The sequence below is a fragment of the Schistocerca serialis genome, chromosome 5 (genome assembly GCF_023864345.2).
Source record: "Schistocerca serialis cubense isolate TAMUIC-IGC-003099 chromosome 5, iqSchSeri2.2, whole genome shotgun sequence".
In the NCBI taxonomy this organism is placed as follows: Eukaryota; Metazoa; Arthropoda; class Insecta; order Orthoptera; family Acrididae; genus Schistocerca; species Schistocerca serialis.
Genome location: NC_064642.1, coordinates 767,888,112 through 767,960,200, shown reverse-complemented (window position 1 = coordinate 767,960,200; position 72,089 = coordinate 767,888,112). Strand labels below are relative to the sequence as shown.

At 40.4% G+C, this 72,089-nt stretch overlaps 1 protein-coding gene across 1 annotated transcript; it reads right to left on the bottom strand.

The window, feature by feature from the left end:
* Nucleotides 1–39,692: 39,692 nt before the first annotated feature.
* Nucleotides 39,693–64,843, bottom strand: LOC126481001 (solute carrier family 66 member 3). Its single transcript, XM_050104450.1, has 4 exons — nt 64,500–64,843; nt 64,199–64,421; nt 63,821–63,941; nt 39,693–43,998 (listed from the first exon to the last, which is right to left on the bottom strand). Exons 1-4 carry the CDS (start codon nt 64,646–64,648, stop codon nt 43,871–43,873), a joined length of 621 nt encoding a protein of 206 aa, XP_049960407.1. The 5' UTR covers nt 64,649–64,843; the 3' UTR covers nt 39,693–43,870.
* Nucleotides 64,844–72,089: the final 7,246 nt, after the last annotated feature.

Sequence of the window (72,089 nt, the reverse complement as noted above, 5' to 3'; positions counted from 1 at the left end):
GGAAGCAGACTGTAATGGTAAATGGCTCTTCTGGTGAACCTGCCTCATCTGAATGGGGCACGATAATGTGTGTTGTGCCTCAAGGGTCCGTTTTGGGCCCACTGCTTTTCCTCATCTTCATTAATGATCTTCCTCTTTGTTCTGAGACAAACAGTAAATTTACCCTGTTTGCTGATGATACCACAATTCTAATTGACAATTTGATAGATCACAATCTTGAACAAACTACAAATACTGTTTTTAATGACATCTTAAATTGGTTCTCCTCAAATGGTCTCTCACTCAATGCAAATAAGACTCATTATATGAGGTTCCATACATCACAAAGTAATCTCGATGAAATTAACATAAAATGTAGAGATCAACCAATACAGAAAGTTGAAGATACAAAATTCCTGGGTGCTTATATAGACAGCAAATGTAATCGGTCATTTGATATTCTTCATCTATGTAAAAAAACTTAGCTCGCCAACATTTGCATTATGGGTAATTTCTTCAGTGGCTGAAGTTGACACCATTAAGGTTGCCTACTTTGGCTACTTCCACTCACTGATATCATATGCTATCATATTCTGAGGGAACCAACCACTTGCAAAAAAAGTTTTCAGCGTCCAAAAAAAAGCAATCAGGATAATGTGTGGGGACCATCAAAGACATTCTTGCAGGCACTTGTTTCGAAAGATAGGTATCCTAACAACTGTCTCACAGTTTATATTTTCCTTGCTGACCTTTGTGTGCAAAAATTATTCTGTCTACCAAGACAACAGTAAACTCCATTGCTACAACAACTGAAACAAAAACAATCTACATTTCAAAATGAAACGTCTCACTCTGGTACAAAAAGGAGTTTACTACTCCAGCATTAAGCTGCTCAATGCTCTCCCACTACATATCAAATGTGTTCATATAGAACTGCCAAACTGCCAAAATTTTAACAAGTTCTCAAAGATTACCTGACAGAGAAATCTTTTTGTACTGTGGATGAATATTTGAAAGAAAATGTATACCATCACTAAACTTATTGTGTCTAGAACTAGTTCAGTTGATTTTATTCAGCATTTGAGCATTATCACACTTTTTGGAACAACAGGTTGGCTGTACCTGTATGTACTCTTGTAGGCCTAATATCTGATTTAACTTTGTGCTCTTATTTTTAACCTTTATTTGAAACTCCTTCTTCTGTGAAATGGTTGTTATGTTATCTAGCTGACATTGTATCTATTACTGTATTTATAGTATGTCTTACTTAAACTATGTACAATTTGGCATTGAATTGCCCTTGTATTTATTGTAAGTTTAAATTGAAACCTGTACAATTCGACACGTTCCATAACCTTGTGATTGACTCACTAACTGGATCTACAGAACATGAAATAAATAAATAAATACATTGATGTTATTGTGAATTTGCTGACTGGTACAATCTTCTTCTACCATTATCTATGCCTAGTTAATGTGAGTCATCAAGGCTTTTTTTCTTTGCGATCATTTAAATTGAATTATTTTACAGCTGTCTACCTCACTCAATTCCACTAACATATCTGAAAAAGTAGTATTATGTGAATAATTATGGAGGAAACCCATGTCTAGTATTATCTTCATGGATAACCCAAAAATTATAAAAAAATAATCATATTATTTTCAAATTCTAAAATAAACATTTTTCTCACAGATTTACTGTGGACTGCCATCATTCTCTTAACATTCACGACACTGAGTGGAAACTCTTCCCAGCTTTTGGTCACATGTTACAGCTATAAACCAGTGTAAAGATGGTGCCGGTAGGATCGGGTGGTGATAGGATGCCCCAAAATCATTTGAAATTAAATGGTTCTTCGTGCAGAAAGTGTACAAAATGTGTAGTCAAAGGAATTCAGCGCATTAAGTGCAACTTTTGATTACATGAGAAGTGTGCAAACGTGTGTCTGAAATTTATAAATGATGATATTCAGTGGACATGCCTCAACTGTACAAGTGACAAAAATGCACGATTAACATTTGCACCAAGTTCTAAGGATGAAATTATTCGTCTTCAAAGTGACATTGATGCTCTGAAAGCAGAACTGACGTTGCTAAAGCAAGAAAATATTGCATTTCAACATCAAAAGTGTAGTGTATGTGAAAAAACTCCAATATTAGATGGACCTACTTTGGCAAATACACGGAGTGATACAACTGACAAACAATGAAAAAATTCAGCCCCCATTACAAAAGAAACAGAAACTGAAGAACCAAATAAATGTAAATGGGCCAGCATAACGTACAAAAATACAGAAAGAAGCATTATAATAAGACAGGAAGTGAACTCTTTATTATAGGTGACTCATTGTTGAAAAACTCGGAAATCGACGTTCGAACTGGAATCAGGATGCATGAGTTGCATATACACCTAAACAATGTCTTAAACTCAAGACAGAACACAGCAGATAAGCATAGCAGAAATCCAAAAGGTGTTTTTATCCATGTGGGAACAAATTCGCTTCAAAACAAGAGTTAAGAAGAAATTGTAAACCACACAAGGAACATCATCCGAATGGCCAGAAGACTCTACTCGAATTCCACAATAATAATAAGTGGCATTGTGTACAGGAGATCGGTGAGTTACAGCTATGTGCTGAGAATAAATGGCAATATTAAAGAACAGTGCAATAAACTAGCAGTCATTTTCATTGATCCCAACAAGTTTCTAAGTTGTGACTAATAATCCACAAGCTGCAAGTATTTTTAACAATCACTTTCTAAATCCAGCAGCAAAGATAGTATAAATTGTTCAGTTGAAGAAGTAAGAAAATATATTAAAAATGTCATTCCACAAAAATGTAGGCAACTACAAGTAGCACCAACATTCTGATATTAACAAAACTATAAAACTTCTGAAACGCAAAAGCAATTATCATAAAAGCTCATATCACTTTACTGCTTAACTGTGTTCCATAAAAAACTTTAAGGATCTAGAATCACAAAACTGAACCAATAATTCTGGGAAAAAACAAATGGAATTAAGGTAAACTGCCTTGTGTGTTGACTGTAGCACAGGACACATGGCAGCCCTTCTCTTGCATTTTATTTTAATTCTGACTATCTGACGCTGTCAGGTATGACCGCAGCTTTCGTATTTTTTGGTACGTTATGCAGTAACATTTAGTTTTAATTTTGTCTGAAGAAGGTGTCCCTTGTGACACCGAAACATAGGTCACAAATTAATTGTGTTCGCGACTGAGGGCTGTGTTTTTCAAAATTTTGTATTATACAACAGTCACTGATTGACAGCCATGTTAAAAACCTTAAACTGCCTGGCTTTTGCAGTTGATTTTTCAACACATTCAGAAAATCTTACAGAAGTAGATAAATCTTCTGGAAAATGTAGCAAATACAAGTGGTCTCAAAATTTCACCTGAAAAAAAATAAAGTGACAAATTTTTAAAAATGCATCAAAATTCATAGAAACACAAATAGGTAAAATAGAGTGAGTAAGTAAAAGTTAGAGAAACTATACAACAGAATGGAATAGAAAAATTTGCAAAAACTGTAAGAGATGAGAAAATGTAAAGAGCATGTGATTTAACAAAAAATATTTACAACAAGAAATGTATAGAAACAAAATTAAAACTCTATATACCACAGTGGTATGACCAGAATATTTACATGGATGTGAATACCTAACAATGAACCTAAGCTGCATGAAACAGAGATAGGCCCTACTTGAAAGACAGATTATTAGAAAAATAAAGGGTGCAATAAAAACCACTTATGGCTGGAAAACGAGAAGTAATGAGATCTACAAAAATGTAGAGAAAATATCACAAGTAATGGCTAAGTGAAGATTAATCATCTTTGGACACCTCTATTGAAAGAATGATAACTGGCTAGTGAAACTAATATACATTCTCTCACAAAATATTACAAGCCTTAAATAATGAAATAGTGCTAGGTGATATTTTTGGTGACCTGTCAGAGGTGTTTCACTGTGTAGATCATTTTATTCTCTTAGAAAAACTTAAGTTTTGTTGTACCGATGGCTTTACAAACAAGCAGTTGAATCATACTTAACAAACAGAATGCAAGAAGTTGTGCTTCATAATCCAATTAATGCTGAAAAGATAATATTTTAATGACTAGGGAGAAATCATGAAGGGAGTCCCACAAGCATCAGTTTTGGATCCATTCCAATTCCTTACCCCTAAGTTGCACAGATTATACTAGAAAAAGGCGAGCGACATAGGACCTACAATGGCCATTTCTCAGCATACATAAATTCACTTACAAAATTCATAAAAAATAATCTATCACAATTTGGAAAGAACAGCGATGTCCATTACTACAGTACTAGAGGAAAAAATGACCTTTATTATCCATTGCTAAAACTATCATTGGCCCGAAAAGGAGTTCAGTACACAGCACCAAAAATTTTGCAGCAAAGCAATTTTAAAATATAATCTAGGCAATTCCTCCTATTCAGAGGTCAAATTTTTATTTAAAAACTGGTATCCTATTAAAAACAATAGTTTTTAAGTGTAGCTGTATGAGGAGGGCTAGAAAAATATGGTCATTAATGCTAACAGAATCAGATTTATGAAGGGGCACCCCAAAAAACTGGAATTATTTTTTAAAAGCTATATATTTTCTAACCGTTTACAAAACAACCTTATCCTCTTCTAAATACTCTCCATTACAATTAATACATTTATTCCAACTGGTGCTTTCACTGTTCAAAACATTTTTTGTAGTCATCTTTTGAAATGGCTGACAGCTGCCCCCTTTTTTTTTCATTGACTTCTTCAATGTTGTCAAATCGGTGTCCTTGCATGCCCCATTTCATGTGTGAAAATAAGAAAAAGTCACATGGAGCCAGGTCATGTGAGTAAGGTGCATGGTGCAGCAGAACCATGCCATTTTTAACCAAAAACTAACAGAGATGGCTGTGTGCCAAGGTGCATTGTCATGATGGGAGAACCCCAGTCTCCCGTCTGTCACAAACTGGGTCTTTCTTGATCAACACTGTTGCACACTCTTCTTAAAACTCCCAAATAAAAGGTTTGATTGATTGTATGACCCACTCCCAAATTTTTCAATATGTTCACAATTCGGGCAGTTGATGGACGTTCAGAACGAGGTTTGTCATCAATCGACATATCGTCATTTTTAAATCAGAAAATCACTCGTACACTTGAGTTTTTACCATAGCACCATCTTGGTAAGCTGTTTCCAACATTAAAACAGTTTCAACGGCATTTTCATTGAGTAGAAAACAAAATTTTACAGTTGCATTTATTCACTTAAACCTACCATCAAAAAAAGAAACACGAGCAAAATAGTGCTAGCACAATCACTGCAGATGAATAGAACAAGCCAGGGCAACAACACAGATGGCACTGAACTGACAACGAGTTGTACTATACACGCCTAGTGGCAGAAATGCATACTACACAAGCTCCGCCCACAGCAATGTTATTCCCGATTTTTTTTGGGAACCCCCTCATACATATCCTGTAAACTGATCATTCTATTCCATTTCAATGAAAGAGACTGTCCACTTTACACCCGCTCATCCTGTGCTAGAGTATTGCTGTGTGGTATGACAGAGTACATAGAAAAAGTTCAAGGATGGTCACCTCATTTTGTATTGCCATGAAATTGGGGAGAGTGTGCCATGGATATGACATGCCAGTTGAGATTTCAGTCATTGAAGCAAAGGCATTTTTCACTGCAATAACATATTTTCATGAAATTTCAATCTCCAACTTTTTCCTCCAGATGCAAAATATTTTGTTGGCACCCACATACATGTGGAGAAATGATCATTGTAAGAAAATATAAAAAGTCAGAGCTCACACAGAAAGATTTAAGTGTTCATTTTTTCTGTGCACTGTTAGAGTGTGGAATGGTAGAGAAACAGAGTGAAAATGGTTCGATGAACCCTTTGCCAGGCATGTAAATATGAAATGCTGAGTGGTCATGTAGATGCAGAAAAAATCATTCAAATTATCTATGGAACACGTAACTAACTAACTAACTTTGTTTTATGACTGGTTACTAGTATCACCCAAATTCTGTAGCCTTTGAAATAGCTACCTTATCTGTCTAGCACTGCAGACAGAAATAACATGTATTATCACTCAGAAAGGCAGCTAAGCTGCAATGATGAGAACACCTGAACAGTTCCTAGATGTTAGTAGCAAGAGAGTTCACAGAGCGAACAGTGACCCAAAAATAAACACTTGAAAACAGCAAATGACATCAGTAGGAGATATGTCCTTTGTAAGAGCAATCCAAAACAAGTTCAGATACAGCAAAGTCAGTAATAAAGAGGTCAATATCATGCTTGTATTTACTAATGAAATTCCCCACAAATAATCTATCACAATTTGGGAAGAACAGTGCCTTGCTCCACACATGCTATCATATTTACAAGAAGCTGTACGCCAGCAGACATGCTCATATCACAAGGCATGTGTGCTCCTAGCAATGCAGTTGGCTTTAGCTGATTCACAGTCTGCATTGATATTCAAGCTAGAAATGGATGTTGACTCCTTGTTTTTGCATAGAACATATACAAAAACGCCTTCCCTTTAACTAGCACATGGATATAACAATGACCAGATTGGGCCTGGCCCAAAGAAAAATGGGGAAGACTTGTGCTGGGATCCCCACAGGTCTTCATCAGACACAGGAAGGTCAAATGCTGTCATTGTGATTGGTGGGAACTAATGCTTCTGTGACTAAGGAACTCAATTAGGGCTTTCCAGTGGGATTGTGAGCTCTGTAAGTGGCTAGAGAGGCAGGAAGTATTCTGCTACCATGAGTTCCCCACTCATCTGACTTCTGACTCCCACCAGTCACTCCACTATACAGTTTGACATCAGGTTGAAGGCTGTGGGGATGCTCACTATAGTGGTGGCAGACATAATGAAATGCTGACAAAGATGGTGTGGAGGGTACGGATCATAGTGCTTGCAGTTGTAGAAAACATCAGTGCTATGTAATGAAGGTTCTGGAGGCATCAACAACTGGGAACCACAGCATTCCCTGGAATGGTGTGGCAAAACCTACATGGAACTGTTGCCTTGAAAGCTCCAATTATGCTCACGTACTGAGACACTGCACTGCATCCACTTGAGAGTACGTTCAGGTGTGACAACCCTGAATTTCACTTTCTATAATGGCATCAGTATCTGCCCAGAACACACGAAGTTGTGCCAGCACCTCATCCTGGACATCCCCTAGTGTGACATGTGCAGTAAATCGAACATGTGAGTGCAGATCGTCGATCGAATGCCAATGTGGCATTCTAATTCCTCAGCTGTTAACATAAGGACATCAGTGACCTAAAACAATGTTGCAATGAGAAAAATCCCCAGAATGCTGAATCTATGCCCTTAGGTAAGTGCTGTGCCGCTCACTGCTGTACTGTCGACAGCACAATGCATAGAGGTGGATTGTGCCCTGATTTTCTGGCTACTTCACAAGCTGTAACTGGGAAGTCATCAAGGGTACGGCACAGATTATTATAAAATGGGAAGCACTGCACCTCACGCTGACTGAAATCAGCATCTCGGCAGTAAGAAAAATTGCGAGTATCTGTATTAACATGTCGAACATGTCGTGGTGGCTGACGATGAATTTCATGGTGATAATTACTCAAGAAGAAGAGACTACCTTTGCAGTCATTGAACAGTTCTTTAGGACAGTTGGATTTGGGGGCGGGGGGGATGTTATAATGAGATCAGAGGCTTATGTTTGGAATTTAGTTCTACAAAAATACAGTAGGAATTTCTTAATAAGATAAATGATTGCTAGAGCCTCTTTCTCCATCTATGAATAATTTAACTGGACTGCTGTTAGCGTATTTACATGAAGACAATGGGCTGTTTAGTGCTGCTGGGGTGTTTCTGAGACAGCACTGTGTCAAAGTTACAGTAGAATGTGTTTATTGTGAGCATAAGGTGCTTGTTTGTACATTACCATGCAAGGCATGTTCTCAAGCACTTTTTACATTGGAGGAAGTCTTAATATCATGAGTATAATTAAATAAATTTCAACTCATTTTCTCTTAGGTGATAGTGAATAAGCAGTTAGAGCCACCTGGGTTAGTATGTTTTTATAATAATGAAGCTTCTCATGGGGTGACTGAAACTCTCGCAGTAAACTATCAATGGCAACAACATATGAGGGACACTCCAAAAGAAATGCATACTATTTTTTTTAAAAATCCATCATTTATTCTACATGTTTGAAAGTTTTAGTGTGTAGATACATCCTTTAGGAACAATATTTTCATTTCTTCACATAATTTCCATCCCTCTCAACTGCCTTACGCCATCTTGGAACTAGCACCTCTATACCTGCACGGTAAAGTTCTGGACCAACCTGTTGGAGTCACTGTTTTGCAGCATGCACAAGGGAGTCATCATCTTCAAACCTTGCTCCACGAAGAGAGTCTTTCAGTTTCCCAAAGAGATGATAGTCACATGGAGCCAGGTCAGGACTGTAAGGCGGGTGTTTCAGTGTTGTCCATCCGAGTTTTGTGATCACTTCCATGGTTGTTTGACTGACATGTGGCCGTGCCTTGTTGTGCAACAGCAAAACACCCTGCTTTTGCTGATGTGGTCGAACATGACTCAGTCAAGCTTGAAGTTTCTTCAGTGTCATCACATATGCACCAGAATTTATGGTGGTTCCACTTGGCATGATGTCCACAAGCAAGAGTCCTTCGGAATCAAAAAACACCGTAGCCATAACTTTTCCAGCAGAAGCTGTGGTTTTGAATTTTTTTTCTTGGGTGAATTTGCATGATGCCACTCCACTGATTGCCTCTTCTTCTCTGGTGAAAAATGAGGAGCCATGTTTCATCACCTGTCACAAACCTTCCAAGAAATTCACCTACACCATTCTCGTACTGTTCCAAAAGTTCACTGCATACTGTTTTTCTTGTTTCTTTGTGAGCCACTGTTAACATCCTGGGAACCCACCTGGCACAAACCTTTTTTAACGCCAACACTTTCAGTATTCTGCAAACACTTCCTTCCCCTATCCCAATGTAGCGTGACAATTCGTTCACTGTGATGCGTCTATTAGCAGTCACAAATTCGTTAACTTTCTGCACATTGTCTGGAGTGTGTGCAGTATGAGGTCTGCCACTGCGAGGACAATCCTCAATATTGCCATGTCTGCTTTCATCACGTAACCTGCTTGCCCACCGACTAACTGTACTGTGATCGACAGCAGCATCTCCATACACCTTTTTCAACTTCTTGTGGATGGTTCCCACTGGCTCGTTTTCACAGCACAGGAATTCTATGATAGCACGTTGCTTCTGATGAACGTCAAATGTAGCAGCCATAATAAAGACATGCTGTGATGGCACCACTCATGGGAACAAGTTGAACTAAGTTTGAAAACAAGCGGGAAGGATGTATCTAAAAACAGTAAAACTTTCACACATGCAGAATGAAAACTGTATTTTTACAAAAATAGTGTGCATTTCTTTTGGAGTGACCCTCGTTGAGCCAGTTTTACTTACAAAACATACTTCATAATCACTTCAAAGAAATAGTATCTATCCAAATGGAAAAACATGTTATTGGCATGAAATCAGTCAAATAGTGCCTGCAGGTTTGGCAAATGCATCTTCATGGTCCCTCAACCTTATTACATCATCCAGACACTTCCTGGTATATCAGCGCACATTCTGATACAGAGTGAAAAATTCATTCGGGTATCACCCAGATGTTTTGCACAATTTGGAATATCTTATATGAGCTGTTAATCTATCTTTGGAAAATTTTACGAGCATTTGTAAACACAAATAATAGGTTAGGTTAGGTTAGTGTTTTTTAACGTCCCATCGACAACGAGGTCATTAGAGACAGAGCACAAGCTCGGGTAGGGAAGGATGGGGAAGGAAATCGGCCGTGCCCTTTCAAAGGAACCATCCCGGCATTTGCCTGAAATGATTTAGGGAAATCAGGATGGCTGGAGATGGGATTGAACCGTCGTCCACCCGAATATGAGTCCAGTGTGCTAACAAACACAAATAATAACCTACTTAAGTTTTTTGTACTATAAGGTATATTTAAAATCAAAATTTGTAGTATCTTAATATCAACCAGCAACTGGCATCACCCCGATCTATTTGAAAAATGTAATGGTCACTGTCAGAATTGCCAGTCAATTCTTCTGATATCAGAACAGGATAAAGATCAACAATTGACCAAATATTCACTGTGGCTTAAAGTCCTCGGAATTTTCTAGCTCCACAAGAATTGATCACTAACGAGAGGACACCGAAGTGATTATCCCCACATTTTCCAGTCTACACAATTCCATTTCTTTTCTAATTTCCTCATTGCAAATGATGTTGGGTAAGTGTGCGCAAAAGAACTTAGAAACAGATGGCAGTTTTAACCATATATGTGCTTGAAAGTTCTTCAATCAGACTAATAATGATTCCAATATTTGCTTGTAAGACATTCATAATATTTCAACTCATGAAACAGAAGTGCTTCAAGCCTAAAATTTTAAAGCCAGTGTTGAGCCAAAAAAGGTTTGCAGCTATATCAGAACTGTTTACTAGAATAGTTGTCATTTTACCTTTCTGTATTTGTCATGAATTCTGATCTGAGTCCTTATCAGAAATGACCATCTACAATGTCACCACACAGTGTATAGTTTCTGCAGCAGTGGTGAGCCACTCTGGCAGTACATCTCCAGAGCTTTTTAACACAGCCCCTCTGTGAGCTGAAATCATGGCGGTACAAGTGGCGATGAAAAAGTTTGCGTCTGAGGGCGTTGCTGCAGCATATATGCAATAAGGTGTAACTCTGATATGGGTATATAAGCACTGACCTGAAACAAGGGATTGGTGTGGGATTCATGTCTTTCCAACGTGTATGCAGTAAATGTGAACTATGGTGACATTATTACCAAATGCGTCCAAACTGGACAAATGTGTTGTTATTCTTTTCTTGGCTGCCGAAGGACAAACATTGGCAGACATGTATCAGAGAATGAAAAATGCGTGTGGCGCAGTACATCTGTCGAAAAGCACCGTCTTGGAAAACTGTAACAAGGAGTAGTGCTGCTTCATGATAATGTATGTCCCCATATCACAAATGTCATAATGCAGAAGTTATGGAAACTTAAACTTGAGCACCTGCCCTATAGCGTTGATCTCCCACATGTGATTATCGCACCTTTGGTCCTTGTAGCAGCCCTTTTTCTGTTTTCGCTTTTTCGTCTAATAGGTGAAAGTTTGACTTTATTTTTTACACATTGACTGTCGTTGAAGGGTTTTACTTTTATTTAATATTGTCCCGGCTAAGTATCAGTTGATTTATTTTAAAACCCAATGTTAACCATGGGTCACTACAAGTACAGTCTTCCCAATTCTGAGAGAAAAAATCTTTTGTACCTTTACTACCAATGTTTACAGCCGACGATACTTCAACCTTTCGTTCAATTGTTTTAGTTACGAATCGCTAGTTTGTTTCTGGCATAGATCACGTAGCCTTAACGTTTATTAATGTAAGTTAAATTAATGTTCAAGACTTGTATTATGTTTCAAATTAACAACGTCAGCTTCTAGACAACAATTATTAACAAATAGGTTCACTCATACGATCTCATTCAAAGAAGTTCTTTAATTAGATGTCTAAGTAGGATACTCACTAGCATCAGAGATGTTAAATGATATCCTGTCACTTTCGGTAAATAAGTTATTTCTATTTAATATCCGCAAACTGTCATTAACTATAATCAGTAGTCGCGAGAAGTTAAAGTTTCGCACTATCACAATTCAAAGTCCGAATCCGGTTAAAATTCTCAATTCAGTAAAGCGAATAAATATTCACACGAATTGACATTAAAGCCAAAGAGAATACTATTCACCGTCCCGTTTATTTAATCTGATAAATGTCCAAATTACAGTCTCGAATTGACAATCCTCAAAAACAATCTCGTCACGATCTATTCTTGATCCCCGTTTAATAAAGTCCCAATTCTTGATATCTAAAGCTGTACGTCCAAAATAACTTCCGAACTAGTACAGACTAGAGACTGGAGTATCGTAATTACAACGTATGGCTGTTTGTACATTAATAAACACTATCTTTGGTGTCCCAGACCTACGTTCTATGACTATAATACTGATTTTCTTACGTGTTCCAATAACTAATATTTTAATATTTTCTACTGTTTTCCAGGGGCAGGTGTGGACTCTGACCACAATCTATTGGTTATGAGCTGTAGATTAAAACTGAAGAAACTGCAAAAAGGTGGGAATTTAAGAAGATGGGAAATGGATAATCTGACTACACCAGAGGTTGTACAGAGTTTCAGAGAGAGCATAAGGGAACAATTGACAGGAATGGGGGAAAGAAATACAGTAGAAGAAGAATGGGTAGCTCTGAGGGATGAAGTAGTGAAGGCAGCAGAGGATCAAGTAGGTAAAAAGACGAGGGCTAGTAGAAATCCTTGGGTAACAGAAGAAATATTGAATTTAATTGATGAAAGGCGAAAATATAAAAACGCAGTAAATGAAACAGGCAAAAAGGAATACAAACGTCTCAAAAATGAGATCGACAGAAAGTGCAAAATGGCTAAGCAGGCATGGCTAGAGGACAAATTTAAGGATGTAGAGGCTTATCTCACTAGGGGTAAGATAGATACTGCCTACAGGAAGATTAAAGAGACCTTTGGAGAAAAGAGAGCCACTTGTATGAATATCAAGAGCTCAGATGGAAACCCACTTCTAAGCAACAAAGGGAAAGCACAAAGTTGGAAGGAGTATATAGAGGGTCTATACAAGGGCGATGTACTTGAGGACAATATTATGGAAATGGAAGAGGATGTAGATGAAGATGAAATGGGAGATATGATACTGCGTGAAGAGTTTGACAGAGCACTGAAAGACCTGAGTCGAAACAAGGCCCCGGGAGTAGACAACATTTCATTGGAACTACTGACGGCCTTGGGAGAGCCAGTCCTGACAAAACTCTACCATCTGGTGAGCAAGATGTACCAGACAGGCGAAATACCCTCAGACTTCAAGAAGAATATAAGAATTCCAATCCCAAAGTAAGCAGGTGTTGACAGATGTGAAAATTACCGAACTATCAGTTTAATAAGCCACAGCTGCAAAATACTAACACGAATTCTTTACAGACAAATGGACAAACTGGTAGAAGCCGACCTCGGCGAAGATCGGTTTGAATTCTGCAGAAATATAGGAACACGTGAGGCAATACTGACCCTACAACTTATCTTAGGAGCTAGATTAAGGAATGGCAAACCTACATTTCTAGCATTTGTAGACTTTGAGAAAGCTTTTGACAATGTTGATTAGAATACTCTCTTTCAAATTCTAAAGGTGGCATGGGTAAAATACAGGGAGCGAAAGGCTATTTACAATTTGTACAGAAACCAGATGGCAGTTATAAGAGTCGAGGGACATGAAAGGGAAGCAGCGGTTGGGAAGGGAGTGAGACAGGGTTGTAGTCTCTCCCCAATGTTATTCAATCTGTATATTGAGCAAGCAGTAAAGGATACGAAAGAAAAATTCAGAGTAGGTATTAAAGTCCGTGGAGAAGAAATAAAAACTTTGAGGTTCGCCGATGACATTGTAATTCTGTCAGAGACAGCAAAGGACTTGGAAGAGCAGTTGAACGGAATGGACAGTGTCTTGAAAGGAGGATATAAGATGAACATCAACAAAAGCAAAACGAGGATAATGGAATGTAGTCGAATTAAATCGGGTGATGCTGAGGGAATTAGATTAGGAAATGAGACACTTAAAGTAGTAAAGGAGTTTTGCTATTTGGGGAGTAAAATAACTGATGATGGTCGAAGTAGAGAGGATATAAAATGTAAATTGGCAATGGCAAGGAAAGCGTTTCTGAAGAAGAGAAATTTGTTAACATCGAGTATAGATTTAAATGTCAGGAAGTCGTTTCTGAAAGTATTTGTATGGAGTGTAGCCATGTATGGAAGTGAAACATGACGATAAATAGTTTGGACAAGAAGAGAATAGAACTTTCGAAATATGGTGCTACAGAAGAGTGCTGAAGATTAGATGGGTAGATCACATAACTAATGAGGAGGTATTGAATACAATTGGGGAGAAGAGGAGTTTGTGGCACAACTTGACAAGAAGAAGGGTCCGGTTGGTAGGACATGTTCTGAGGCATCGAGGGATCACAAATTTAACATTGGAGGGCAGCGTGGAGGGTAAAAATCATAGAGGGAGACCAAGAGATGAATACACTAAGCAGATTCAGAAGGATGTAGGTTGCAGTAGTTACTGGGAGATGAAGGAGCATGCACAGGATAGAGTAGCATGGAGAGCTGCATCAAACCAGTCTCAGAACTGACGACGACAACAACAACAACAACTGTTTTCCCCCTTCCCATGTTCCTAAAACTTATAATTAAATTTTCCTTTTACTTTCTTTTGCTTTCTATACTAGATATTTCCCTCTATTTGTTTCTATTTATTTTTCGTAATTACTACTTGTGGAGGGACTTGGGTCATTTTGTGAATTGATATTTTAAGGTAATGGGAGCTAATTTTGGAGCTATTTTTGTTTTATCAACACTGAGAGGCGCTGTAGGTGTTACAACCTTTAAAAAAAGGCTTTGAAGAATCGAAGCTTCCTGTCAGATGAGGATGTGCAGCAGGCAGTTATAAACTTCTTCATGCAGAAGGTCAGAGTCTTTCATCAAATGGGTACCTTCAATCTAGTGCATTGGTGGGATGGTTGCCTCAATGCTTACAGCAATTTTGCCTGATAGTTATATCAATTCTGAATTATATGGCCTTCAAATTGAAACTTTTTGATTGCTCCCTTATATAATAAGGAGAGTTGTCATAAAGTCACAGACTTGAAGCTGACATTCGTCACATTATTGGTCCCAAATACTTGTTTTTAGTGGAAGTTTTTTGATATGAAATACCAGCTTGTGTAATTTATGGGTATACTAATCAATTTGATTATAGTCTAAGGTGTAAAAGAATCATTTCATTTGTAAGTGTACTCATTAAAACAATAATTTCTTTTATCTATACCAATTTTGGTTGTGCTGTTTAGTCTTACTGTAGCGATTTTATTTTTGTCGCCTGACTTTAGCTTTAACATTAATCCAATTCAAAAGGCTCTCGGCGTAATTTCTGTGAGAAGAAAAGATTGTTAACAGAACAAATACAGTAAAACGTGATCTCGGCATTTCCAGGAAGAGGACACAGACCAAACATGAGTTTCATCAGACCATATTAAGGAAAATTCTGGATTCCAAAAGCACCCTTTTCATATCACACGCTTCTCTTCTTGATTATCTGAAATATGTACCAATAGAAATGTACATTAACAAAATGAAATGTGTTGTATTAGTGGAGCAGATATGCATTTAAGACAAGGAAAACCCTATAAGTGCCTTCCTGATGCTGTGTCATTCATGGAAGCAACTTTTCTATTCAAAAAAGAACTGCTGCATCCCCATGACAGAAACTGAAAACAAGAAAACAGCAGTCTGCTCTTGTCTTGCAACATTTAACATGGTGGTGACGTCTTCAAAGCAAAGTTGGTTGGTTGGTTGGGTGGGTGGTTAGTTTGGGGTATAAAGGGACCGAACTACAAGGTCATCAGTTCCTTTTTCCTCAAGCAAACTAGTCTCAAGGTAAAACAATTAAAAACAAAGGAGGTGGGAGAAGTAAAAGGGCATAAAACTAACGGGGAACCACATGAAAAGAAAAAACGAAAGAAATGAACCAAAGGGGAAACGTACACTAAAAGGAAAGGTACAGGAAGGTATTAAAATCATGTAGCAGATGGCTTTGGCTGGCTTATCACAAAGATAAAAAAGGATGAGCCAGCCAATCTGCAACATACTAAAACTGCCAGCTTAAACTACAAGATGAAAAGAACACACACGGGAAAAAGAAACAGCAAGGCAAACAAAATGCAAAGCAAGAGTGATGAAGACATAAAAGGGTGGGATGGTAGAGGCCTGCGAGAGAAGGCAGGGCACCCAATCTTAGATGGTATGATAAAAACCTCTGCACAAATAAAATGTAAAACTAAATCAGCCATTGATGCATTGTCGCCAGCACCATAGGTAGAGTGGTGGGAAGGTTAAAAGTCCACTGCAGAGCAGCTAAAATTGGGCAGTCCAACAAGAGGTGGACGAAAGTTATACGGGAACCACAGCAACACTGAGGTGGGTCCTCATGATGGAGGAGGTGACTAAGTGTTAGCGAAGTATGGTCGATGCAGAGCCAGCAAATGGCAACAAAATCCCTGCGAGTGGCTCACTTGGATGGCTGCCACATATTTCTTGTCTCCTTGATAACATGGAGTTAGTTTGGGGTATTGACGGTGCGCCATTCAATATCCCAGGTCATGAAAACTTTGCAGCGGAAGACCGATCGGAGATCAGTCTCCAGAGTTGGTTTACCAGTAGCCTTTTTGGCCAGGCTGTCAGAAAGTTCATTGACTAGTATCCTGACGTGTCCTGGAGTCCAAATGAAGGTCACTGAACGTCCACTGTTCTCGAGGGCATAAAGAGACTCATAGATGGTCATTACCAAAGGATGTTAAGGGAAGCACTCACTGAGAGCATGTAGGCTGCTTAAGGAGTCACTACAGATGACAAAGGATTCACCAGAGCAGGAGTGGATATGCTCAAGGGTGCAACAAATGTCTAGCAACTCTGCAGTGAAAACACTGCAGCCATCCAGCAAGGAGTGCTGTTCAGTATATCCAACATGAGCATAAGCGAAACCAACAAGACTGTCGACCATTGATACGTCAGTTTAGACTATTTCTGAGCCATGGAACTCGCCAATAAGAGAGAGAAATGGCGGGGGAGGGTCTCAGGTGGAACAGATTCTTTTTGGCCTTGCAGTAGGCCCAGCCGAAGCCGTGGCTGAGGTATGGATCATGGAGGTGTACGCAAGCGGACCCACAGCAAAGGTGATAGGAGGGAAACTTTCAAGTTCATTAGGAAGTGACCAGACACGGATGGCAAGGGGATTCCAGTCCTGGGCCACCATTGCGGGAGATAGATCACCATGTCAGGGAAAAAGAGACGGTAGTTTGGATGGCAAGGTGAACTACGAATGTGAGCAGTATAATTTGCTAGCAATAGTCTCCACCGGAGCCACAATGGAAGAACACTAGCTTCCACAAGGAGGCTTTTGTCGGGGCTTGTTTGGAAGGCTCCCTTTGTGAGCTGAACTCCACAGTGGTGGATAGGATCCAGCAGACGCAGTGCAAAGTGCGATGTTGAACCATACACCAGGCTCCCATAGTCGATACGGGACTGTACAAGGGCTTTGCACAGCTGCAGCAGTGTAGGATGATCAGCATGTCAGTCTGTGTAGCTCTTGTCCTTAAGCTGATGAAGATAGGGAAGCCAAGTTAAGTGTGCATCATATACCAGTCCCAAAAAGCGGTAAGTCTCCACTACATACAGTAGTGGGTCATCGAGGTAAAGTTCTGGATGGGGATGGGCAGTACGACGACGACAGAAGTGCATGACGCAAGTTTTGGCAGCTGAAAACTGAAAGCCATGAATGAGGGTGCACAAGTGTGCCCTCCATATAGCTCCCTGCAGCCACCGTTCAGCCACAACAACAGAAGATGAGCAGAAGGAAATACAAAAATTGTCAGCATATAGTAGGGAAATACTGATGATCCTATTGCTAATGTGAGACCATTGACTGCAATTTAAAAAATTGTGGACACTCAGAGCCCCACGGGACCCCATTCTATTGTGTACGGGGTGCACTGTGGGAAGCACCTACGTGAACTCTGAGAGTATGGAGTGACAAAAAGTTCTGTAGAAAAATCGGGAGCAGGCCCAGAGACCCCATTCATGCAGAGTAGTGAGGATGTGGTGTTGCCAAGTGGCTTCGTAGGCCTTCATCAGGCCTAAAAAGACAGCAATAAGGCACTGTCACCAGGAAAAGGCAGATCAAATGGCAGACTCCAGGTGTACCTAGTTGTTGATGGTGGAGCATTTGCGAATGGATGCAGTCTGGGCCAGGGGATGTGTCAGGACACTCAACAAGGACACTGAGAAATATGCACGCACTGAAGGGAGCATTATAAGGCTCAGGGTGGTGTGTAGCAAAAGAGAGGTATTGCCATTCCACCCTCTATTTGAGGAGGTGAAAGGTGGGGTGGTAATTCTCAGACGCAGACATGCGAGCATAATGCTCAGCAAGGTGCTCTGTGATTAGATCGGGATCAACCAATACAGCTCCATTTGTGGACATTCGAGGGACACCTACAGGGGTCTGATAGCCGTAAAGTCGGTGGAGATTGGTCCAAACCTGGGAGGGGAAGGTTCGTGTTCCAATGGTGGATACGTAATGTTCCCGACACTCCTGCTTCCTTCGTTTGATGAGGAGAAAAACCTGGGCATGGAGCCATTTGAAGACAATGAGGTTCTCCAGGGGGGGAGGTGGCGCTTATGACGCTGGAGGGGCCACCAACCATCTATGGCAGCAGCTATTTCCGGCGACCACCAAGGCACCAACTTCCGCTGGGGGCAACTAGAGGAACACCGGATTGCTGATTCTGCTGTGGCAATAATGGTATTAGTGATGGTGTGAATTGCCTCATCGATGGTGGCATGCAACGGAGATTGAACAGTGGTAGCGGATATGAGAGTTTCCCAATCAGCCTTGGGAAGAGCCCACCTTGGCAAGAATCGAGATGAGGGATGATGGGGTAGGGACAGGAAGAACAGAAAGTGGTCACTACCACACTACTCATCATACGCTCTCCAGTGGATAGATGGGAGAAGGACACGACTGCAAACCAAGAGACCAGTGGCCGAATATGTGCCATGTGCCACACTGAAATGTGTGGGGGCCCTGTATTTTGGAGGCAAAGGTCGAGTTGAGTTAGTAGGTCCTCAACATCTTTGCCACAGCCATTAACCTTGGTTCCACCCCACAAAGGGTTATGGGTGTTAAAATCATCCACAAGTAGAACAGGTGAGGGGGAGTTGCAAAATGAGTGCAGCCAATGCATGGAGCTGTGCATCACCATCTGAAGTGAGGAAGATCTTACGGATGGTAATTTCCTGCCTTGTCCTCACCCTGAAGGCCACAGCTTCTAAAGGTGTTTCAAGTGGCACAGGTTCGCTAAGGACAGAGGTAAGAACAAACATGCAAACTCCACCTGACTGTCTGTCACAGGTAGGATGGTTTATGTAGTAGCCCTGATAGCTAAGAAGGACGGCAGGGGTACGCACTGCAAGAAACCAGGCTTCCAGAACGACCATCCAAAACGCAAGTGTAATGCTTAAAAGTTGTCATAACTCAGCGAGGTGGGAGAAAAAACCGCCGCAGTTCCACTGGATAATGACGCTTGCTGTCATCTGGGAAGGCATGAAAATGACCAAGGAGGCATATTAGCCCTCAGCATCATCTGCTGCCACTGGTTGAGTATTGGCATTCAGTATCATTGCATCCGAGGCATTGATGACCTCTAGGTCCTCATGGGACGCCATAATCTCCACCTCGTCCTAGAATGCTGGTGCGGGGGCTACTGGAGGCTCCCGTTTCTTACGGGGATACTGCTTTGATAGTTTACCCTCTCACCGCTCCTTAAGGGCTTCTACATCTATATCTACGGGGATACTCTGCAAGTCACATGTAAGTGCCTAGCAGATGGTTCATTGAACCATCTTCACAATTTTCTATTATTCCAATCTCGTATAGCACGTGGGAAGAATGAACACCTATATCTTTCTGTACGAGCTCCAATTTCCCTTATCATAGTGATCATTCCTCCCTATGTAGGTTGGTGTCAACAAAACATTTTCACATTCGGAGGAGAAAGTTGGTGATCGGAATTTCATGAAAAGATTCTGTTGCAACGAAAAACGCCTTTCTTTTGATTTCCAGCCCAAATCCTATATCATTTCTGTGACACTCTCTCCCATATTTTACGATAATACAAAACATGCTGCCTTTCTTTGAACTTTTTCTATGGCACTCCGTCTGTTCTATCTGGTAAGGATCCCACACCACACAGCAGTATTCTAAAAGAGGATGGAAGAGTGTAGTGTAGGCAGTCTTCTTAGTAGGTCTGTTACATTTTCTAAGTGTGCTGCCGATAAAACGCAGTCTTTGGTTAGCCTTCCCCAAAAAATTTTTTGTGTGTTCCTTCCAATTTTAGTTGTTCGTAATTGTAATACCTAGGTATTTAGTTGAATTTATGGGTTTTAGATTAGACTGCTTTATCTTGTAACCGAAGTTTAACGAGTTTCTTTTAGCACTCATGTGGATGACCTCACACTTTTCGTTATTTAGGGTCAACTGCCACTTTTCGCACCATTCAGATATTTTTTCTAAATCTTTTTGCAGTTCGTTTTGATCTTCTTTATATAGATAAGGAACAGCAAAGGGCCTATAACACTACCTTGGGGAACGCCTGAAATCACTTCTGTTTTACTCGATGACTTTCCATCAATTACTACGAATCCAGAAATATGGAATCGATCTGAAATCCCTTGTCAATAGCACTCAACACTTCATGTGAATAAAGAGCTTGTTGTGTTTCACAGGAACGATGTTTTCTAAACCCATGTCGACTGTGCGTCAATAGACCGATTTTTCGAGGTAATTCATTATGTTCGAACACAATATATGTTCAAAAATCCTGCTGCATATCGACATTAACGATATGGGCCTGTAATTCAGTGGGTTACTCCTACTACCTACCTTGAATATTGGTGTGACCTGTGCAACTTTCTAGTCTTTGGGTACGGATCTTTCATCAAGCGAATGGTTGTATATTATTGTTAAGTATGGAGCTAATGCATCAGCATAATCGGAAAGCAACCTAATTGGTATACAGTCTGGACCAGAAGACTTGCTTTTATTAAGTGATTTGAGTTGCTTCACTGCTCTGAGGATATTTACTTCTACGTTACTCATGTTGGCATCTGTTCTCGATTCGAATTCTGGAATATTTGCTTCGTCTTCCTTTGTGAAGACATTTCAGAAGGCTGTGTTTAGTAACTCTGCTTTGGCAGCACCGTCTTCGATAGTAACTCCATTGTTATCAAGAAGAGAAGGCATTGATTGTTCCTTGACGCTAACATACTTCACTTATGACCAGAATCTCTTTGGATTTTCTGCCAGATTTCGAAACAAAGTTTCGTCGCGGAAACTGTTATAGGCATCTCGCATCGAAGTCTGCGCTAACTTTCGAGCTTCTGTAAAAGATAGCCAATCTTGGGGATTTTTCGTCTGTTTAACTTTCTCATGTTTGTTTCGTTGTTCCTGCAACAGTGTTCTAACCCATTTTATGTGCCAAGGAAGATCACCTCCATCGTTTGTTAATTTATTGGCGTAAATCTCTCAAAAACATGGTTCAAATGGCTCTGAGCACTATGGGACTTAACATCTGTGGTCATCAGTCCCCTAGAACTTAGAACTACTTAAACCTAACTAACCTAAGGACATCACACACATCCATGTCCGAGGCAGGATTCGAACCTGCGACCGTAGCAGTCGCGCGGTTCCGGACTGCACGCCTAGAACCGCTAGACCACCGCGGCCGGCGCGTAAATCTCTCAATTGCTGCCGATACTATTCCTTTGAATTCAATCCACATCTGGGCTACAGTTATATTATTAATTTGGAATGAGTGGAGATTGTCTCTCAGGAAGGCGTCAAGTGAATTTTTACCTGCTTTTTTGAACAGACATATTTTTCGCTTATTTTTGGAGGATTTGGGGATTACAATATTCAGTCTCGCTACGACAACCCTGTGTTCAGTAATCCCTGAATCGGTTTTGATGCTCGTTATTAACTCAGGATTATTTGTTGCTAAGAGGTCAAGTGTGTTTTCACAACCATTTACTATTTGGGCTCATGAACCGTTCGAAATAATATTCAGAGAATGCGTTTAGCACAATTTTGGATGATATTTTATGCGTACCTCCGGAATTAAACATGTATTTTCGCCAACATATCGAAGGTAAATTAAAGTCACCACCAACTATTATCGTATGAGTCGGGTATGTGCTTGAAATCAAGCTCAAGTTTTCTTTGAACCTTTCAGTAACTGTATCATCTGAATTGGGAGGTTGGTAGAAGGATCCAATTATTATTTTATTCCGGTTGCCAACAATGACCTCTGCCCATAATAACTCAAAGGAAGTATCTACTTCAATTTCACGACAAGTTAAACTACTTCTGACAGCAACAAACACGCCACCGCCAACGGTGTTTAGCCTATCCTTTCGGAACACCGTTAGCTTCGCAAAAACTTCGGCTGAGTTTATATCCGGCTTTAGCCAGCTTTCAGTGCCTATAACTATTTGAGCATCAGTGCTTTCTATTAGCACTTGGAGCTCTGGTACTTTCTCAACACAGCTACGACAATTTACAACTGTTATACCAATGGTTCCCGTATCTACATTCTTCCTGTGTTCAGACTGTACCCTTTGTGACTGAAGCCCTTCTTGTGTTTTCCCAAGACCCTCTAACCTAAAAAACCGTTCAGTCCATGCCACACAGCCCCTGCTACCCGTGTAGCCGCTTCCTGCATATAGCGGACACCTGACCTATTCAGCAGAACCTGAAACCCAACCACCGTTTGGCGCAAGTCGAGGAATCTGCAGCCTACACAGTCGCAGAACCGTCTGAGCCTCTGATTCAGACCCTCCACTCAGCTCTGTACCATAGGTCCACAATCCGTCCTGTCGACTATGCTGCAAATGGTCAGCTCTGCTTTCATCTTGCATGCAAGACTAGCAGCCTTTACCACTTCTGTTAGTAGCTTGAAACAAGAGAGTATCTCTTCTGGTCCAAAGTGACACACGTCATTGGAACTGACGTGAGCAACCACCTGCAGTTGGCAGCACCCTATGCTCTTCATGGCATCCTGGAGGACCCTTTCCACATCCAGAATGACTCCACCCAGTATGCACATTGGTTTTCTTACCATTCTTGTGAACCAAGTACCTAAGGGGCCCCATAACGTGCCTAATGTTGGAGCTCCCAACTATCAATAAACCCACCCTCTGCAATTGCTCGGATCTTGCAGGCTGAGTGGTTTCCTCTGAAACAGCACCTGAAACCTGTTTGTCAGACAAACTGGGGAGGCCTTACTTGCAGCCACCTGGGAAGTCTTTTGCCACCTGCTTCAGCCCGAGGCGACCTCCCACTCGACCACAGGTGAGGGATCAGTATCAGTGCGGGCAGTAACTGGGTTGGCCACTGGTGTGGACTGATTGGAGGACTCTGACGTGCTGAACGTCCATTGGATGCCCACAGCCGGCCCACAAAGGTGGTGCCCACCCACTACAGCCTCAAGCTGTGTAACCGAAGCCATCACAGCCTGAAGCTGAGAGTAAAGTGTCACCAACTCGGCTCGTTTCCGCACACAACAATCGCAGTCCCTGTCCATACTAAAGACCGTGGAAAACTAAACTATGCAGATAAATGGTCTATCGGCACGTACTGCACAACTCTACTGTAGACCTGACGAAAACACACAAACTGTGTCTCGAAGGACTCAGGTGAAACTAAATAATTTGCCCCTGATTAGGAACTTGTAATACGTCACAAAATCGATTTAATTTCCTACACAAACGAAAACGGGACAACTGTGGCTATTAGATGTTAAATTTACAAGCAGAAACACAAGAAACTAAACTGGTAAAGCACACACACGATACAATAAAATTCGCTCCTGGTTAGGAGCTCGTAAATGTCACAAAAGCAGTTTACTTATCTGTTGCTGCGGCTACTGCTGCCTGACTGCTGGGAGAGCTTCTTGGAAGTAGCTCCTGGGACAGAGGAAGACCATGAAGCCTGTCACCAGCAGCCAGTGACTCTTTCAGCCACTGGCTGGTGTCCGCTTGACCACTGGGGGTGACCATGGAACTGTGGAAGGTAGAGTCCCAAGGGACTCCTTCTGCTTGAGAGGAGCCAAAGGAGGCTGTTGCTTCTTGGGCTGGAGGGAGGGAACTGATGTCCCCAGCATTTGGGAGGACAATGCTTCCAAAGTAGAAGCTTTGGGAGCAACAGAAGAAGACATGCCCCAGCCAGCTGGAGGTCAGTGGAAGATAGGCGGCACTGAGGGCTCACTGGAGTAAGCTTAGATGACGGGCATAATGGTATCATCGATAGCAACGCTGGTGTGATGGCAGTGTAGAAAGATAGCACTCAGACAGACAGGGTTTAACCTTTCATATTCGAGTTTATCTTCACAGTAAGACATCCTGTCCAGGGTCTTGTACTCCATAATTTTCCACTCCTTTTGGAGTACCGGGCAGTCTGACGAGCAGGGAGTGGGGCTCTCCACAGTTCACACAGGTGGGATTAGATGCACATGGAGTAATCAGATGCAGCGAACATCTGAAGTCTCTACATGTGGCCCTGGAATTGCACCGGGAGGACATGTGCCCAAATTTCAAGCACTTAAAGCACTGCACTGTAAGGTTTGATGTCACATAAGTACACCATCACCTTGACCTTTTCACGTAACAAATCACCCTTAAAGGCCAAGATGAAGACATCGGTGGCAACCCTACTGTCTTTGGGTCCCCTGTAAATGCACCGGATGAAATTAAAACCCCGCCATTCTAAATTGGCACGTAGCTCATTTTCAGACTGCAACAGGAGGTTGTGATGAAAATTAATTCCCTGGACCATGTTGAGGCTTTTCTGGGGAGTGACCAAAACACAAATATCGCCCAGCTTGTCACAGGCAAGTTATGCCCGGGACTGGGTTGGGGATGCCATCTGAATCAAAACTGACCGATTGCACATCTTGGGCAGCGCATCCTCCAGATGCTTGACAAAAAAACGAAGGCTTCGTATCCAGAAAGGAGTTCCCATCAGTTCTGCTGCACACTAGTTAATGAGGCGAATATGGATCTCATCATTCTGTAGCCCCATGTTCCTCCCATGGTGTTGATAGTGAGGGGAATGATTTAGGGCCATACCGATCAGCAAAATAATTAACCTTCCCTTCCTTAGAGACTGATGGGGCTCTTTGGTCCCCAGTAAAAGATGACTTGGTCCACTTCTCTGCGGTTCATTTGCCCTGATGCAAACCACTCTGATCAGGGACTCTTCCCATGGATGCACCCAGCCACAGCAAAGACCGCCTGGCACGATGGTCATTGCCAGGAGTCCTGATGGCCCTAGGAGATGGGCACTGTCCTTGGCATACATGGGGAGGTTGCAGCTCTGGTATCAGCAGTGTGATCCCTGTGTTGTCAAGGGGCTACCAGCAAATGGGTACATTATGGCCCCACCACAACAGACTGGCTACTGTTCCGGATGTTGGGTACCGAGAAATCCAATACTGTCTTAAGTTAAAGAGGGCAGCGGACTATGGAAGTAGATGATGTGCCCTGTAATGCGTCCTTGCCCACATAACTGGACCGCAGGTGGAGGTGCTGATCCAGGACAATATGAGGTGCAAAAGGTCTAACTGCACACTGGATATACGGCACACCACGTAAGGCATCCATCCCCAAATGGCCTGCACTTCAGATAATTTTGAATGAGGTGTAGGTCAAATCCTGAAAAGCAACCATAACTGAGTCGGCCAAAAAGTGTGATACTCCTTTTAGTCGCCTCTTACGACAGGCGGGAATAACTTGCGCCTACTCTAACCCCCGGACCCGCAAAGCAAAGTACAGCGTATGCCTGTAGCACCATCTCCCTTTATTATACCTCCGTGGCTGGAATTCCTCTGCACCAATAATTATCCCATGTCAATGTGAGTGGTGCAGCATTGTTATGGCTACCTGCTTGATGGCATGCAAAACAGAGATGGTTTGGAGATCCACTGATCAGTGGCTGAGGTGAACACTTGTGAAAAGGCTCAGCTTGATCCTAGCAAAAACAGTACCATGAAAAAGCAAGTGACATTGTAGAAATAATTTTCTTAAGCTGGCTTTCTTGGGTTTCATAGACATTGTTGGGAGGGGCACAATTTTTGGAGCGTATGCTCACTTCCTATGGAACCAACAGCAAACTTCAAGCCGATTTTTCACATACCTAGACTACTTTATAATGAGTTGTCAGATTTCTGTATGGCAACGAGCTCAGAGTGGAAGAAGATGATAATTGTTATCATTAGCTGATTAATGGGAACAATAATGACTATCAGACTTTAAATGTAGCTGACTCCATTAAGACTGTCCTAGCCGCCTACAATACTTCGAACAAGTGAATTATTTGACATATGCATATTTCTTCATCTAAAGCCCGTCTTTTCAGAAGTTTTGTAGTCTTAAGCATTGATTAGCTGAAATATAACATTTTAGGATGCTAATAAGAGGCTTTTGCATTATCTTGAATTTATTTTTCGTAAATGTTGAAGTTAATAACACTGGTCTGCGTCATTTTTGTCAAGCTATTATATGCCAATTCTTTACATTTTGTGCACACTGAATTCAGAAATGCAACTCACCTTGTTGAGTCAGGCCAGGCTTAGTTGGTATTTCACTTTAATACAATATATATGTTGACTATGATTTGGATACAATACATATGCTGATTATGGTTTGGATACAACATACACTACTGGCCATTAAAATTGCTACACCACGAAGATGACGTGCTAGAGACACGAAATTTAACTGCTGTGATATGCAAATGATTAGCTTTTCAGAGCATTCACACAAGGTTGGCGCCGGTGGCGACACCTACAACGTGCTGACATGACGATTTCCAACCGATTTCTCATACACAAACAGCAGTTGACCAGCGTTGCCTGGTGAAACGTTGTTGTGATGCCTCGTATGAGGAGGAGAAATGTATACCACCACGTTTCCAACTTTGATAAAGGTCAGATTGTAGCCTATCGCGATTGCGGTTTATTGTATCACGACATTGCTGCTCGTGTTGGTCGAGATCCAATTACTGTTAGCAGAGTATGGAATCGGTGGGTTCAGGAGGGTAATACTGAAAGCCGTGCTGGATCCCAACGACCTTGTATCACTAGCAGTCAAGATGGCAGGCATCTTATCCGCATGGCTGTAACAGATCGTGCAGCCATGTCTCGATCCCTGAGTCAACAGATGGGAACGTTTGCAAGACAACAACCATCTGCACGAACAGTTCGACGACGTTTGCAGCAGCATGGACTATCAGCTCGGAGACCATGGCTGTGGTTGCCCTTGATGCTGCATCACAGACAGAAGTGCCTGTGATGGTGTACTGAACAACGGACCTGTGAGCACGAATGGCAAAATGTCATTTTTTTCGGATGAATCCAGGTTCTGTTTACAGCATCATGATGGTCGCACCCGTGTTTGGTGACATCACGGTGAACGCACATTGGAAGCGTGTATTCGTCATTGCCATACCGGCGTATCACCCGGCGTGATGGTATGGGGTGCCATTGGTTACATATCTCGGTCACCTCTTGTTCGCATTGACGGCACTTTGAACAGTGGATGTTACATTTCAGATGTGTTACGACCCGTGGCTCTACTGTTCATTCAATCCCTGTGAAACCCTACATTTCAGCAGGATATTGCACGGCCGCATGTTGCAGGTCCTGTATGGGCCTTTCTGGATACAGAAAATGTTCGACTGCTGCCCTGGCCAGCACATTCTCCAGATCTCTCACCAATTGAAAACGTCTGGTCAATGGTGGCCGAGCAACTGGCTCGTCACAATACGCCAGTCACTACTCTTGATGAACTGTGGTATCACGTTGAATCTGCGTGGGCAGCTGTACCTGTACACACCATCCAAGCTCTGTTTGAGTCAATGCCCAGGCGTATCAAGGCCGTTATTACGGCCAGAGGTGGTTGTTCTGGGTACTGATTTCTCAGTACCTATGCACCCAAATTGTGTGAAAATGTTATCACATGTCAGTTCTAGTGTAATATATGTGTTCAATGAATATCCGTTTATCATCTGCATTTCTTCTTGGTGTAGTGATTTTAATGGCCAGTAATATATATGCTGACTGATTTGAAAACAGTTTTGCATTTGCATGAAGTCAAAATTATGTTTGTAAGATCACACATTAACTTCGTTTTATGGAAGAAACAATCTTTTCAAGGACTTTTGTGTGCGTTCTGCATCTGGAAACTCTGATTGAGGCACTAACAATAGCCCGCAAGCATGTTCACGTCCCAACAAGCAAGATACTTATCCTCCATTACACTAATATCTCTATGAAAGTTCTCATCCTGCTCCTTGCTGTAATCTTCTCAGTGGTCAGGGAGATAACCTATAAGACGGCTGAGAAAGGGCATGTTTATTGACATACAAGCTCCAAGAACATGGAAGTTTTGCTGTTCCTCAACAGCATTTTCATACTATAGGTGCCAAGAAAATTTTTTGTTATTGATTTCAATGATAACCACGCACTCCTCTCTGTGCCATCCATACTCTCATTGAATTGTGGATCTTTCATAAGCTTCCTGATCTGAGCAGCATAAAAAAAATCCTGAAATAAGCTTGGCCTCATTGATGGATGGAAATTTCTGTTTCAAGAAAGTCAAAGCCCTACTTTCTTCATTCACTTCGTTTATAAAGGATCTCATCTAACAAAGTTTAATGTGCAGCAGTGGATGTAGATTTTCTGAGCATCCACGAGAGTTTGTGACTTAACATTGTGCGGACCTGGTATCAGGGCAGATCATGCTTCCATAAGCATTGTAAGTACTGCTTCTTATCTGCCTGACTGTCCCATAGGCATAGGAAGCAAGGATATTTGGCACAGTCACCTTGTAGACCCTGCAGTATGATCACAACCTGTAAAAATAGTGATAATGTGTATCTGTGTATGGTATGACATACTTACCAAACTAACACATTAAGTATATAGTGTATTAAGTTCAAAAATATACCTTTAACTCTCCATATACCTTACTGTTGTGATGTTCATATTTCACAGCAGTTAACAAATGTTTCACATGACTGTAAATTTTACTCACCTGTACTGGAACTGGAGCAGTCATATTCCATATGTGGAGCAGCACGCCTTTCAAACTTTTGCTTGACGAAACCCCAGATCACATAAGAAACAGATTGCCCAATCGCTTGGTCTAGCAGGCAACCCTTGTCAGGGAACAGCCACCAGGCGGCAACAGCGTCACACCCTTACTTCTGGAATCAACCACTAGATGGCACTCCATTCTGTGAAATATGTGGCAACATTGGCCGAACGCTTGCAGCTTTCCACTATTTAGCGTCTGTGAAGTACAGCTGTTTGTGACATACCGGTGATAGTGGATTGAGTCGTCATACCGAGGACCTATGAGTATATCAACTGTGGAGGGAGTAGACGAACAAATCCTGAACTAAAAATGTTCAGATTTCCCATCAAAGATAAAGAAAGGTTACGCGAGTGGATTTTAAATTCAGGTAAATCAATAAATTAGTTACGAGTAAGACTTCATAAAGAGCCATAAGCATTCGATCCTCTTTAAATTTTGTCGATGTTATATTCGATATAGCGTGGCAGCCCTTCCTGTACAAGAATCATATCATATAATTTTTAAATGAAATCTTTTCTGCAATTTGGACTTTTTAAAACTGTTTATTCACTTCACCATTGTAATTTTGGGTGTAGAGGCATTTTTGTGTGCAATGTGAAAACTGAAACCAATATAACATATGGATAACAAAATGCAAATAATAGTGTGGTAACATTTGGTAAACAATTTAAGAAGCATTACCTTACAAGACCTTTCCCTTGGTACTTGAAAATGGCTCTAGAGCCGAAATCGCAACAGTGAAATAAATGAATAATAGCCGTCATCTAACTGCTAGATCATCGGTCCTTCTAAATCCTCGTATATACTAGAGCGAGCGAAGTAAACAAGTGTAAAACCTCGTTTACACTGCCGCAAACAAGTATTCATAGATAATTCGCCAATGTTCACTGCCATTCGTTTATACTTGTGAACAAGCGTTTATACTGGAATGAAGGGAGGAGAATAGAAGAGAACGAGCATAACATGCAAACTATAGACGCTGCCTATTTTAATTTTTTTTTTTTTTTATCTGTGTGCTAATAATCCTCACACAGCTTTCACTTAAAAACAACACTACTTATAGTAACAGGTCTGCGCGAGTGCGGATATCCCCAGTAATATCTATGTTGCAGATAAAAGCGTACGTCTGTTGCAAATATTTGCGGGTTATCTTTAAACTGTACAAAATAAATTTTTAACATAATTAATGGTTTGCCGTCTGTGGCTCTTCAAAGTTGACATCGCCAGAATATGCTCGAAAACCACACTTTCACTTGTATATTACTGCGTTTGCAGCCCCCTTTCAACAACAATACAAAATTCATCGTTTTGTGCCACTCTTGTATCACTTATGCTAAGTTACATGCAAAGTAAAAGAATTTAAATTTGAAATGACTGTCACTGAAATACAGGGTGTTTCAAAAATGAACGGTATATTTGAAACGGCAATAAAAACTAAACGAGCAGCGATAGAAATACACCGTTTGTTGCAATATGCTTGGGACAACAGTACATTTTCAGGCAGACAAACTTTCAAAATTACAGTAGTTACAATTTTCAACAACAGATGGCGCTGCAAGTGATGTGAAAGATATAGATGACAACGCAGTCTGTGGGTGCACCATTCTGTACGTCGTCTTTCTGCTGTAAGCGTGTGCTGTTCACAACGTGCAAGTGTGCTGTAGACAACATGGTTTATTCCTTAGAACAGAGGATTTTTCTGGTCTTGGAATTCCACCACCTAGAACACAGTGTTGTTGCAACAAGACGAAGTTTTCAACGGAGGTTTAATGTAACCAAAGGACCGAAAAGCGATACAATAAAGGATCTGTTTGAAAAATTTCAACGGACTGGGAACGTCACGGATGAACGTGCTGGAAAGGTAGGGCAACCGCGTACGGCAACCACAGAGGGCAATGCGCAGCTAGTGCAGCAGGTGATCCACCAGCGGCCTCGGGTTTCCGTTCGCCGTGTTGCAGCTGCGGTCCAAATGACGCCAACATCCACGTATCGTCTCATGCGCCAGAGTTTACACCTCTATCCATATAAAATTCAAACGTGGCAACCCCTCAGCACCGCTACCATTGCTGCACGAGAGACATTCGCTAACGATATAGTGCACAGGATTGATGACGGCGATATGCATGTGGGCAGCATTTGGTTTACTGACGAAGCTTATTTTTACCTGGACGGCTTCGTCAATAAACAGAACTGGCGCATATGGGGAACCGAAAAGCCCCATGTTGCAGTCCCATCGTCCCTGCATCCTCAAAAAGTACTGGTCTGGGCCGCCATTTCTTCCAAAGGAATCATTGGCCCATTTTTCAGATCCGAAACGATTACTGCATCACGCTATCTGGACATTCTTCGTGAATTTGTGGCAGTACAAACTGCCTTAGACGACACTGCGAACACCTCGTGGTTTATTCAAGATGGTGCCCGGCCACATCGCACGGCCGACTTCTTTAATTTCCTGAATGAATATTTCAATGATCGTGTGATTGCTTTGGGCTATCCGAAACATACAGGAGGCGGCGTGGATTGGCCTCCCTATTCGCCAGACATGAACCCCTGTGACTTCTTTCTGTGGGGACACTTGAAAGACCAGGTGTACCGCCAGAATCCAGAAACAATTGAACAGCTGAAGCAGTACATCTCATCTGCATGTGAAGCCATTCCGCCAGACACGTTGTCAAAGGTTTCGGGTAATTTCATTCAGAGACTACGCCATATTATTGCTACGCATGGTGGATATGTGGAAAATATCGTACTATAGAGTTTCCCAGACCGCAGCGCCATCTGTTGTTGAAAATTGTAACTACTGTAATTTCGAAAGTTTGTCTGCCTGAAAATGTACTGTTGTCCCAAGCATATTGCAACAAACGGTGTATTTCTATCGCTGCTTGTTTAGTTTTTATTGCCGTTTCAAATATACCGGTCATTTTTGAAACACCCTGTATGTCAAGCCTTAATTCGCATCATAACCGAGTGCGGATTTTGAAAACTTTCTAGTGTTAACCTGCACGTGGAGATCTTTTTTACCACCATAATCCGTATCAGAAGAGCTGTATAGCAAAGAGAAAAAGACGGCATGGAAGGCGAGTGTAACACCCTTGCGACTGCAATACAGTCTGCATTTAAACAGTAACTCATGAGAAATGTTTGTGTGTTACTTTTCATTTATTTCATTATGCCTATGATTGTGAGAAATAAACTTGGTTTGTAGAATTACAGGAGCTAATCTACATTCTTAGATTTAAAACTCGGGAAAAACCACAGCCGATCATGAGCTACAGTCACCAGTGTGACGAATGCATTTCGCGCGCAGCGCTCTAGCCGAACGCAAATCAACGTCATTCACGTCACCGAAGATACAGCGTTGCCAATTCCACGACATGGACAGGTCAGTTAGCATTGTAGCGTCGCCTGTGACATCTGTTGACCGACGGGGAAACTATTTTTACGGTTGCCTGTTCCGCCGTAAGGGCGGTCAATCTGTTTCTTACGTGATCTGAGATGAAACTATGAGAAGCCGCCATTGAGTAGGGATATATGTTATATCCACAGCTTCAATGAGACCACCAATTTCATGACAGTATACCAGACTAGCTGCTTCATCACTTCATGACAGTATATCAGAATAGCTTCTTCAATCTTTCTTAAATACTGTTGAAACTCTTCTTTACGATTGTGGTACCAATAGAATGTTGTTACCGGACCTAACAATCTACTTTCCCAAAGATATTATCTGAGTAACTGGGCAGAGTGTTAGGATAAGCACAAATCTTCTCATGTCAAATTATTCAGTTCGGCTAGTGTTACAGGTTTTGGGTGGCATTAGTCTAAGGTGGCTTGATATAACCAACATTCCTGTTATCCTCTCCATACACATCATCATCATCTGGGCCATAAAAGCCACTCTAGTTATCTGGAGGGTTTTGGAAACGGAATTTCTGGTCCATGAAGCACTAGTCTGGGTATTTTACACACTCTATGTTCTTTTGGTTTACATCTAAAAGGAAAGGGGGATATACTCTTTAAATTAATTCCGTTATAATACTGACCCTAATTACTTTAAAAGGAATAAAGAGACATATTAATCTTGTGAGAATAAAAATCATTAACTTACCCTGAAAATTTGTCATGCAAAAATAAGAGTCAGCAGTATAATCTCTTGTTTCCCACCAAAACCGAGACACTTCTGTTGCTTTTTGCTCCAGCACCGCAGATTTCAGTGCATGATTTGCAGCATACATGTGGTGCGAAGGGCTTGACCTCATCACCAATTTTAACTCCAAATTTTTAACTTCCTATGTGGCGTGATGACCTTACCACAAATGTAATGAAAGCGTTCAGGGTGATTCTTGCACTTTCAATTCATTTTGTAACCATGTTGTTTTCACTCAGAGAGCTCAAGCCATACTACCCCGCAGATCGCTACAAGCTAGAAGCAAGGCCAGCTCAATTCCCATCTCTCTCTCCTACATAGTTGCCACCTCCATCCGACTGTACCTCTAGAGTCATTTCAAGATCTTAAATAAAGCACAGATAATTTGAAGTATCTGTTTATCCTTGTTAACTACATTTATTTGAATATCATATATTTAATGTAGCTATATGATACAGAAATAATTCTGTGTGCAATAATAAACTTAAAAATAATTTACATACTTAATAGGCTAATACCTACATATAAGGTAAAGAAGAAATGTGACCTGATTGAGCACAGCGAGTAACATTTTTGAATTCAACATGCACTACATATAGATCACCTAAAGGATCCATGACCTCAGAAAAAAGTTTTAAATGCAGACCCGGTAAAAAATATACAAGTGCTGGGTACTTCATTGTTGTAAGCAATATAAAAATCATAGTTTTTAAAATAAAAATAATGCTTTTGCAGAAAAAAACAGATTGTTTACAATTATATATGATGAATATGTATGTGTAATTACTAACACACAATGTAAGTAAACAAGTGTGTACAATAAATGTAAAACGTAACTCGTGTGAAAAAAAATCACATACTTTTATTATGAGATCAGATTTACAAAATTTTACAGTATTATTATTTATAAAAGAAATATGAAAATGTAGTACACAAGAACCTTTTTAAAACTTTTCCAATGTAATGAATTAATTGTAGTGGCTTTTATAATAGTGAAAAAAATAGGTGAGAGTCATTTAGAAAATATAAATACTTGCGTGGCACTGGCTGCGTGGTTCTTGCCTTTGTGTCTCAGTGTCCTTGTGGCTTTTATATTGCATGATATTTGAAGATTTTTGACAAATTTATAGTTAGCTGGAGGTTGTTTTAGCAATCTTAAACACTTTGGTAAGTCATGAGACAGTATCCATTCAGTTTAATTGATCTTCCAAGTCCTTTGCTGTTTCTGGCAGAACTACAATGACATTGGCAAGTCTCAACATTTTTATTTCTTTTACTTGAACACTTATCACCTTCCCAAATTCCTCTATGGTTTCCTATAGTGCTTCTTCTACTTACATTATGAACAATATAGTAGAGGGGCTGCTGCAACTGTTACTCGCTTCTCAACAAGCACTTCCCTTTCTTATCCTTTGACTCTTAGAACTGTTCCCTGGTTTCTGTACAAATTGTAAATAATTTTCCAAGCACAGTATTTTATTTTCACTACCCTCAGAATATGAAAGTGTATGTGGGCTTATTACAAGAAAGTTACACGTATGCATCAATTTTACATAACATAAGGTTGCTGAAATCTATTACCAAAGAGGGCTTTACAATCCACTGCCAGAAATAATAGCTAGTATCTCATTAGTTACAGTAAACACATTCCTTCCTCTAAGAACAATACAGTTATCATATAGAAGTCACATGAATCCATTAGCCAACTGAATAAAATACACAGAACTGTTATGAACAATGGAAGGAACAAGGGCAGATCTGAGTGAATTCAAATGTATACTACATAAAGCAAACCATATCACTACCTGAATATATTTGGTAAGCACACACAAATTTACATTAATGTGCAACACATGTATGTAGCAGAAAATTCAACTAAACAAAATTCCGTCTGAATAGGCTCTGGAATGCCCAATGGTACTGACCAACTACCTTGTCATCCTCAGCCAATAGGTGTCACTCGACGCGGATATGGAGGGGTATGTGGGTCAACACACTCCTCTCCTGGCTCTTGTCAGTTTTCGTGACCAGACCACCACTCCTCAATCAAGAAGCTCATCAACTGGCCTCACCACAGCTGAGTGACACCACATGCCCAAAGTGCTCAGCAGACTCTATCACCCATCCAAGTACAAGCCAAGCCTGACAGAACTTAACTTTGGTGATCTTTCAGGGACCGCCACAGCAAGGCCATTAGCACCATGTGTATAGAACTTTAAAATAAACTTTGTTGAAAGAGATGCGAAACTACTTTCTGCAAGCAGCACCCTACAGCTCATAAGTATTTGGAAAAAAAGTCGTATCTCAAAACTGTCAAGAGGTACTGATAAAATAATTCTTCTTTCACTACCTGTTTCATTCTTCTGGTCATTTTCACATAGCCTGAAGAGCAACAGAGGGAACACATGAAATACATTTAAACAATTAACTACCAATGCAACATTATGTATTGTACATCCTTACGAAAACTGCCATAACACAGTCACACACTCACATAAAATTATTCACAACAGCCTACATTGCAGGATCCTTACTGTGATTTCAAATGAAATAAAAGCCACTCTGCAGCACAGAATCAAGATAGAGAATGGAATTGACAATATGTACATTTGTATAGTGTTACCTGCCATAAAAATGTACAATCATGCTACTGACTGTATAAGAAAAATGAAAATTCCTGAATGGAACAATTCATTAAATAAGAGAAAAGCAACTGCTCACTTATAGCAGATTGATGGTTGGTGCATTGACACAAGTAACAGAAAACAGAATGCACACAGTAGCTTACCCCCCTCCACCAACTGCAGCAAGACTTAGCATGTAACATTGTGTTATGACAGTTTTCATGAGCATGTACAATACATACAGTTGCATTGATAGTTAAATATTAAATGTATCTCATGTTTATGTTTTCTCTCTGTTGCTATTAACGATAACTGAAGATGACTTGAAGATTGACACATGTGGTAGGTGATGCACATAGTCAATCACAGTAACTTTTTACCAGTCAGGGTATCTTTGTACCACTTGTTACTTTTGTTTCAAATGACTAGTGTTCCACGTATTGCAATATTTTGTATTAAAGGAAATAGTTTTATTACCTATGTCATTTCTAGTTAGTATTTCAATTGTCTTTCCTCCATCCTGCAAGCTCTTAGTCTTGTAATTGGTCTTTAATTGCAATGGCTGTGAAGGAAGCTTCTGACAACAGTGAATTGATTTTCAAAGTAAACCTGCACTGTTTGTTTTCAGTTTTTTTATTAATATTTGATTTCCTTTCAGCATGATCTATATTTACTCAGAACATCAGTTATAAGAAAATTATTGTTTTTTACAACTGGTTTAAAGTTAACCAGAATGACAGTGTGTCTTTTTGTACCAGTATTAAAATCAAAATTTTACTCTAATAAGGCATAATTAATATACATTTTCACTTTCCCAAGCACTCAGTGGCTATAAAGGTACAATGTTATTAAGTCTGTTGCAATGTGTAATTTATTGTGTGTCCAGTACTTTCAAAAAATGGTAAGAAGTGGTACAAAATTATCCCAGTTGACTGTAGCAATTACAAAATAGCTATATGAAAATTAATTTAAATATGGTAGTAAGTTTTGTCAGAATGAAATAACATCAAAGTAAAAGTAACAACTCACTGAATAGTGGAGGTGTTGGGTCATTGACAAGCTCATAAACAAGGCTGACAGCTTTCCTAGCTGTGGAATGAATCCGGGACTGCAGTTCTCCGTGTAGAATGGGGCAAGCGGGTAGTGTCACATAGAGTGCGCAAAGGAAGAAAGGAGGTGGAGAATGAGATGGTTTGGTTTGGTGAAGGGCAGCTAATGGCTCAGAGGGAGGCAGCAGGTATGTGAGATAGGGAGACAGGAAGGAAAGGTAGCAGGTACATAGCATAGGAAAGCAGTCATGTCATATGCAGACCTGCTGCAATTTCTGGACCGCATGTTATATGAGCATGACCACCAATCAAGTCCACCAAAATGAATGGTCAGCAGCAAACTGTGGCCAAATACACAGTTGACCACCCAGTGGCCTAATACACTGATGAGCACAATGTGCTCAGTTTCAGTGTCTGCTTGAACTGCATAGATGGGAGTTATTTTCGTTCCCATAATCTGCCAGGCCCCAATCTCTGCTAACCCCTACCCCACACCCACCTCCACTCTACCACAGGATCCTAACTTCATTCATCCTGCACCCACACCCTCTTCCTTACAGTCTCCCCTTCCTCTGTTTTGCCATTCCCTTCCAATTCACTCCTCATCACACACTGCATGAACTCACTGGTGCCAGTGTCCACGCTGCGTGCCTGTTCCGTGCACCTTCTGTTCCCCCCCCCCCCCCCCCCTCTTACATTTTCATCCACATTAATTTTCAATACTAATTGTGATATGCACTACATGCAAATCTCTCAGCTGGGTACCCCAAGTGGCTGCAACTAACTATGGTACATTCGGTATAGAAATCTTGCAGTTGTGGCATGTCTCTCTGCTAGGTGCCCCAAGTGCCACTTGTGTCGCTTAGATCTTAAATCAGTCCTGGTCATACACTTACTGCTGCACTCTTGAGTGGTCAGCCACGATTCCCCAAACCTCTTTCCCATTCCCTGGTTCCTTTTTCCCCTTGTCCACACCACCTGACATAATCCCACCACACCATTCTACCTGCAGTGCCAGCACTGAGTATTCAGGCAGCACCATATAGTTGGGTGTGTATGAAAATTAATTTAGACACCCCTGAAGTACTGAATCAAAAGCCACATACTGGTTTTCAGTTACATAGAAAATTTTTCATTTTATATACAGCGTCAAAAGTAAACAAAACAAATTCAAATCTGAGAGAATCATTCAAGTTCACCACTTCCATTTATGTCATTGGTAAATGAGTTGAAGTACTTCGATTCACTGTCATTTCCGGGGCAGCTCTGTCTCCACTAAAAATAATGTTATGACAGCAACTTCAGTACCACTATTGTTCGTCCAACATTTACTCTCAAATTGCACAGTTCCCTGCAGTGACTGACAGAAGGAAATGTCCACAAATTTACAGAGATTTTCTGCAAGCATATCTCCAATTATATTACACTCCTTTATTATTCTCTTTGCTTTCAGCTACACAAACACACCTGCGTACAGGTTGCAGTTACATGGCAACAAGCAGATCACTGTGTCCTTTGCTTGTAGCCAATGCACTGACAGTGTGTCACTTCTTGGCATGTTCTTTCAATCAAATTAAGAAGCAAAGAGCTTCCTTCCTCACACTGTCATCACATTGGATGTTTACTTTTATTGTTGCCTTTGAACTGCAAAATGCTGGAGGCTGTTTGACCTGTCTATTGTGACACGGCACATTCTCTAGCAAAATAAGTTGAATGAGAAGGAAGATTAAGTAAAATCAGTTGTTTCAAACATTTTTCAAAATTAGTCACGTTCAGCTGACCATGGTAATGTCCTTGGGTCAATTTGGCCTAGAACTGGAACTTAATTTCCTCAAAAATCCAGTCTTCAACCTGCCAATTGGCACTGTTAATCATTCAGCAGCATGTCCCCAGATTGTCACGCCCGCAACATATTCACATTGTCTGCATTTTCCACACATTAGATTACTACTGAGCAAAGCTCTGATTTTCCTCTTCCCTAATAGATTTCATGTGCAAAAGAAATCGACATCACCGTTCCACAGAATATTCCCACATTCAACTAAAACTGATCTCTGGTTTTGAATCTTTTTGTATGTGCAGCCCATTGATTTCAACCTTTTTCTCAGCAAGGTAGCACCCACCTTTTATCTTTCATGGCAAAACTGGTAGCAGTTCCTTACACTGGTTACAGCTTTCTGCACTGCATAAAAATCACCTATAGTATTTAGAATGACAATCATCATAATCCATCTCCAGTTCAATTTTTTCAATTATCCTATTAAGGGAAGGAAAGAGAAGTAAAATTGCATAGATACTTTGCCCACATTCTGCAGTGACTTTTTTTAAGTAAAGTAATTTAATGAGCCTTGTTATACTGGACAAGCTTTTACCACTATAAGCAGCAGCTCCTTTCCCCAGCAATGTAAGTTAATGGGGCAGTTAATGTTACTGCTTTTCCACATCACATGAATCAGTTTAATCTTGGCTCCATATAATTTATATTCCACTTATGGACAGAAGTGCTCATAGTTTCTAACTCCCTAAAATTACTAGGCGGGGACACACACACACACACACACACACACACACACACACACACACACACACAGGGGTAGGCAGGGGAGAGAGGAGGGGAGACAGGGGAGAGAGGGGGAGATTGATAATCCCCTATTCGTGATCTCTTTATCATATCGCTTACTGGCAGTAGTACTAACAGTTTTTTTGCATTTCCTCTTTATTATTTGCCTTAAAATCAGGAAATTATATGATCTTTGTAATGATTTCTTTTGTCATACATCTCAATTCTTCCTTTAATCTAGTCAGTATATTATTCCCAATGTCCAGTTAAAATCAGAGTACAGAAAGCACCTTTCATAGTCTATAAACAACACAGTGAGGGTTATTTGGCGTAAAAGAGCATTTTTTTTATTATTGTATAACAGGTACATATTGTCTTCACAAAAACAAATTCTTATGGAACTTGTTATAAAAAGGCAGGTACAGTGATAGGTTTAGCCTATCAATATATCTGATTGAAATCAAAGTTCATGATCATTAAAACTTGAAACATACATAAATTTAAAATCACAATAATTATCATGGAATCAGTTACTGTTCAACATTTCAGAAACAGTTCAAAAAATTGACAGACATTAAAAATTTGACATTTAGTGGTAATGCTATGAAACTTTCGTTAAAACATTTTTTTTGTTGTGAACATGCTATAAATTTTACAATATGATAATTACGACTTTGAAAATTATTTATTTTCAGTGAACATAATCTTAAAGCCTTAATGCTCTTGTTCTTATGTTAAATAATGAGGTATGTGGAAACAAATAAATGATGACAAAAATAAAGATAATTTTTCTTTCATTATGTACAAATGCAAAGTTCTAAAACAATTCTCTAAGTTCTTCAATAATGGCACAGGAGATTATTTATACACCGTTTTCAGCTGAGGTAACATAAGTTTAAATAAAACAAAGTAACCTATGACAACAATATGGGAAGTATTGACTATCCTTTCCATACTGTTATTCCATTCTAAACTTTCTACTGTTTGAAAGTACCCTATGAAATATAGGACAGAATAAAATCACCCATTTTGCCAACAAATTGTCTCGTACAATTTCTTGTTCAGCTACTGAATATGTGACCCAACAAAAATTCTACTGACCATCACATCATACAAATGATCACATTTTTATTATATAATGTAGCAAAAATTAAATGAAACAAAATGAACAATACCGAAGCATTACAATGCAAAGACACACAAAATCAGAAAAACAAGATGGAACATTAAACACTAATGTCCCAGTGACAATCAGGTCATTAGAGACAGCTGAAGTTAATAATTTTGAACTTAAAGTCTAAAATAAAACAAATTTTTGCAAACATAGGTTTGCAGCTAAAGTAAATTCTTAAAATAAGGAACTTTCGACAAGCGACATTTCGAAGAGAGCATGACTAATTGTTGACTATACTAATAAAGTTGAAATGTGCAAACAGAAGATGATGTGTGCACGTTTTCTTGACTCCTTGTGGGAGAAGTGGGGGGATTAGAGGAAATAAACTCATTCTTCCATAAACACTGTCATAGGGGAGTCCAGGGATGTTCTGACAGGAGTAAGGTCCACCTTCTCCATGCAGTGCAGCAATAAAATAAAATGAGCTAATCTTTTGCATCATATCAAGCACACTCTGGAGGTAAAATTAACAGTGGTAATGAATGCTTCAGTATTTCATGTAATAAACAAAATAAAATTGCCTAATACATTGACAACATAAGCACAGCTTAATGAAAGAAAAAGAAATAAATTTTCCACCTACGGCTACTACTACAATATACTGTTACAGCAATGACTGATAACTGAGGAAAAGATTTTAACCGCACAACGTCGGTTTCTTGCCATTGATTACTATGGAGCCAAAGGGTTAAGAAACACACCACCATTTGAATAAAATACTGTTTATAAAGCAGTACAGCCTGTCACAACCATAATATCCCTTGGAGTGATCATTATAATAGCTACCTGACAACATGAAAACGGACCTCATGGTCAACAAACTACTTTCTAAAAAGGAAACTGCATATTAGAATCTTGTGTGGTGTACTCTTTGGTATTGTCCAAGTGCTGTTAGTCTGTATTAGGTGAAAATAACAAGACGAGCACAATGTTAGTGTAATCTACGACCTACATGTCTATGTGGCATGAGCATGGAGTGTTAACGAGAGCACATTAATATACAAACTAGTTTCCAATCTTCTGTTTGCATAGGGAAATTAAGTCATTTGAATATTATTGGAACTTTTTATCTTTTATCAAATACTGCACAACTCTCTGCAGAGAATCAGGGTATAAATCTAGCTCCAGGCAGGAACATTTTGGCACCTTACACACACACACACACACACACACACACACACACACACAGAGAGAGAGAGAGAGAGAGAGAGAGAGAGAGAGAGGTGTCATTCCCAAATACAGAAATGAATCTACTTGATTGCATGCTATGGTGCGTACTTCTTCATTAATCCATTAGCCCCCTCAGCTTAAATGTGAAATTGTAATGAAAAATAGAATGATTCCCTAGTATCATAATGATGCAATATGCCTTAAAATCAATGTAAACATATAAGGAGATTCATAAAACACCTTATCAAATGGGCTGATTATACAAAAATATCATACAGTAAAATCTAAACAGCACAGCCTATCAAATGTCTTTTTATGGAGTTCTTGAGTGAACAGATGCTGCTTTATTACACTGCAAATACTGCTTCGAGTTGACTGACATATTGCCTATGAGAATAACTTACTATGTGCACACTGTAACTTGTCACTTCTCACAGGTATACTCAGAGGTGAGGAACCAGTTAAAGTCCACCAATACTTAACAGTTTCTGATCAGTGCTAACCTTACACAGGTAACCCAGTGGCAGCTCGGGAAAAATTTTACCAATATGATACAATATTACAAAAATAAACAGAGTGTGTTTCACTATGTTGTCATGATAGGTGTGATTTGATATTGCTGTGACATTAGCTGTACCTAATGCTCTAAGATCAAGTATTTAATGATTCCCGCCATGTTTTCTTATTAATGCATTAGTACGTCCTATGCCTTTTACTCCCCTTGCACCCAATCCATCACTGTACCCAAATAAGAACCATGGAAAGCAAAAAGAGTGCATTATGAACATCACACCTAAAGATCCAACTCTTTTCATACAAATTCATATGAAATTTCTACATATTCTCGTTTTTAACACCTCCTGTAGCCTTTTGACTTACAAGAGTAATCATAACTGAACTGAATACATTAATTTTACTTATATAAATTGAACTGCACAAATATATTTAAATTATATAATTAATAGTTTAATGTTACGAGGAATGTGATAAAACAAAAAAATGGTAGCAGTGGGAATCAAACCCGAGCTGACAAATTGTCAGTCAGTCTGCTTGTCCACTGCGCCACGGCATTGATATGACAGCCATTGCCCAGAAATCCCTCATACTGTAGCTGTCAATCTTTAGACACTGTTTACCCTTTCCTACATCCCATTCAGGTGAAATAGTTTAGAACTTTAAAGAGGCATCTACTGACTTCTATTCATGTAGTTTGAGCCAAATCGGTGAGCTCCATCCCATGCCCTCCCCTTGTTAGATTTAAATTTGGAGTAGGCCTACCTAACTCATTCTCTCTCACTTTCTACTCAAAAGACCTACAGAAAAATGTCTTCTTTTAGCAGATCACCTATACAATTTGCCATGTTTCTTGCACAAGGTTTTACATGCACTTTCAAAGAAAAATACTGACCTGGTGCTGTGAGCAATGAGACACCCTTAGTGGATGATGTCACATCAGAGAATGCACAGTCAAAAACACACTGCTGTATCCCCCTTCTCCAAGTTTATTGTAGTGCAACTGACCATCATTTCAACTTTTGACACTGGTTTCTGTTTACAGTTATCATGGAGAGTGTGCCTCAAAACATGGTTTTGTCCATTTCATTTGCAGACCGGCAAGCATTTGAAGAGAAAAGGCATAATTTTAGTGTGATGTTTAGTGTGCTGTAGCACATTAGCACATGATCGCCAGCTGCCACTGTGTATGGAAGTACTTTGTAAACTGTAGCAATTACACTTCAGGCGCATGTTTGTTTCACATGCTGCCTGTACAGGAAAAGTAGTCCATCTATGAGACAGGGATCATTTACATCTACTTCTAGCAGCCCCCTCCTTCATGAAGTAAGTATCAAGTTACAGCATACATACATTATACAGCAAGAGCTAGAAAAACAGGAGAAAGGAACTCATTCTTCCTCAGGAAGTGGAGTCCTTCCTAAAATGGCAATGCTAAGGAAGCATTATACATCATTACTATCAGTCAGGCAGGGTGTTATTGCCAAATTGCTTTGACTCTGGTGATGTCCAGTCAGCACCGAGTTGGTAACCGATTCTTAGATAATTTACCTACAAAAGCTTATAGCAAATCCATATGGCAGGAATTAAGATTGTTCAAAACAGCACACTACATAGAAAAATTACTACTGTCTAAGATGTCTTTGGCTTCTTGTACACAATAGCAGCTACCATAACAGAACTGCTTAGTATCACAGATATAATAAAATTTGACAAAAGTGTAATGTCTGCCGAATCTAGGAAGATGGTGTATACACGTGCTGAAACAAGAAATTGTTGTTCGGTATATTACAAAATCATAAATATACGAATAATAGTATTAGCATGTAATGTTCCCATGATAATGACGACAACACAGAAAACTTCACCAACAGGAAATTTAGAAATAATAAAACTTAGTTATATAAATTTGTGTTTGTCACATAATTAAAGGTTTAATAATAATATCGAACTTGTTATCTAAGAACAACTTAGAAAAGAGTAACTGGGTTAACATCAGTAATTAAACCGCAAGGGGCAAAAACTGATGCCTACAGCTGCTGACATTCAGAATCATTGTCTTCATTTTTTACTTCTCTTCCTAAGCATAAGATGTAGTTCATCCTATTGCCAACTGTTATTCTGACCACAATACATAAGTGGAAAACGAACTGTGTGTGTGTGTGTATTGTTTAGCATTTCTTTTATTCAACTTGCTATATAAATACAAAAGCTATTAATTGTTTAGCGAACATTTTGATGCTAACTCAAGGAGTACATGTTACCTAAGCTCATTAATGGTTCAGTAGTATAAATAATGTTCCTCTGTGAAAGACATTATTTGAATGGATACACACACTTTCACCATGTCCCCAGCTGTCGTCCTGTGACTTCTTCAATGTGGAAAACGCAAACATAGTATTCCCTGCTTACGGTTGCTTCTAGTACAGGAATTTCAACAGTGTCATATGGCCTAAAGTGAGATATCTCTGAACATGCACCAAAAAACTTCCAAAACAGCATTTGACACTCATTACACACCTACACGCATTACTGAAACTATGATTGTATTTATGACTGGACTGAGCATTTCTTGGTAGGGAGGACCCAGCATGTGATATTGGATGGAGAATCATAAACAGGAGTCAAAGCAACTTCAGACATGTCTGACAGAAGTGTTTTGGACCTTTGACGTTTACATTGCACAATAATGACAATGCAGACTTCTCACACATGATGTAGTTCTCTACACTGATGTACTATCTGAAAAGATTCAGTCAAATCTTGTAAAGTTGTGCAAGTATTGCCTTTAAATATTCAGATGTGTATAAAGCATAGCACCCTACAACTACAATATCGAAATTGCTTTAGTCAACTCATACAAATACCTGGGTGTAACAGTTTATAAGCCAGTGGCATATTTTGCTTCTTGGTGAATATTAGGGGAATGCAATCAATCTACAAAGGAGATTGAATATAATAGAGGGAAACATTCCACATGGGAAAAATATATCCAAAAACAAAGATCATGTAACTTACCAAACGAAAGTGTTGGTATGTTGATAGACACACAAACAAACACAAACACACACACAAAATTCAAGCCTTCGCAACCCACGGTTGCTTCATCAGGAAAGAAGCAACCTGATGAAGCAACCGTGGGTTGCGAAAGCTTGAATTTTGTGTGTGTGTTTGTGTGTCTATCAACATACCAATGCTTTCGTTTGGTAAGTTACATCACCTTTGTTTTTACATATACAAAGGAGATTGTTTACACAACACTAAAATTTCATTACATCTTAGGGTCAGTCTGGTGACCAATAGAATGACACAATTATAATGTTACGCTCACCTTTAACACTGAGTCCTGTCTAAACAATTTTAATAAAATTTCACTTTCTGTCTCTCTGGGTTTGAGTTTTTGTCTATTGTGATAAAAATATCACATCCATTTCCTATTTGCCTATATTTTTGATATATCTAATATTATATGAAAATGAGGTGACTTACCGAACAAAAGCGCTGGCAGGTCGATAGACACACAAACAAACACAAACATACACACAAAATTCAAGCTTTCGCAACAAACTGTTGCCTACGTAGATCAACACCTTCAACCCATTACATGCAGTCTCCCATCCTTCATCAAGGACACCAACCACTTCCTTGAACGCCTGGAATCCTTACCCAATCTGTTACCCCCGGAAACCATCCTTGTAACCATTGATGCCACGTCCTTATACACAAATATTCCGCACGTCCAGCGCCTCGCTGTGATGGAGCATTTCCTTTCACGCCGATCATCTGCCACCCTACCTAAAACCTCTTTCCTCATCACCTTAGCCAGCTTCATCCTGACCCACAACTTCTTCACTTTTGAAGGCCAGACATACCAACAATTAAAGGGAACAGCCATGGGTACCAGGATGGCCCCCTCGTACGCCAACCTATTCATGGGTCGCTTAGAGGAAGCCTTCTTGGTTACCCAAGTCTGCCAACCCAAAGTTTGGTACAGATTTATTGATGACATCTTCATGATCTGGACTCACAGTGAAGAAGAACTCCAGAATTTCCTCTCCAACCTCAACTCCTTTGGTTCCATCAGTTTCACCTGGTCCTACTCCAAATCCCATGCCACTTTCCTTGACGTTGACCTCCACCTGTCCAATGGCCAACTTCACACGTCCGTCCACATCAAACCCACCAACAAGCAACAGTACCTCCATTATGACAGCTGCCACCCATTCCACATCAAACGGTCCCTTCCCTACAGCCTAGGTCTTCGTGGCAAACGAATCTGCTCCAGTCCGGAATCCCTGAATCATTATACCAACAACCTGAAAACAGCTTTCGCATCCCGCAACTACCCTCCCGACCTGGTACAGAAGCAAATAACCAGAGCCACTTCCTCGTCCCCTCAAACCCAGAATCCCCCACAGAAGAACCACAAAAGTGCCCCACTTGTGACAGGATACTTTCCGGGACTGGACCAGACTCTGAATGTGGCTCTCCAGCAGGGATACGACTTCCTCAAATCCTGCCCTGAAATGAGATCCATCCTTCATGAAATCCTCCCCACTCCGCCAAGAGTGTCTTTCCGCCGTCCACCTAACCTTCGTAACCTGTTAGTTCATCCCTATGAAATCCCCAAACCACCTTCCCTACCCTCTGGCTCCAATCCTTGTAACCGCCCCCGATGCAAAACCTGTCCCATGCACCCTCCCACCACCACCTACTCCAGTCCTGTAACCCGGAAGGTGTACACGATCAAAGGCAGAGCCACGTGTGAAAGCACCCACGTGATTTACCAACTGACCTGCCTACACTGTGACGCATTCTATGTGGGAATGACCAGCAACAAACTGTCCATTCGCATGAATGGACACAGGCAGACAGTGTTTGTTGGTAATGAGGATCACCCTGTGGCTAAACATGCCTTGGTGCACGGCCAGCACATCTTGGCACAGTGTTACACCGTCCGGGTTATCTGGATACTTCCCACCAACACCAACCTATCCGAACTCCGGAGATGGGAACTTGCCCTTCAGTATATCCTCTCTTCTCGTCATCCGCCAGGCCTCAATCTCCGCTAATTTCAAGTTGCCGCCACTCATACCTCACCTGTCTTTCAACAACTTCTTTGCCTCTACACTTCTGCCTCGACTGACATCTCTGCCCAAACTCTTTGTCTTTAAATATGTCTGCTTGTGTCTGTATGTGTGGATGGATATGTGCGTGTGTGCGAGTGTATACCTGTCCTTTTTTCCCCCTAAGGTAAGTCTTTCCGCTCCCGGGATTGGAATGACTCCTTACCCTCTCCTTTAAAACCCACTTCCTTTCGTCTTCCCCTCTCCTTCCCTCTTTCCTGATGAGGCAACAGTTTGTTGCGAAAGCTTGAATTTTGTGTGTATGTTTGTGTTTGTTTGTGTGTCTATCGACCTGCCAGCGCTTTTGTTCGGTAAGTCACCTCATCTTTGTTTTTATATATAATTTTTCCCACGTGGAATGTTTCCTTCCATTATAATTATATGAAAATGTCAATTTCTTAAACTATAATATGATAGGGTAGAGAGAAAAATCTACTCACCAAGCCGCAGCACAAGGAAACACATTTAAAAGTTATGGATCCTGGCATCCCTTGGTGAGTAGATTTTTTTTTAAATCTATCCAATTACATATAATATTATATGAGCTACATTGCTATCTAGCACTACTCCACTCTTGGAGGCATTCTTCTTTGGTTATCACATTAATACTTCCGGCAGCTATCGTAAACTGCATTAGATGGAAAGTCGCCTCAGTGCAAAAAGAAAGAAAGAAAATCCTTTTTTTTTTTTTTCATTAAAAAAGACCTGAGTACTTGCCACACACAGCCAGCCACTTGGGTAGCAGCCTCTGATGCATAGTGCATCCCAGATTTACTCAGACAGACCCTCCAGTGCCATGTCTTTACAGCACAAGTACACTAGTTTGTCAGTGAACCTTCGACTTCCCTTGTTCAAGCATTCTACCTGGCTCAGAAGCAGAGAGCCACAATTAGTTTTAGGGTAATGTTGCAGACAGAGATTTGTTGGAACTCCAAGAACAAGGCTGGCCTTCTTCGTCTACTCTGTCAGTCATTGTAATGAACCAAATACGACATCGAAGCCAAGACAGAAGTTGTCTGTTCCAATGAGCACAACATTCTACAACTAGTTACATTCTGTTCTCCCAATGGCTGCCAGAACAGACTCCTCCGCATGTTGACTGAGGCCTGAGAACAGCATTTACAATGGGGCTGAATTCTGATTGGCTTGGGATGTTATTATAGCCCTTGCAAGTGTACAGTACACTTTAAGAGGAAACCTCATCAAAGCGGCCAATAGATCACTGTTTTTTACAATCAGTTGCATCAACATCGACATGTATATTCTACAAATCACCATGAAGCGCATAGTGCAGGGAACTTTCCCATTTCCCAGTTATAAGGGCTTCTTCCAATTCCATTCATGTATGGGGCATGGGAAGAATAGCTCTGTATGTGCTGTAATTTGTCTAATCTCTTCTCTGTGAGCCTGATGGGAGTGTTATGATGGAATCTGTAGCATATTCCTAAGTTCATCACTTGGAAACTGTTCTTGAAACTTTGTAAGTAGGCCTTCTTGTGATAGTTTTAGTCTACCTTGAAAAATCTGCCAATTCATTTTTTAAGCAAGTCTGTGACGCTCTACCATGGGCCATACAAACCAGTGTCCATTTGAGTGGCCTTTCTTTGCAAATATTCAATAACCCCTGTCAGTTTTCCTTTGTACAGGTCCCACACACTGGTGCAATATTCTAGAATGGGTCACAGAAAACTGTTTGTAAGCAATCCACTTGCTTTACCTATTAGTAGCCCGTGTGATCATTACAGTTTCTATGCACACAAATTATTACACCCCGGTACCTGTACAGGTTGATTGATGCCAATTGTGACTCCGATTTTACAACCATAGAATATTACTTAATTCAGGATTTTTTATGAAGTGCATAACTTAACATTTCTGTACATTTAAAACAAGTTGCCAATCCGTGTACCTCTTTAAAATCTTGCTAAGAACTGACTTACTGTTTGTGCAGCTGTTTTTAGACGATAGGGTAGTTCATTACAGACAACTCCACCATCTGCCAAAAGTCTGAGATTAATTTTAATATTGTCTATCAGGACATCAATATACAACAAGAACAGTGTGGGTCCCAACACACTTCCAAGGAAAACGCGTGGATTTACTTCCACATCTATCAATATCCCTTATCCAAAGGTGACATGTTGTGTCCTCTGTAGCAATAAATTCTCAATCCAGTCACATATTTAGCTTGATACCGCCATATGATAAGTGTCGGTGAGAGACGGTGTCAAATGCTTTACGGAAGCCAAAAAATGCTGTATCTTTTTGGTTGCTTTGATCCATAGCTTTCTGAATGTTTTATGAGGAAAGTGTGTGCTGTGTTTCACACGTCCATTCTTCTCACAACCCGTACTGTCTGACATGGATCAGGTCTTACTGTTTGATATTGTCATTGGCTGCAACTTGATTCCCAGTAGGCATAACTTATTTCTGCATAGAGTGGGCATTTCAACTCAGCTTAAGGAAGTGTTTCCAATGACTGAACAGACCAACCCTGACATAAAATATGTGCCCACACAAATTACACTGAGTGGTTGGAGGAGGGAGGGCTGTAATTGACAGAGCTTTCTTGCTTGTCACTTGGCCCCTTTGTGGCAGCAGCGTTGTTCTTCAAACAAATGGACAGCTGTGGATGTCGTGTTCCTCCACAGTAAACAGTCCACAGCACATGGTTCCATGATCATATATTTATATCAACTGTTTCACGATGTGTTTCAGAAGGTCCTTAAAATGCTTCAGAGGGGTTCCATGAGGTCTACTGCCATAGCAGAGTTCGTCATTTATGCGGTGAAGACAGCGTAACCACTCAGTTGATGAGTGAAGATGGTTGCCTCATTTCTGTTTGGATGCGCTTTCTCAAGGAACGCACTGTTGGTCACATGGTCCTCCTACTTAATGTTCAAGACGTATCCAATTTCTTGTTGGCAGAAGCACTCAAGTTCTTTGATATTACAGTGACAGCGTGCCCAAATTCACAGTCATTCAAGAATGTGTATGTGATAATACCATGTATACAAGTTTGGTGTGCAGTTTCAGGTCTTTATTCATGAAGACTATGCATTCACTGTCCAAATACTGCATGGATTGCCCCAATTCTTTTATGAACATCCTGTTCACAGGTACATGTTTGACATACCTCAATGCGTGTGAGATCAGAATATGTGTGAAGAGTCTACAGCAAATGGATGTCAATGATATCGGGCAGTAGTTTTGTGGATCACTTCTGCTACCCTTGTTGTACACATGATGACCTGTGCTTTTGTACATTCACTATGTCCAAGTTTTTTGTTTGATGGGTCTGTGGTATATCAGGGTTAAAATATGAGTTAACTCAGCTGCAGTTTCTGTATGGGATGTTACAGGAATTCTGCTAGATCCTGGAGCTTTGCTTAATGTTAGCAATTTCAGCTTTTATTAAAAGGAAAGTTGCCACTCACCATACAGTGGAGATGCTGAATCGCAGATAGGCACAACAAAAAGACTGTCACAAATAAAGTTTTCAGCCAGTAAGACCTTGGTAAAAAATAGACGGCACACACACACACACACACACACACACACACACACACACACAAATGCTTCAGTTGCCTGAGACTGCAGTCATGTATGTGTGTGTGTGTGTGTGTGTGTGTGTGTGTGTGTGTGTGTGTGTGTGTGGGCACACGCGCGTGCGCACGGGAGCGGGGTCATCAATTTTTGACGGAGGCCTTACTGGGTGAAAGTTTTATTTGTGACAGTCTCTTTGTTGTGCCTATCTGTGACTCAGCATCTCTGCTATATGGTGAGTGGCAACTTTCCTTTTCATAAAAATGTTACATTTGATCCTGAATTTTTCCAGTGTTCAATTTCAGCTTTTAGTTGATGAATGGTATTGGCTATTTCAACTAAAATTGCTACTGGTGGATGTAAACTAATTGCTTCATTTCAAGACCAGAAAAAGACAGGAATAGTTCATCACTAACCAAGCTTTTGAACATCAATATTGAGCAAGTACAGAGTTCAACACGCTGCTGAACACTCACAAGAGATGCAACTCTTGCATACAGTATATGTGCCACAGTGTGGTGTACGCGATCAAAGCGTGCTCCAGTGGCAGTTGTCTTGCAAATCACACAGGTTAAGAAATGGATGGTTGGCAAATTCCTATGTTCACTTTATCTGAGCGTAAAACTTTATAGGGATATGAAATGGAATGCTCACATAGGCTCCAATGCCAGACTTCAGTTCACTGGTAGAATACTGGGGAAGTGCAATCAGTCAACAAAGAAAACTGCTTACAAATCACTCGTGAGACCCATTCTAGTATACTGCTCAAGCATATAGGACCCATACTAAATAGAGTAAACAGATGATATTGAACATATACAGGGAAGGGCAGCATGAATAGTCACAGGTTTTTTGACCTGTTGGACAGCGTCAGAGACACTGAAGTGGCAGATTCTTGAAGACAGATGTAATATATCCTGAGAAAGTCTACTAACAAAGCTCCAATAATCAGTTTTATAAGATAGCTCTAGGAATATACTACAACTCCCTATGTGTTGCTCACATAGGGATCAAGAGGACAAGACTAGAATAACAAAGCATGCACAGAGGCATTCCAATGATCATTCTTTCTGCTCTCCGTATGTTAATGAAACTGAAAGAAACCCTGACAACTTGTAGCATGGGACGTACCCTCCACTGCCATGCACTTCACGGTGGTTTGTAGAGTACAGCTGTACATGCAGATGTAGATATTACAACACATTTTGTCCCTTGTCCATATGCTAGTCATTTTGTTCTGTCTATAGCATGTATAAATAAAAACTTCAATATCCATGAACAGGTTACAAGGCAGAAAGTAAAGTACCATGTCGAGTTAATAAGGACATCAGCTCATAAAAGTTCCATTTCAAACAGTGTATACAAATTTATAATGGTTCTCCGCCTAAGGTAAAAAGTATTTCATCTTTCTCGCGTTTTAGTAAAACTTGATCACTATTCCTATTCAGGAGCAGAATCTTTATTACATGTGAAATACAAAACTTTAAACAAGAATGAGCAAAATATCTTACTCCAAGTAGTGCAAACTGCCTTGCAGATAAAACTAACAGACAAACTCAATACTCAGAAAGAACACACTTATTTACATAACATCAATCATTATTGCCCTCTGCTAGGCACTTTATTGAGAATAGCACAGTAGCCACGTTGATGTAGATCATAGAATATATTTCTATTAAACTAATAGAATGGTATCAGAACCTACTAGAAAATGTAAAGGTTAGTACAAAAATATCTGAATCCAGAGAGGCACAAACCACCAACACATAACCCATTATCTTCAATTCTGCGTCTCCAGCCATTATGCTATATCGACTATGAATGAGCTACAACCATGCTTTGCGTCTTATCTCCTCCTCAAAGCTTTATTCGTTGATATGTTATTATCTGGCATTTAATCATAATGTAATGTACCAAGAACAATGTGCTGTTGCCTTGAAACAGCATACTTTCACAATACGCAAATACAGAAACTCTTTAACCATTAATATGGCATTATATATTGTTTTACTGCAATAGATCAAATAATTAACAACAGGTTTTTGAGAGATCCTCCATTTGCTCTGTACGGATGAGAGATGGTGTTACGGCATAGGTGGAGTTCTTCCACCTGACTGGCCTATGTTCAAACACGTTCACAATCTCTGACTTGCTAAATATTGTTTTGCAAGTTCTGAAAGACTATACAACTTTTTTTTCCCATGCTATGATGTCAGAAACTCTAGTCTATACTCTATTTGAATGCATGGCCCATGTGCCAATGACTGAAGGACCACAAAAACAAGTTGTTGTTGTGGTCTTCAGTCCTGAGATTGGTTTGATGCAGCTCTCCGTGCTACTCTATCCTGTGCAAGCTTCTTCGTCTCCCAGTACCTACTGCAGCCTACATCCTTCTGAATCTGTTTAGTGTATTCATCTCTTGGTCTCCCTCTTCGATTTTTACCCTCCACGCTGCCCTCCAATACTACATTGGTGATCCCTTGATGCCTCAAAACATGTCCTACCAACCGATCTCTTCTTCTAGTCAAGTTGTGCCACAAGCTCTTCTTCTCCCCAATTCTATTCAATACCTCCTCATTAGTTATGTGATCTACCCATCTAATCTTCAGCATTTTTCTGTAGCACCACATTTCGAAAGCTTCTATTCTCTTCTTGTCTAAACTATTTATCGTCCACGTTTCACTTCCATACATGGCTACACTCCATACAAATACTTTCAGAAACGACTTCCTGACATTTAAATCTACACTCGATGTTAACAAATTTTTCTTCTTCAGTAACGCTTTCCTTGCCATTGCCAGTCTACATTTTATATCCTCTCTACCTCGACCATCATCAGTTACTTTGCTCCCCAAATAGCAAAACTCCTTTACTACTTTAAGTGTCTCATTTACTAATCTAATTCCCTCAGCATCACCCGATTTAATTCGACTACATTCCATTATCCTCATTTTGCTTTTGTTGATGTTCATCTTATACCCTCCTTTCAAGACACTGTCCATTGCGTTCAACTGCTCTTCCAAGTCCTTTGCTGTCTCTGACAGATTTACAATGTCATCGGCGAACCTCAACGTTTTTATTTCTTCTCCCTGGATTTTAATACCTACTCCGAATTTTTCTTTTGTTTTCTTTACTGCTTGCTCAATATACAGATTGAACAACATTGGGGAGAGGCTACAACCCTGTCTCACTCCCTTCCCAACCACTGCTTCCCTTTCATGTCCCTCGACTCTTACCATTAGATTCAGCAATTCTCATTGCTATAGTATACTATCACCCAACCAGCCAACAACCAAAGTCAACAAAGTGCTAACATCAGCTTACAAAGCAAAAGCCACAGGCAGCAGAAGTACACTTTAGCAGCCTCAGAAATATCAACATTCGTGTCAAAACATTTACTAACTAATGGCAATTATTGTTGCTAATAAAAAAGAATTTAGGATGAATGGTGAAATTCACAACCACTATATTAAAGTAAAAATAATTTTCATATCTACTTAGCCCCCTCCATAAACCATGGACCTTGCTGTTGGTGGGGAGGCTTGCATGCCTCAACGATACAGATAGCCGTACCGTAGATGCAAGAAAAAGGGAAAGGTATCTGTTGAGAGGCCAGACAAACGTGTCGTTCCTGAAGAGGGGCAGCAGCCTTTTCGGTAGTTGCAGGGACAACAGTCTGGATGATTGACTGATCTGGCCTTGTAACACTAACCAAACCAGCCTTGCTGTGCTGGTACTACGAACGGCTGAAAGCAAGGGGAAACTACAGACGTAATTTTTCCCGAGGGCATGCAGCTTTACTGTATGGTTAAATGGTGATGGCGTCCTCTTGGGTAAAATATTCCAGAGGTAAAATAGTCCCCCATTCGGATCTCCGGGCAAGGACTACTCAAGAGGACATCGTTATCAGGAGAAAGAAAACTGGCATTCTGCGGATCGGAGCGTGGAATGTCAGATCCCTTAATTGGGCAGGTAGAATAGAAAATTTAAAAAGGGAAATGGATAGGTTAAAGTTAGATATAGTGGGAATTAGTGAAGTTTGGTGGCAGGAGGAACAAGACTTCTGGTCAGGTGACTACAGGATTATAAATACAAAATCAAATACGGGTAAAGCAGGAGTAAGTTTAATAATGAATAAAAAATAGGAGTTCGAGTAAGCTGCTGTAAACAGCATAGTGAACGTATTATTGTGGCCAAGATAGACATGAAGCCCACGCCTACTACAGTAGTACAAGTTTATATTCCAACTAGCTCTGCAGATGACGAAGAAATTGAAGAAATGTATGAAGAGATAAAAGAAATTATTCAGGTAGTGAAGGGAGATGAAAATTTAATAGTCATGGGTGACTGGAATTCAAGAGTAGGAAAAGGGAGAGAAGGAAACATAGTAGGTGAATATGGATTGGGGGTAAGAAATGAAAGAGGAAGCCGTGTGGTAGAATTTTGCACAGAGCATAACTTAATCATAGCTGAACTAATAATTTGAGACTCAACAAATAAATACCCCACTCATACGGTTATAGTTGGTGGGGACTTCAACCTTCCCGCGATATATTGGCAAAAATATTTGTTCAAAACCAGTGGTAGGCAGAAAACATCTTCCAAGATTGTCCTAAATGCTTTCTCCGAAAATTATTTCGAGCAGTTAGTCCACGAACCCACGTGAATTGTAAATGGTTGCGAAAACACACTTGACCTCTTAGCCACAAACAATCTAGAGCTAATAGAGAGCATCATGACTGACACAGGGATTAGTGATCACAAGGTCGTTGTAGCCAGGCTCAATACCGTTTCTTCCAAATCCACCAGAAAGAAACGCAAAAAATTTTATTTAAAAAAGCAGATAAAGTGTCACTAGAAGCCTTCCTAAGAGACAATCTCCATTCCTTCCGAACTGACTATGCAAATGTAGACGAGATGTGGCTCAAATTCAAAGGTATAGTAGCTACAGCAACTGAGAGATTCATACCTCATAAATTGGTAAGACATGGAACTGATCCCCCATGGTACACAAAACAGGTCCGAACGCTGTTGCAGAGGCAACGGAAAAAGCATGCGAAGTTCAGAAGAACGCGAAATCTCGAAGATTGGCTAAAATTTACAGACGCGTGAAATTTGGCACAGACTTCAATGCGAGATGCCTTTAATAGGTTCCACAACGAAACATTCTCTCGAAATTTGGTAGAAAATCCGAAAAAATTCTGGTCGTATGTAAAGTACACAAGCGGCAAGACGCAGTCAGCACCTTCGCTGCACAGTGCCAATGGTACTGTTACCGACGACTGTGCCGCTGAAGCGGAGTTACTGAACGCAGTTTTCCGAAATTCCTTCACCAGGGAAGACAAATGGAATATTCCAGAATTTGAAACACGAACAGCTGCTAGCATGAGTTTCTTTGAAGTAGATACCTTAGGGGTTGCGAAGCAACTCAAATCGCTTGATACGGGAAAGTCTTCAGGTCCAGATTGTATACCGATTAGGTTCCTTTCAGATTACGCTGATACAATAGCTCCCTACTTAGCAATCATATACAACCGCTCGCTCACCGATAGATCTGTACCTACAGATTGGAAAATTGTGCAGGTCGCACCAGTGTTTAAGAAGGGTAGTAGGAGTAATCCATCGAACTACAGACCTATATCATTGACGTCGGTTTGCAGTAGGGTTTTGGAGCATATACTGTATTCAAACATTATGAATCACCTCGAGGGGAACGATCTATTGATACGTAATCAGCATGGTTTCAGGAAACATCGTTCTTGTGCAACTCAGCTAGCTCTTTATTCGCACAAAGTAATGGCTGCTATCGACCTGGGATCTCAAGTTGATTCCGTATTTCTAGATTTCAGGAAAGCTTTTGACACCGTTCCTCACAAGCGACTTCTAATCATGCTGCAGGTCTATGGGGTATCGTCTCAGTTGTGTGACTGGTTTCGTGATTTCCTGTCAGGAAGGTCGCAGTTTGTAGTAATAGAAGGGAAATAATCGAGTAAAACTGAAGTGATATCAGGTGTTCCCCAGGGAAGCATCCTGGGACCTCTGCTGTTTCTGATCTATATAAATGACCTGGATGACAATCTGAGCAGTTCTCTTAGGTTGTTCGCAGATGATGCTGTAATTTACCGCCTAGTAAGGTCATCCGAAGACCAGTATCAGTTGCAAAGCGATTTAGAAAAGATTGCTGTATGGTGTGGCAGGTGGCAGTTGATGCTAAATAACAAAAAGTGTGAGGTGATCCACATGAGTTCCAAAGGAAATCCGTTGGAATTCGATTACTCCATAAATAGTACAATTCTCAAGGCTGTCAATTCAACTAAGAACCTGGGTGTAAAAATTACGAACAACTTCAGTTGGAAAGGCCACATAGATAATATTGTGGGGAAGGCGAACCAAAGGTTGCGTTTCATTGGCAGGACACTTAGAAGATGCAACAAGTCCACTAAAGAGACAGCTTACACTACACTCGTTCGTCCTCTGTTAGAATATTGCTGTGCGGTGTGGGATCCTTACCAGGTGGGATTGATGGAGGACATTGAAAGGGTGCAAAAAAAGGGCAGCTCGTTTTGTATTATCACGTAATAGGGGAGCAGAGTGTAGCAGATATGATACGCGAGTTGGGATGGAAGTCATTAAAGCAAAGACGTTTTTTGTCAAGGCGAGATCTATTTACGAAATTTCAGTCACAAACTTTCTCTTCCGAATGCGAAAATATTTTGTTGAGTCCAACCTACATAGGTAGGAATGATCATCAAAATAAAATAAGAGAAATCAGAGCTCGAACAGAAAGGTTTAAATGTTTGTTTTTCCCTCGCGCTGTTCGGGAGTGGAATGGTAGGGAGATAGTATGATTGTGGTTCGATGAACCTTCTGCCAAAGCACTTAAATGTGAACTGCAGAGTAATCATGTAGATGTAGATGTAGGTGTAGAACACTTGGTTCAAGAATCATAAAAGAAGGTTGTATACATGGAAGAATCCTGGAGATAATGAAAGGTATCAGATAGATTATATAATGGTAAGACAGAGATTTAGGAACCAGGTTTTGAATTGTAAGACATTTCCAGGGGTAGATGTGGATTCTGACCACACTCTATTGGTTATGAACTGTAGATTAAAACTGAAGAAATTGCAAAAAGGTGGGAATTTAAGGAGATGGAACCTGGATTAACTGACTAAACCAGAAGTTGCACAGAGTTTCAGGGAGAGCATAAGGGAACAATTGACAAGAATGGGGGAAAGAAATACAGTAGAAGAAGAATGGGTAGCTCTGAGGGATGAAGTAGTGAAGGCAGCAGAGGATCAAGTAAGTAAAAAGATGAGAGCTAGTAGAAATCCTTGGGTAACAGAAGAAATATTGAATTTAATTTATGAAAGGCGAAAATATAAAAATGCAGTAAATGAAACAGGCAAAAAGGAATACAAACGTCTCAAAAATGAGATCGACAGAAAGTGCAAAATGGCTAAGCAGGCATGGCTAGAGGACAAATTTAAGGATGTAGAGGCTTATCTCACTAGGGGTAAGATAGATACCGCCTACAGGAAAATTAAAGACACCTTTGGAGAAGAAAGAACGACTTGCATGAATATCAAGAGCTCAGATGAAAATCCAGTTCTAAGCAAAGAAGGGAAAGCAGAAAGGTGGAAGGAGTATATAGAGGGTCTATATAAGGGCGATGTACTTGAGGACAATGTTATGGAAATGGAAGAGGATGTAGATGAAGATGAAATGGGAGATACGATACTGCCTGAAGAGTTCGACAGAGCACTGAAAGAACTGAGTCGAAACAAGGCCCCGGGAGTAGACAACATTCCATTAGAACTACTGATGGCCTTGGGAGAGCCAGTCCTGACAAAACTCTACCATCTGGTAAGCAAGATGTACGAGACAGGCAAAATACCCTCAGACTTCAAGAAGAATATAAGAATTCCAATCCCAAAGTAAGCACGTGTTGACAGATGTGAAAATTACCAAACTATCAGTTTAATAAGTCACAACTGCAAAATACTAACGCTAATTCTTTACAGACGAATGGAAAAACTGGTAGAAGCCAACCTAGGCGAAGATCAGTTTGGATTCCGCAGAAATATTGTAACACGTGAGGCAATACTGACCCTACGACTTATCTTAGAAGCTAGATTAAGGTATGGCAAACTTACATTTCTAGTATTTGTAGACTTAGAGAAGGCTTTTGACAATGTTGACTGGAATACTCTCTTTCAAATTCTAAAGGTGGCAGGGGTAAACTACAGGGAGGGAAAGGCTATTTACAATTTGTACAGAAACCAGATGGCAGTTATAAGAGTCGAGGGACATGAAAGGGAAGCAGCGGTTGGGAAGGGAGTCAGAGAGGGTTGTATCCTCTCCCCGATGTTATTCAATCTGTATATTGAGCAAGCAGTAAAGGAAACAAAAGAAAAATTCGGAGTAGGTATTAAAGTCCGTGGAGAAGAAATAAAAACTTTGAGGTTCGCCGATGACATTGTAATTCTGTCAGAGACAGCAAAGCACTTGGAAGAGCAGCTGAACGCAATGGACAGTGTCTTGAAAGGAGGATATAAGATGAACATCAACAAAAGCAAAACGAGGATAATGGAATGTAGTCGAATTAAGTCGGGTGATGCTGAGGGAATTAGATTAGGAAATGAGACACTTAAAGCGGTAAAGGAGTTCTGCTATTTGGGAAGCAAAATAACTGATGATGGTCGAAGTAGAGAGGATATAAAATGTAGACTGGCAATGGCAAGGAAAGCGTTTCTGAAGAAGAGAAATTTGTTAACATCGAGTATAGATTAAAGTGTCAGGAAGTCGTTTCTGAAAGTATTTGTATGGAGTGTAGCCATGTATGGAAGTGAAACGTGGACGATAAATAGTTTAGACAAGAAGAGAATAGAAGCTTTCGAAATGTGGTGCTACAGAAAAATGCTGAAGATTAGATGGGTAGATCACATAACTAATGAGGAGGTATTGAATGGAATTGGGAAGAAGAAGAGCTTGTGGCACAACTTGACTAGAAGAAGAGATCAGTTGGTAGGACATGTTCTGAGGCATCAAGTGATCACAAATTTAGCATTGGAGGGCAGCGTGGAGGGTAAAAGTCGTAGAGGGAGACCAAGAGATGAATACACTAAACAGATTCAGAAGGACGTAGGTTGCAGTAGGTACTGGGAGAGCTTGCACAGGATAGAGTAGCATGGAGAGCCGCATCAAATCAGTCTCAGGACTGAAGACCACCACCACCACCACCACCACCACCACCACCACCACCACAACAACAACAACCTCTACTTAGCTTAACCATGTTTTACGATAAGAGTTTTATATTCTTGTACAAAAGTCTCAAAGTTACATCTGCTTCTACATCCATATTCTACAAACCACAATGAAAAGCATCGGGAGGGTACTTCTTCCTATTCCGTTCAGATATGGAGTGTGGGGGGAATGACTGTTTGAACACCTCTGCATGATCTGTGTTCGCAATCCCTACAAAGAGCATTTTTGGATGGTTTTGAAACTTTGTAAGTAACTTTTCATGGGATAGTTTGCATCTCACAGGATAGTTTTCATCTGTCTTCAAGTATTTGCCACTCCAATTTTTTCAGCACTTCCATGGCAACTATCCCATGGGTCAAACAAACCTTTGACCATTTGTGTTGTTCTTCCTTTTATATTTTTAATACATCCCATTTGTCCTACTTGGTACGGGTCCCACAAACTTGGGTGGCACAAATGCTTTGTAGGCAATCTGCATTGTGGACTAATGGCATAGCTCTAGTGTTCTACCAATGAACCAAAGTCTGCTACCTGCTTTACCTACAACTGAGCCTATGTGATTATTCCATTTCATACCATTACAATTTGCTACGCCCAGGTTTTTGTTTGAGTTCACCAATTCCAACTGTGACTCACCGATCCTGTACTCTTAGGAAGCACATTTCTTCATTTTGTGAATTGCACAATTTTACATTTCCGTACATCAGAAGCAAGTTGGCACACTTTTCACTATTCTGAACTCTTATCAAGAACCGACTGAATATTTATGCAACTGTTTTCAGACAGTATTTCATTACAAATAACAGAGTCTCTGCAAGAAGTCTGAGGTTGCTATCAATACTGTCTGCAAGGTTGGTAATACACAACACAGCTAGGGGCCCAACACACCTCCCTGGATCACATGTGAGTTACTTCCCTTCTATTAATGACTCTCCATGCAAGATAACATACTGCATCCTCCCTACCAAGAAACTGTCAATTCAGTCACAAGTTTTGTTTGGTACTACAATGTGACTGCATTTTCAATAATAACTGCTCTCGACAAGTCAAGAAATACTTCATCTACCCGGCTGCCTTAATCCATGGCTTTCAGAATGTCACGTATGGATAGGGCAAGTTGGATTTAACATGAATGAGACTGTCAGCTGATTGGCATGGGGAATATTCTGTTCATAATACCTCATTACATTTGTGAGCAGAATATGTTCTAAAACTGTACAACAAACGAATGTCAAGAATGCTGAGTGGTTGTTCTGTGAGCCACTTCTGCTGCCATTCTTTTACACAGGTGTGACCTTTGCTTTCTTCTAATCACAGGACATGGTTTTCTGTTCAAGGAATCCATGTTTTATTGTGGTGTAAAGAGGGGGCAAATATGCAAGAAATTTGGTACAGAATATTTGCCGTGTTTCATTTTAGCTATCTTAGCTGTTTCTCAATGCCACTGACAATAATAACAATTTTACTCATCTTTGCTGAGGTTTTTTTTTTATGGTCGAAGTAGAGAGGATATAAAATGTAGACTGGCAATGGCAAGAAAAGCGTTTCTGAAGAAGAGAAATTTGTTAACATCGAGTATAGATTAAAGTGTCAGGAAGTCGTTTCTGAAAGTATTTGTATGGAGTGTAGCCATGTATGGAAGTGAAACATGGATGAGAAATAGTTTGGACAAGAAGAGAATAGAAGCTTTCGAAATGTGGTGCTACAGAAGAATGCTGAAGATTAGATGGGTAGATCACATAACTAGTGAGGAGGTATTGAATACAATTGGGGAGGAGTTTGTGGCACAAATTGACAAGAAGAAGGGACCTGTTGCCTGTTGGTAGGACATGTTCTGAGGCATCGAGGGATCACAAATTTAGCATTGGAGGGCAGCGTGGAGGGTAAAAATCATAGAGGGAGACCAAGAGATGAATACACTAAGCAGATTCAGAGGGACGTAGGTTGCAGTAGGGACTGGGAGATGAAGGAGCTTGTACAGGATAGAATAGCATGGAGAGCTGCATCAAACCAGTCCCAGGACTGAAGACCACAACAACAACAAGATCAAATATATTCCCTCATAAGGGGGATTCCAACGTACCAGTTCTAGCTAGTTCTCATAGAGAGCATTTAGTAAAGTCTTGTCACACCCACCACTAACAGAACTGTAATGATCCCAAGTGATTATTGGCTATTGTAAGATAATTACAGTATGACTAGTAAGTTTTGTACTAGATAATGGAGGATTTCTCTTAAGTTTTTTGTTACATCTGGGTTGATTCAGGCGGTCAATACAAGGATCCAGTAATAAGCTTATGCCCACACACGATACTGAGAACTGCACAAACAATCTCACATGCAGTTTTAGTGTCCATTTACTTTCTCATCTACTATAACAAAGTCCACTTCCATTCCCTTTTGATATATGCTTAAATTTTCCCCAAAACTCTCGATGCCACCCATTTTGGTACCCAATATTGTGTGAGCTCCACTATGTTTTAGGAGCATATCAAGCTTTAGCATTTTTTTTTTTTTTTTTTTTTTTTTTGTGAATGCTTCAACAGTTAATGTACACTTCGTCAGTAAATGAATGCTTCGGCAGTTAACCACCACGATTTTAGCACTTGTCTGTGAAGGATGAGGGAAGTATTTCTTTGGATTTCACACTGATACTTTTGGTCTCCTACACCTATCTTTATCTGGACGGAATAATCTACAAATCCTTTCTGTGTACCCCATACACTGTCAGTTACCTGGATAGCAGCCTCTGATGTGTAGTGCTCGAACCTGTTCTCAGCTCAATGGCGTAAGTACAAGATGTCTGAGCCTAGCTTGTCACGGAACCTTCGCATTCTCTAGTTGAAGCCTTCCACATGACTTAGAACTAGCTGGCTATAATCAGTTCTAGGAACAATGCTGCAGACTATGAGCTCTGTTGAAACTCTGTGAGCAAACCTTTTGTTCTGAACCTCTTCTGCCAGTCGCCTGAATGATCCAAGCACGACCTTCCTCTAAACCCAGAAGAGAGCTATCATTTGTCTCAACATGCACCACAATCCATAATTAGCTGCATCCTATTCCCTCAATGGCTACACTAATAACATCTTCAACATGTTTAATGAGGCCCCAAGCATACATATTGAGTGCAACTAGTGTTCCTTTCAATCCCTTGCTGCCATTTCCCTAAGAGATACTATCACCACAGGTCTGAACATTACCAGTAGCCCTCAGGCACAAATTTGGAAATATCCAAACATTCAAAGCTTAAGTAAAAGAGTACCTTACTAATCACACCTATTACAATTTACTAAAACTTCTGGGCTCAGTGATGTACATTCCAGTTAATATTAATGTTCACTCTATACAGGTTTTCTTATATATAAACAGACACTGTTCTCTGTGAAGTTATGTAGATGCTTAATATGAAGTACTGAGTAAAAACATTCACTGAGGGAAAGCAATTGATTTTATTTCCTGAGTAATTGTTGTTCTCCTGCAATTTTTCTTGTGGCCTGAAACAAACTGCAGGACACACAACAAGAGAAGACAAGCTGATATGTATTTGTATCACTAAGTGTGTGACAACGTAATGTTATATTGATGATTGCTCATAACACAGCATAGCGAAATAGTAACTTAGAGAGCATGCCATACTTACTGAGATTAGTAAATGCGGAAAGAAACCAGGTCAAAACGCTAACGGAAGCTGCGTTCTTAGTTCTTAAAATTTCCAGTAGTTGGACAACTTTACTCGAGGCTGAGACAGGAGTACAGAGTGGCTGCACAAATATATATACATTTTTTTTTTTTAATTACAGCTATTCACACATATCAAAATTAAAGTTGATCTAGATATATTTAATGTAGAACAGCTGATAAGAATTCTTAACACGTTGTCAAATGTTAAAAACATTCATTGATCATATTGTTTTGTATTGCTATGTTCATACACAATTACTAGTAATTCCGCCTGACTAATGCTATAAACAGAAATTTGAAACTAATAAAAATATGTGTAACAAACGTTAAGACTTACGACTAAAATCGACAAAATCGTCTTTGGTAGTACGCCGGTAAGAAAAGCCGATGTCAATCCTAAATAAATCCCGAATATTGCGAAACTCAGCGTGTTCACCATATTCTTATACTTCAGTACCAAATAAATTAAAATAATTTCTTGCACCAAAATTATTGGATATTCCATGTACGATAGCAATGCATAATCGTTACAAAAATTGTAGCTTGCCATAATAGTATAGCTGAAAATGAAAATAGTTTGAAATCATAATACAGGAAATCTATTTCATCGTATATTGCACGATATTTCAGTCCTATACCTTGTCAGTTCCAAAAGTAATCCATACAGGTTAATGCCAACAGCACTCTTAACTTTCAGCAAATTTAAAATTTGTGGTATTTTCAAAACAAGGCACAAAGTGATGGTTATAATACTCAGGACGTCTGATATAACGTATAATATTTCCATCTTGAATATTGCCGCTTCTGTTTACCGCGATTTATCTTACGTTATTACGTTTATCGGAGAAGTTCTTAACACATAGGTGACATACAACGACTACGCATGGCATCTTTTGGCTGCATTTCAAGGAGGACTGGTACACAATGGTCCTTGAGAATGCCGCCAAACGAGTTCACAATCACACCGCATTGCCGGTTTGTATTAAGTGTGCAGACTAAATTCAGTGTAGGGGTGGGGATAGCCGCAAACAAGGATCAGTCTGAACGAACCAATCGGAGTAGTAGCTACTGCTCACGTTGGGAGGAGGGCAGTTTGAACTTGGGCACAGTTATTGGTATGTTTCTACTCTCCGTGAGCCAGGGGCGCGTGACATAGTAGGCCACGACCTGCCACTGGCTCACAGGAAAACGAAAAACTTGTGCGTAGTCGGGTGGTTTTCTTTCAAGAAAATGATTTAAAAGTCGATATTACGCAGGATTTTATCAGGCTCAAACTTTTTAATGGCTACTGTACTTACAAGTTGCCATTTGTCTGCCAATATAGGTATTAAAAATACTTCATCCCCACCCCCTGCCAGTTTGATCCCCTTCATCCCCACCCCCCACCCCCTGTCAGTTTGATCTCGGAACAAACTATCGTACGGGCACACTTGCCTTGGGCCTCTGACATCTGGTGTTTCTACAGGAACAGCTTCTTTTTAAAGCATCTCAGACTGCAGATTTTATTTTTCTATATTTTATATCTCTACAATAGCCTGCGCAAAAGAAAATTTGCACGTTTATAGCAGATACTACGATGTTTCACAACGCGTCTGCAGTATTGGAATATTTAGTAACTGTTTTGCTGCTTCGTTAGTACACTGAAAAAAAGTGAAAGTGTGACCTACAGACAAGCTCTGTCTGACTTTGTGCCACTCCAGAATGTTTAGATTCGTTGCCAACCAATTGTTGTATGCTTCTGATGGTAGAGTTCGAAAGTGACAATGAAATTTGCACTTCGTACAATCTAAAGAGCATGAAACACAGAGGGAAACTGGAACAAATGGGACAAAATAGATTTAAAGAATGTTCAGAATTGTTCAGTTTATACATTGTAACCCGTCATGATTATGTCTTGGAAAATGTCATGTGGGTTTTACAACACATATACTGTGCACATCCTCCTCCACCCTCTCTCTGAACACTTCTGCTATATATATATGGAGGAGGAGGTACAGAGCCAGGAAGGAAGCAGAAAGTGTTCAGAGAGAGGGTGGAGGAGGATGTGCACAGTATATATGTGTTGTAAAACCCATATATATATATATATATATATATATATATATATATATATATATATCTCTCCAGACATATTTCTGCTTGTGTCTGTATGTGTGGATGGATATGTGCGTGTGTGCGAGTGTATACCTGTCCTTTTTTCCCCCTAAGGTAAGTCTTTCCGCTCCCGGGATTGGAATGACTCCTTACCCTCTCCTTTAAAACCCACTTCCTTTCGTCTTCCCCTCTCCTTCCCTCTTTCCTGATGAGGCAACAGTTTGTTGCGAAAGCTTGAATTTTGTGTGTATGTTTGTGTTTGTTTGTGTGTCTGTCGACCTGCCAGCACTTTCATTTGGTAAGTCACATCATCTTTGTTTTTATATATATATATATATATATATATATATATATATATATATATATATATATATCCCTCACTAGACCTTCCATCTGCCCCTCCCCTCCTCCTCCTTCCCCTCTCTCCATTCTCTCCCCCCAATCCCAGTCCATCCCCTCCTGCCCCACACCTCTTCTTTCATCCCTTCCACCCCCCCATCCCCACACCCCCCGTCCCATCTGTCTTTCCATGCCTCTCCTGTCCTCTTTCTCCCTGTCCATACCCTCCTCTATCCCCTCGACCTTCCTGCAACCATGTCCAATCACACGTCTAGCCTCTGCAAAACAGGTTGATAAAGCAAGCCAATACTACTCCCATAACACACCTATTGTGCAGGACACTCTACACATCAGGGAATTGAAAACAGTTATTTTGCCCCTGATATATAGATTACCATGTAAAGCAAGTCAATATCACAGGCTGACACTACTCCAACATGCCTCTCATGCAGGGCAGCCTACACATTGGAGGCTGAAAAAACACGTTTCTGCCACTATCCATACTCCTATTGGAGTTAGATGGTTGTAAACCCCAAGAAGCTCATACTCATGACGTTCGCTGTTTGCATTCTAGATTTGGTTGAAATTGATTCAAGGGTTTGGTTTGTGTAAACAATGTACAAAATGTAACACATGAGTTTGGTTTGTAACACACATGCATGACACCTAATTTTGCCAAGTGCTCTTATGTTAATGGTGAAAATATTAGCACACCACTGTATTGTTCTAGGATGCTTTGTGCATATATAAACTGCCAGGTCACTCTTGTAGCTATTTGACATGCTCAAATATAAATATGTTCTTGTATGCTTGGTTTTAGATATGGGTGTAATAACAGTATTGTGCATTTTAGGTTATGTAATGGTTACTAAATGTTTTGTTATCTCTAGAGGTCTGAAGATGGTTTGATGGAACTAAAAACAGTCATAAAAAAAGGGAGGAGGTGGCAGTATCATCAATTTGTGCTTATTCCCAGTCTTAAATGCCACAGATCATTCTACCATCAATTACTCTCTACCCAGGTCTGTCCTATACATCTACCACCTTGTATCACATGTCTGTCATAGGTAGTTCCTATTTTAGAAAAGGCATGGACATTGTGTGGAACAGCTATATTATCCACCAACTGTACCATAATCACTGAGCAGTGTTCTGTGCGGTCTAATTGCAATCTTGGTTATTCAGTTGCCGAACATTCCACAAACAACAACATAATTTCATCAGCTGCTCCAGAATCTGTGTAATGTGGATCTGTCCTTTCAGCATATCTGATGTTCTCATAATCCTGATAGCCTAAACCTCCACTGTCCCTCTTCCCTCTGCCTTATCCTTTCACTCATCCTTTCCTGTCTTTTCTAGACCACTACACCTATTCAGACCTTGTAATCAGCTTTTTCCCAAAGTTTCTTTCACACCTCACATCCCTTGCCCATTCTCTCCATTTTACGATAATCATGTTTTTCATTTCTTGTTTTGTTACCACCACTGAGAGCCACCTATTTCCCTATCTCCTGTCTCCCTTTACCCCCCTACCCCCTCCCTACCCACACACACACTTACTTCCTCTACATCCTCTCCTGTCAGCAAGGAAAGCATAAATAGTTAATGTATTAACTAACTGTCACTGCTGCTGATGAAGTCACAGGTTGTTGCATTTGGGGACACATGCACCACACATTAACCAGCCGTCAATAAAAGGCTGACTCTTCTTTTGTTCATATTTTCATACTGGCTAAACTAAAAGTGGCTAACTAAAAGTTAGCCACTCCATTTCATTCCATTGTCACAGAACTTCCCTGCTCTCTGTCTTGACCACTATAACACTATCCCATCTCTAACGACTTTGTCATTGATGAGGCATTAACTTCTATTCTTCCTTTGTATCACTATTACTTGAACATCAAAATCACAGGTATTTCCTGCAATTTTCAAGAAAATAAAAAAATTGGACTGTATGATGGATTTACCCAGTCTCTCCATGCAAAGAACTGTGACAGTTTTGGAATACCATACACAGTATCCGTATGGGCATCTCATGCAGCAGACAAACTGGTTGTGAAAACATTTGTCCTGAAAAGCACAACAAATATTTTCAATGTATCAACAGAGACATTAGCCTTGATGGCATGTGTCCTCAAAGACAAAATTCAACAGGTTGTGGCCATTTCTGTCCACAGAAAGGTCACCAAAATTCGTCACTGTCAAGTCTTTAATTTTTTTTCCTTGATAATGAGTGTGCTTCATGCCATTCCATAGGCTTCACTTATCATCCTTTGTACAATATACCACTTTCAGAAAACTATCTCCATAGCAGCAAAAATGTTATAAATTGTATCCTGGACAAGGAATTGAACTCAGTGCCAGTACCTTTTGTGGACACAGAGCTTCAATTTAAACTATGCTTAACTGCTTCACAACCTAACTCAAAATTCTTTGAATATGTCATTTATTTCCCCCTCAAAAGCCACAGTAGTGTAGTATTTGCCTTAACCACAGTCTTGGGAACATCTTTTATTCTGTTTATAAACATATTTTATTCTACAAACAGTACCTGTATTTTGACAACTGCCATTCCTTCCACATCAAAAAATCCCTCCTATACAGCCTGGTCACCCGGGGGTGGCATATTTGAAGTGCAAGAACTCCTGTGGCCAGTATGTCAAAGGTCTCACCAAGGCGTTCACAGATGCACTATCCACCGGACCTAGTTCATAAACAGTTTTCTTGTGCCATTTCCCCATGCACCTCCAATCCTCCCACCAACCCCAAGGAGCAGCTACAAAGGGGTACCCTTTCCATCACTCAGTATAATCCCAGACTGCAACGACTGAACCACATCCTTCATCAGGGCTTTGATTATCTACGATCATGCTCTGAAATGAAAGGTATCCTACACAAGATTGTTCCCACCCTTCCTACTGTGGTGTTCCATTGTCCAACAATCCATCACAACATCCTAGTCGATCCCTATGCCATTCGCAATCCCAACCCCTTGTCATAAGGATCATATCCCTATGGAAGACCCAGGTGCAAGACCAGCTCAATTCACCCACCAATGGCTTCCTATTCCACTCCTGCCATAGACTTATCTTACCCCATCAGAGGTGAGGCCACCTAGATGAACGGCCAAACTGTGATCAAGAGCAAAGTTTCCTGCCCTGCTCGGCCCTGTGGCAGCACAATATGCAGCTGAACATAACATGTTTGATTTCAATGGCTGCTTCACAATCAAGGCCATTTGGCTCCTCCCCTACACCACCAGCTTTTCTGAACTGTGCAGGTAGGAGTTATCTTTACAACACATTCTCCACTCCAGAAATTATCCCTCCCTCAACGTACTGTAACCTGTTGTCCCCACATCCTCCAACCATCAGTTTTTGCCCCCTCTGTCCTATCACCTCCTCCCTATTCATGTCGCCTCACTCTTACTGTGTGCCAGTTCAGGGTTTTCAGTACTTCTCTGATATTCACCCATGGGTCAGACTCACCTATGACCATTCACACATTTCTCCTTCATGTGTGTTTTATGTCCCCCATTGTCCCCATTTAGCATGAGTTGCACAAGTGTTTTATAAACAATTTACTTTTTGCATGGAGTGCATTTTCTCACTATCCTACCAATGAACCAATGTCTACCAAAGTTTTACTCACAATTGAGCCTATGTGATCATTCAATTTCGTATCTCCACAGATTGTTACATCCGGGCCTTTATATGAGAGGATTTCTCCAAGTTGTGACTCATAAATGTTGGAGTCATAGTATACCACTTTTTTGCATTTAGAGAAGTGAACAATGCACCTGCCTTTCTTTTCCCCTTCCCTGATCCTCTCCTTTACTGCTTCCCACCCCCACCTCCCATCCCTACCCCTCTCACCACCAACTCCCTGTCCCACAGCCTCCCAATGCTGTGCCCTGGCTGTATTCTCATCTTGCCATCTAATCACTGCACAGTCCACCAGCAGCGTTCTCCTCTCAACCCCCCCCCCCCCCCCCCCCTACTCTGCTATTCCTCCTCCTTTCCCAACCCACTTCAGATTGCTGCTTTCGTTCAATGTGAGAGTTGTATTGTGGTCAGAGCTGTCAGAGACAGTGGTCATGTGTGTGTGAGGTGTGCTCGCTTGTGTGACTGTGTTTGTTTTCTGATGTAGGCTTTGGCTGAGAGCTAAATGTATAACAGCTTTCTTGTTGTGCCTATCAACAACTCAGTGTCTCATCTTTACAGTGAGTGGCAATCTATCCTTTTCCTAGTATTGTCAACAATACAAGTTAAATGGTATGCTAGATTGGAACTCAAACCAGGAACACCTGCCTTTAAGTCCACGAGGCATACACAGATTAACATCTACATTAGATGTAGGTGTTCATAGCCAGTGAACCTCTGTGAAGTGCATGAAAGAAGGTACTTTTCATTGTTCGACATACTGTGGTTCTTCCTACTCTCAATTACTTGTGTATGGATTATCCAGTTTGCAGATAATCATGCATCTAAAAAAAAAGTGCAACATTTTTCTCTAGCAAACAGCAATAAACAATCTGCCACATGACAATAAGTGCCATTTCCACTGTTTAAATAATTGCTGTGTGACAATACAGTACTATTTGCATTGTTGTTGACCAACCTGTTCCATGTAAATTGAAAACAAACTTAGTTTTCTGATGTTAATTGGGTTGTAAGCGTCAATGAAGCAAGTTATAAAGTTTATAAATGATATGATGGGGAAATGAAAGATATGTGTGTTGACATTAAAACATAAATTAGAATTAATTAGAAGACTTGAGAAGGGGGAAACTACTGCAAAAAAAAGAGCAGATTATGGTATTGGAATGCACACTGCTCAGAATGTTAAAAAGAATATGCAGAAAATACAGGATTTTGTCAAGAAATGAGATTTTAATTCTGGACCATTTGCACAAAAAAGCATGAAGAGATCTGCAGTTGATGAATTAGATGCTGCTCTTTTGCAGTAGTTTAGCGCAATGTGTGCCAAAAAAGTTAACATTTTTCATGAAGCTCTAGGATTAGAGGGAGAATTTAATGCCTCACCTGGTCAGCTAGCAAGATTCAAATGTCACAGGATTCACAAACGTACTGGAAAGGACAGCAGCTTAGTTCAAATGTTGCAGCAGCTGATTCTTTCTGCGAAGAATTCCAGAAATCTGTGGAAGAAGAGAATTTCACATCATACCAAATTTATAATGCAGACAAAAGTGGTCTGTATTGGAAATGTCTATGTACCAGAACTTTTGCTTTTAAGAGCAGAGTTCGTGATCCTGGGTGTAAGTCATCTAAAGAATGAATTACAATTTTATGCACCACTCATGCTTCTGGGAACCACGAAGTTAAACTGCTAGTGATTGGAGGGGGAATGAACATTCAAAGGTATTGTAGCCATGGATCTCCCTATGCATTATTACGACCAGAAAGGAGCATAGATGGGTAGTGAAATTTTAAAAAACTGGTTCTACATTCATTTTGTACTACAAGTTCGGTGACATCTAGAAGAGAAAGGATTACCACACCAGGCTGTTCTATTGCTTGATAACGCCCCTTCACATCCTGATGAGAGGATTCTCATATCTGATGATGGTCTCATAGTAACTTTTTACCTCCTAGCATGATGTCATTATACAGCCAATGGACCAAGAAGTAATTGCATTGGTAAAACAGCACTACTGGGTTGGTCTACTGAGAATGCTAACTGAGGATGGTTTGACAGCATTCTGGAAGAATTTGACAGTTCTTTATGCCATAAACCGGATTTCTGATGCCTGGCAAGAAGTCAAGCCACATACA

Coding starts and splice junctions, on each gene's coding strand:
- LOC126481001 (XM_050104450.1), bottom strand. CDS start 64,648: ATGGAAATATTATACGTTATATCAGACGTCCTGAGTATTATAACCATC. Junction 64,422..64,499: donor TTACTTTTGGAACTGACAAG/GTATAGGACTGA, acceptor TTTCATTTTCAG/CTATACTATTATGGCAAGCT. Junction 63,942..64,198: donor CGATTTTGTCGATTTTAGTC/GTAAGTCTTAAC, acceptor ATATTTGTGCAG/CCACTCTGTACTCCTGTCTC.